Source organism: Pseudochaenichthys georgianus, chromosome 6, assembly GCF_902827115.2.
Source record: "Pseudochaenichthys georgianus chromosome 6, fPseGeo1.2, whole genome shotgun sequence".
Classification (NCBI taxonomy): Eukaryota; Metazoa; Chordata; class Actinopteri; order Perciformes; family Channichthyidae; genus Pseudochaenichthys; species Pseudochaenichthys georgianus.
Genome location: NC_047508.1, coordinates 45,433,061 through 45,505,149, shown reverse-complemented (window position 1 = coordinate 45,505,149; position 72,089 = coordinate 45,433,061). Strand labels below are relative to the sequence as shown.

Genomic DNA, 72,089 nt, shown 5'->3' with positions numbered 1-72,089 from the left:
ACCCCACACATATCAGTGAGAGTTTGTTGTGTTTTGTACACACACATCCTTATCAGGCTTCGGAGACTGCAGATGCTTTCTTGAAGGGAGGGGAGGTGGTTGACGTAGGCGCGGTGATGGAGACGGGGGAGATGGTGCGGGGGTAGAGGACATGCTGCCAGGGGGGGGAGGTAGTTGACGTAGGCGCGGTGATGAAGACGGGGGAGATGGTGCGCGTCTCCGCGGTGATTTTGGTGGGCGTCGTTGAGGAGCGGGGGTAAAGGACATGGTGCCAGCCCTGCGTATCTCCTTCATGTGTTCAACGATCTCCAGGAGGGTGGGCGAGGGTGAAAGGGTGAACGGAGTATCCTCAAAGGCGTTGACAGGGGGGGGGGGGGTGACGGGTGGTGGAGACTCCTCCGTGTGTCTCATATGTCTCCCATAATCAGAACATTCCTCAGGCGGGTGCAGTGATAGATCTTCAGGGTTTTCTGAGCGATGTGTTTTGTCTTTCTCCTGTTTTGATTCCTCTTGCCGCTTGTCCTTGGCAGAGGGAACAGATTGATGACGCAGGCAGTTGAATATGTTAGAGATAAACAATTTCACTCCTGACTTGTTCAGGCAAACTCAATTTGCCTTGAAAAGATGTCTGCGGTCCCAGAAAAAGTTAAAATTGTCAATAAAATGGACAGAATGGTCAGTACAGGCAGTTGAAAGCCAGGTGTTCAGTGCAAACAGTCTGCTGAATCTCTCCACTCCTCTTCTGACTGGCGGTAGAGGGCCACTGATGAACACCTCTGCATTTAGAGAGCTGACAGTTTCCAACAGACATTTAAAGTCTTTTTTCAGCACTTCTGACTGTTGTTTCACAACATCATTTGTTCCAATGTGCAGAACCACATTCTTCACAGTCGGATGTTCAGCCCCAATATGCAGGATCTTCTCAGCCACATCCTTGGGAAAACAGAGTACTTTGGTGTTGTTCTTATTACACAGACCTTTTACATCTCTTACAGCAGAGTCACCCACAATCAGAGTTTCTGGCCCAGTCGTTAGCTTTCCCTCTAGCCTTTTACTTTTGGAGTAGCTATTGGTCCTTACCCTGCTGTGTGAAGAGGACGGGTTATCCAGGTCATCAGAAAGAGATCTCCGGCTCTCGGTCAGCGGAGCGTATCTGTTCTGGATTGGCACACTTGGTGGTTTAGGAGGATTTTTTGTAGTTCTCCCTTTAGCAGCTGTCCACGGCTGTTTAGGGGTTGAAGAGGCGCTCTTCCTGGGTGATAACAATGCAGGCCAGCCGGTCGCATCACAGATTTCAGAGCGCTGGGCTCTGCCTGTTATCCGTCCTCCCAAATCCCATGAAAATGATTTACTCTTAGGCTTTGCACCCAGAGAGTTCCAGGGAGGACTACCACTTGTAGATTTATTACCCGGTACACAGCTCTCCTGTTCCTTGGAATCCTTGTAGCTGCTAACTAGCTTTGAGTTAGCATGCCCTTGTCCATTCTTTTGCAACACTGGTAAAGTGGTGTCATTCCAACCTAGTCCATTCACTTCCACGTTAACTTCCAACCGTTGCATTTTCATTTCCAACACGGCCATCTTCTGTAGAAGTTTGTGGAAGTCATCTGTAGAGAATGGAGGCATTTTGCTACCAACTAGCTTAAGCTAAATAGCATGCAGTACCAGGCTTTAGCTGTTGCTAGGCCACGCTACTGTAAGACTGAGGTCGTCGTACATTTTTTGAAATATGGCTGAAATTCTCCGTCTATTTACGAAGATGAACTGTCCCAGTGATAAGTTAATGTCCAGGAGCCGCTGCTCGAAGTTTTCAGAGAAGAAGAGTAGGAAAATCAGCATAAAAGTAAGCAGAGGCAAGAGCAAGCAGAAAAGCGTCTGCACTGTAAGAAAAATCAGATTTGGAAATGGAAAGTTTGAAACTGTGTACTCTTCCCTAACTGACCAACCTTTGTATTTGTTGTGTTGTTGTTGTTGTTGTTTTGTGCTGTGATTTCAACCATTTGGTTGTATATCATTTTAAATGTGTTTGTACTATTAATGTTTTAAAAGTCCCACGTCATGGCCATTTCTACTGATCATAGTTCCATTGTTGAGGTCTACTAGAATAGATTTACATTGTTCAATGTTCCAAACTCACAGTGGTTTCTCAAACAGCTTCTCTGTAAAGTATGTGTATTCACTCTCTGTCCTAAACGGCTTGGTGGAGCTCCTGCCCCTCCCCCCCTCCCCCCCTCCCTGTGAGCCCAGTGTGCTCTGATTGGTCGGGACGTTGATAGGCTCGTTGCTGCTCGCAGCTGCTGCGAGGAGCAGACAGGCTTCGGCGATACAGCGAGAACAAGCTAAACTCATCCTGAGCACACACAAATACTCACAGCCGAAGTAAAAACAATAAGTGTGGCTTGATATTGAGTAAGAAAAAGGTTTATAACGCTGTGGAGAGCATTTCTCCGCGATCCCAACGTAGCAGCCCGAAAAACGTTTACCCATTTAAACAGTCTTGGTAGATACCTTGTTAGTTTTAAACATCATAAATACACAATCAACAATGAATACTTACAGGTTGTGTACCCGAATCTCCTGCTGGTCCAAACAAAGTAGGAACAGCATCGTTCCTCAGTGCCCTACGCTGAGCATATCCGGCATGAATCGCTGAAAGGTTTGGGAAGCTTTGTTTCGTGAAAGGCTGGCAGAGGGTGTGGCCTCTGGGTATTCACACGTCACAGTACCCAGGAAGTAAACAACGGAAAATGAGAAATCTCCAACGAGTCGTTTTGGGGCAGCATAGACTGTGTTAGAGTTTTACTCCCTACAGGGTGTACTTTGAGGGTTTGTGACTCTGCAGACCGTTTACATGCAGAACAAACTTCATAACACACAAGGGGACGGGTGATAACCGGAAAAGCATGACATGGGACCTTTAAAAGGGGGATACACAAATTGAAACATTGCACATCTGTTTTTTTTAGTTTTTTGTGTTAAATACATACAGTTTAATAAAGTTAAAAGAAAAAGAATACACAGATGAATATAATTCAGATTAGACCCCGTTGTTTGGGAGTATCCAACCCAGTCTCACAAAAAAAACGTGTAATAGCTACTTTGGTATTCACAAATAACCCCCTCTTCGTGACATGGATACAATATTTTGTAAAAAAAGCATGGAGCTCAAATAATCTTCATAATATCTATCAAACTATGGATCCTACACATCCACTGGACATAGATTCTAAAAGTACAATATAAACTTCTCTCTAGAAATGTAATCAAAAAGCATTTTAACGGCCAAACTATCCTACAATTTAGGATTAAAAAGAAATCGGGTGTGGGCCATGTTTTTTTTTCTCACTGGGAAAGTTTGCGATCACGTGACACGGGCACTGGTCATTCGAAATTAATAGGAACAAATATTGTATCCATGTTACGTCTTGAGAGGGTTATTTGTGAATAAACTACGTTTGCCCAGTGGACCAATGGAGACTGGGTAGAGTATAATTTAGGGAAACTGAGGGGTCGAGACTCTGGTGGTGGTGATGAAGGTATGAAGGGATTGATGGAGGTCTGAAGAGGAGAGGTTTCAGCTTGACCCTGGATTTGGAGGACGGCTGCGTTGCGTCACCTGCAATCCAATCCAACTTTATTCATATAGCACATTTAAAAAAAAGAAGTGCTGTGCATCAATAAATGTATAAAAAGCAGCAGAAATACATTTAGACAAAACCTATAGGACAAAAAACTAATGTTAGAAACACGAGACGATAAAACCATACTAGCCACAGACTGAAAAAACTCATACATGATGTAAAAAGACACAAGAAAATAAAAACAACCCAATTTAAAAGCACAGAATGACAGGAGGGGGGAGAGCAGATGTAAAGGTTGGATGCTGCGCTGTGATTGGCTTGTGGGAATAGAGACGAAGGGGGAGTGAACGCCCCAAATCGCTGATTGGAGGGTGAGCGTAGTGACATGGAAATATATGAATGACTGGATATAAAGACCGTCTTCCTGGTTGAACTTGAGCCTCATATAAGAAACCACAAGGGAGAGAAAACCCCAACAACTGAGCTTTAGCCTCTGCAGACCATTTACATCAGGGGTCTCAAACTCAAGGCCCGGGGGCCAAATCCGGCCCACGACTTCATTTTATGTGGCCCTGTAAGAGCTTGCAAAGAATATAATACGTTTATTATACAGTTACATGCCACTTTAAAGAAGCAAGTTGCCCATAAACTACATGTCCCACAATGCATCTCGTTTTGTGACATGTGCACTGAAGACACTTGCAATTATTTGGCCTGGACTTCTGCTTTCAGACGTAGTTAATTACTACATTATTATCTTATCCGATAATAATCCAATTCAGAGCCAATAATGTAATATAATACATTATTTTATATATATATATTGTATATTTATATAGGTACAACCGGCCCTTTGAGTGCAACCTTTATGCGAATGTGGCCCACGATGAAATTGAGTTTGACACCTCTGATTTACATGCACACAAACCTATAAGAGGAAACCCCAAAAGCACAATAGGGCCTCTTTAAGCAAAGGGAAGGCAACAAAATGTGTACAAAAAAAAAATCACAAACGTCTCACGTATGTATTTTTATCAAGTTTATTCGTGCTTTGTAAAGAAGTACAAGTACATACAGTACATACAACAGTAAATATATTAAGACCTGGGTTCTCTTTTTTTATGGATGCAGTTATCTGATAGTTATCTTAAATACAAAAGAACCTTTTAGATGACAGATCTGTTGTTTCGTGCCTCTGTCAGCAGCGCGGCTTCTCCTTGGTGCCGCTCTTGCTGATGAAGAGTCTCTTGAGGAAGAGGAGCTGCAGGTAGCCCGAGGTGACGATGAGGAGGCTGAGGAAGAGCGACCACCAGGTGACGTACTGCGAGTTGGACAGCAGCAGAAAGAAGTCCGTGCTCTTCCTCATGCGGCCGAAGTTGTAGTAGCGGAACATGTGGAAGACGTGGTTCTCCACTTTGTGAGTCGCACCCTGCAACAAATAGTACAAGTATTACTGCTGCTGTCATTAGAACTACAAAAATGTTGGGCTATAAAGGAACTACAGCACGGTCACATGACTTCACGTCACCACCGCTAAGCTAAAGGTGGCTAATGTTGGGCTATAAAGGAACTACAGCACGGTCACATGACTTCACGTCACCACCGCTAAGCTAAAGGAGGCTAATGTTGGGCTATAAAGGAACTACAGCACGGTCACATGACTTCACGTCACCACCGCTAAGCTAAAGGCGGCTAATGTTGGGCTATAAAGGAACTACAGCACGGTCACATGACTTCACGTCACCACCGCTAAGCTAAAGGCGGCTAATGTTGGGCTATAAAGGAACTACAGCACGGTCACATGACTTCACATCACCACCGCTAAGCTAAAGGTGGCTAATGTTGGGCTATAAAGGAACTACAGCACGGTCACATGACTTCACGTCACCACCGCTAAGCTAAAGGAGGCTAATGTTGGGCTATAAAAGGAACTACAGCAAGGTCACATGACTTCACTTCACCACCGCTAAGCTAAAGGCGGCTAATGTTGGGCTATAAAGGAACTACAGCACGGTCACATGACTTCACGTCACCACCGCTAAGCTAAAGGCGGCTAATGTTGGGCTATAAAGGAACTACAGCACGGTCACATGACTTCACGTCACCACCGCTAAGCTAAAGGTGGCTAATGTTGGGCTATAAAGGAACTACAGCACGGTCACATGACTTCACCTCACCACCGCTAAGCTAATGGCGGCTAATGTTGGGCTATAAAGGAACTACAGCACGGTCACATGACTTCACGTCACCACCGTGAAATAAAATATTATTTGTCAGTAAAAACAGAGTAACAGTGTTGTGCCTGTTTGTAGCTTTAGCGTATTTCTTTTTCTACTATTTCTTCTTCTACTACTACTAATTCAATGTACCTGCCCGCGAAATATTTGACAAAAGAAACTCGGCTAGTATTGTCAACTAAATCCATAGTATTTCAACAAAAGTGCTTTAAACGAGGTACGTTACGAATTTATGTTCTCAATCGCTAAGTGTGGGATTGAATATTAAATTAGATTAGATGTATTGTCCCCACGGGGAATTCATTTCCACAGCACTGTTGTGGTAATCTGTATTATATCAACCGTATTGGTACATGGTATGAGCGACATCTAGTGCGGATTTTGGAACATTGATTTGATTTGTCCCCAGGGGGAAATTCATTTCCACAGCACTGTGAAAACAATTTAACATCAACAAAAAATAAGACCGACAACTCCAGATAGCACCACACATGATGGTTACTTGTTATTTTTTAGGGCTGCCTGTATGGTTCAGGTTTTTGCCAAAGCGAGCCCTTTTACTATAATAATAATAATATGTTATGTATTATATAAACCGTATTGGTACAATGAGCGACATCTAGTGACGGATTTTGGAACATTGATTGGATTTTTCTCATGGCAGTTAGACTCTAGAGACAAAGCAGGGGACTTTATTTGTATTTTTAATCTGTGTCTGTCCATTTGGTGTAGTATTTGATCCAATATTACATTTGGTTATATATTAGTCACTTTCTTATGAAATGCCAGGTTTTAGGCCTTGGTTTGAACATTCAATCCTGAAAATAAAAAATCAACCAGATTAATGTTTCTTTAATCCTGACTAGAGGTAAGTAAATCTGTACAGGAAGACGAGTTAAGGGATAGAGGAGAAAAGGTTATGGTATAATTACAGAGCCTGTCCTTTTATAAATTGAGGAAATCAATGTTAGTCTGTGAACCAAAGTGCAGCCATCTAATACTGTTCTATCTATTATTAAAGATCAGAGGAAAAGAACAGAATGAGAGGGGTCAATCCGGAATAAAAATAAAGAAGCAAAGAGACTGTGGAGCAGTGAGAAGGAAAAAAGCTTGGTGTGTCAATTCACTACATTGCCAGTATTTTTAGTTTTTGTGAAAAAATAATCGCCCCCTCTGATTTTTCAACAGCCCCCTCAGTCATTTTATCCTGGAGCCGGGCCTGGTGTGTGTGTGTGTGTGTGTCCGTGTGTGTGTGTACCTCTATGACGCTCAGTGTGTTGTTGAGGTCTTTGCTGGCCTCCTCTTTCTTCTTCTTCTCTTCCTCTTTGGTCTTGTCGGGGTCTTTGTATCCGTCGTAGTAAACGCCGAAGCTGAGGAACACCTGCATGGTGCCGAAGCGGTTGTGGAAGTTGCTGAAACACATCTGATAGAAACCTGTAGAGACATAACGTTATATAAGATATATTATGTATAAAATATTGAAATGATTCTTCAGTCAAAGTGATAGCCTTAATGCTGCACCTGGTAAAGGAAGAGCTTATTTTAAAATACTTCCTGCTGCCTTTTATTAAATCAAATAATTATTAATTCCTTACAGCACTGCAACTTTTATTTTTATATTTTATACCCATCATATTCTAATTTAACCTTTTTACATTTCTATTCTATGGCTCTTCAACATCTGTTTATTATTTTATTATAACTGGAAGAACTTTTTGGATGTTATTGTGAAGCCTTGTTGTTTAAATGCGTAAATAAACAAACCTGTCTTTACCTATACACTGCTTTTTAACAAAAACAATCAATAAGGTTATTTCTTAATCCATAAAAAACATAAACATGGATTTGTTCTGCAGATTAACTAAAGCTCTCTACATATGTAGTGGAGTAAAAAGAAACAAATCTGTCTCAAAAAAGTATTGAAGTGGAAGAATAGGAAGCAGAAAATGGACATACTCAAATAAACCTTGAAGTTATACTTAATAAAGTAAATAAACTAAATCCTATATTATACTTGATACCAAATTGGGACAGTGTTTCTCTGTCACAGCAGCATGTTAAAAAGGGCATTGCACATCATTTGAAACAAAAAAAGTAGAAAATAAACAAACGTAAAATATAACACAGAAAGGTTGAGAGTGAAAGATATAAATCTGTAGACTATCTGTCTAATAAATGCCAAAATACAGTAAACATTTTTTAAAAGCTGGATATTATGCAAGTGTGCAAGGAATAGCATATTAAATTAATATAATGTAAAATATGTATTTTAATATGCTTTTGCTTGTCGTATCAACCTCTGAAAATGATGCTGAAACATCTAATTTCACTATTAATTAATTGATAAAAATAACACGGTGTGTGTGTGTGTTATGAAATGCATCAACATTATTGTGTGTCTACCCGTTTCCTCAGTCTCAAAGTTGATCTGACCCTTTGCATCATCAACAGTGGCCATGATGAGGCTGCTGGGAGCGTTCACAGTGACGGACAGGTGCCTGTCATGGCCGACGCCCGTCACCCACTGCACCTGCACACAGACAATAACAACAATAATAATAACTTTATACACCGCATTTCAAGCAAGATGCAGCCCGAAGTGATTTATAGAGCGAGACAAGATACATAAAAACAATAACGAAGATATCATTTACATAGCAATATTTGGCGGAAATGTGATGAAACACATACTTTGCACATATATTGGGTATAAGATGTAAACTTTGCACATATTTTAGGTATAAGATGTCATATTTGCACAAATATTCGTTATAAAATTACACCTTTGTGCATATATTTGGTATAAAATGTAAAGTTTGCACATATGTCGCTCATAATATGATTTGCTCAAAAACTGATGCACAATTTCGACCTTTTTATGTATTATTTTCAAAAAGAGTACCGTCGTAATATTGAACACATCATGTTTGAGTTCTTTTAAAAAAATAATAATTTTGATTGTATTTCCCCCCTGAGCCCTGACATCTATAGCTACCATGTGTTCAAGATTTCACGAATATATATATACACATTTAAAGCAGAGACGTGCCATGAAACATGATTAAAAAAAACATACATTTTGTAAATGTATTCAGGTTAAAATGTCCACTTTGACCATAAATATCTCACATAAAATGTGTGTGCTCCCAAACTCATTGGATTTACTTACCCTATAACCTCTCCATTTAAAGCTTCCCTATGTTTTAAGAGTCATATTTGTGTATTTCACCTCTAAAACAAGAATAAAAAGCCAGTCTGAAGATGTATTGTGTTTTGCTTTTTGTGAAAGTTAGTAACTGACAGCTGTGATGAAACACCAGCTAACTTTGAGTATGGGTTAAAATAAAACGTCCCAACTGCCAAAAGCTTTTCGAGAAATACTCACGATTTAAAAACCTCACTTTCAGAAGCGTTACAAGTCAAACTAAACGTTGAAACATTCCTCTCGTGTCGAGGCCTCACCATGAAGCTCAGGTAGAACCTCTCTCCTCTGTGAGCAAAGTGCCAGAAACACTCGAGGCCGGCGGCAGGAACCACCACGGAGAAGTCGTACTGGTCGGTTCCCCAGAACAGCTCCTGGTCCGTCATGTTTCCGTGGAAGTTTGTCTGCGGCCCACCGAGAACCGGACCGCAAAGCACGAGGAACAAAAAGGGGATAATCCTCAACATGTCTGACAACACGAGGAGCTCCTTTCCAAATGAGGAGGTTTGCTAGAGTCTGAGTGAGGGAGGGGAGAGGAATGATTAACCAGCACCAACAAGTCAGTGGGAAAACTGGGCTGCCTCACAGGTGGGATGAAGAGGGTGTCACCTCTCTCCCCTCCCCCAACAAAATCCCAGGACTATCCCTTGTAAGCAAATGAGTTGAGTAGCACTGCTCCATTTATAAACATATATATATTTCCAAGAAGAGATTAATTAAAAAATCGAGACTGCTCCACCAACGCTATTCATTTCTACATCCATCAAATTCAAAATCTAATTTCCTTAAGCGTGTAATGAATATAAGTTGTTGAATTGAGAAGTGATCACCAGAAAAGGACATCATGTGTCTTAAAGAGGCCCTATCATGCTTGTTGGGCTTTTCCTTCTCCTCTAGTGTATTCTATAGGTTTTAGTGCATGTAAATGGTTGCAAAGGCTAAATAATATTACCATTAACATAACGGTGTGTAATTACATTTCCATTATTCTTTGTACTGCTCTGTTGATTGAACCGACTAGTAAAAGCAAAGTAAAAACAAGAAAACCATCAAGGTTGAATTTCTGCGATTCTTTATTTACACTCAACTCACACAGCATGTATAACCCAACACCATAGAGCGGTCCAGGGAAGACGCATTTTTGTAACAGAGAAGCGGAGAGGAAAGTGAGTGAAGAGAATAATTAGCGATACAGGGAGAGAAGCAGAGAGGAGTGAACAGGCGTGTTAGCGGCAGACAGGGAGAGACAAATAATTACACATGGCGCCCTCTAAAAAACATGTTCAAAAAACCCATTGGCTCTGAGACGAAGTGGTAAAATGCTAACTCACTTCGGGGTTTTAGGACTCTACACTACACCACTCTATTAAACATATCTGCAACAAAAGAAAACGTGAAAAACATCTCTGCAACTTTACTCTATTTTGCTTCTCTCACCAGCACACTTGTGTTTATTTAATTTGAACACCCGAGTGAAACCTGTCTTGCAAACTGAGCAGCTGTATGGTTTCTCCTCGGCGTGGACATATGCGTGTTTGTCTCAGATTGGAACTGTGGGTGAAGCCTTTACCACAAACCGTACAACTGAATGGTTTCTGGCCGGAGTGGACAATTGAGTGTTGTGTCAGATTTGTCATTTGTGCAAAGTGTTTTCCACAAAGTGAACAACTGAATGGTTTTCTCCCCTGTGTGGACAATCAAGTGGTTTTTTCAGACTTGATTTGTGGGGGAAGGATTTACTACAAAGCGTACAACTGAACGGTTTCACCCCCGAGTGGACAACCAAGTGTTTTCTCAGATTTGATCTTTGGTTGAAGGATTTACCACAAAGCGTACAACTGAACGGTTTCTCCCGGAGTGGACAGCTGAGTGTTGTGTCAGATTGCCACGTGTTGCGAATGTTTTACTACAAACTGAACAGCTGAATTCTTTCAACCCTGTGTGGAGGTGGATGTGTTGAATCAGAATTGACTTGTATGTGAAACTTTTATCACAAACTGTGCAACTGAATGGTTTCTCCCCAGTGTGGAGGACCAGGTGTGTTCTCAGATGCCTACTGTTGCAAAATGTTTTACTACAAACTGAGCAGCTGACTCGTCTCTCCCCTGTGTGGACATTATAGTGTCTATTCAGAATAGACTTGTATGCGAAACCTTTACCACAAACAGGACAACTGAATGGTTTCTCCCCAGTGTGATGGATCAGGTGGTGTGTTCTCAAATTGTCTCCTGTTGCAAATGTTTTACTACAAACTGAGCAGCTGACTCGTCTCTCCCCTGTGTGGACAGTATAGTGTCTATTCAGAATAGACTTGTATGCGAAACCTTTACCACAAACAGGACAACTGAATGGTTTCTCCCCTGAGTGGATTCTCATGTGCGACACCAACTCACCTCTCCTTTTAAATGTTTGTTGACAAACTGAGCAGCTTTGAGGTTTTGCTTCACTATGAACTTTGAGGTGTTTGGTCAAACCTGACCTTTTCGCAGATGTGAAATCACAGAAGGTGCAACTATAAAGTGTCTCTCCAGTGTGTTTTCTGCAGATTCCCCTCATGCACAAAGCTTCTAGCACACCCATGTTCACCCTCAATGCCACTTCCGGGTACTTCATTGTCTTGCCGTTTCTCCCAATTTCTACTGTCGTCAGTCTCGTACTCAGAGTGTGAAACTTGTGTATTGAGTAGCTGGTTGTAAAGGATCATCTGGATCTGATCCTTCACACTCCTCTTCATCAGTTTCTGTTTTCTCTACCCTCTCGGTTATTCTCAGTCTTGATTTCATGAAGCGGTGAGGAGGACTGAGCCTTCTCTTCATCCTCTTCTTCACTCTTCACAGAAGTGAAAGGGAGGTAAGTATCAGCCACCTCCTGCTCTATCTGCAGACTGGACCAGAGTTCATCCTCTTCCTCTTTAATGTGGGGGGGCTCTGGGTCCTCCTCTACAACACTGAGGCTACACTCCTGCTGCTGGGTATCTGTGGAGATCAATGACATGAATGCAGACGTGTTAGAAGACTCTAATTTCATGTTAACACTCAATCATTTATTATCAATTTAATGAGAAATCTCCCCACTGTGGTGTACTAGGGGGTGGGGGAAATAATCGATACAGCATAGTATGGCGATACTTTGCGTGGCGATATTGTATCAATACACGGATGCCAAGTATCGATATTTTTTTACATACACTGTAGCATATCCCTCCGAAAGATGGTCGTATATAAAACAGGAAGTTACGTTAATACATGTATACAATTGCAATGAAAGTAACAAAGACAATGCCATCTCCCTTTTCAGGTTCAAAGAACACAAATTGGGTTATTTCAATAAACTATTCATATTGCAAATACATGTTTTAACCAGGAAGGGAAGACGGTAGGGGTGTAACGGTATCCGTATTCGTCACGGTTCGGACGTCACGGTTCGGCACATGCAGTCACACGGCGGAATACGACTTTTTGTACGGGTGGGAAAATAGTCTGTCACTCAGGACAGCATTACACTATATATAATCCAGGGGGCGGTATTGCGCCTAAAAGCCAGCCGCCCGTAAATAACAAATGAAGAACAAGAACAAAACACAACAAAAAGAACATGAAGAAGAACAGTTAGTAGCTACGGCGAGTTCACACAACACACAGGAGCTCGAAGACCCCACCTGCTTCTTTTAAATCAGCTGTGTGGGAACATTTCGGGTTCCCTGTGGACTACAACAATGATGGGGTGCGAGTTGTGGATCGGACGAGGACGGTGTGTCGGCGTTGTTCGACAGCGGTGCGGTATGCTAGTGGTAACACGTCAAACATGCTCAATCACATCCGAGTCAGTCTCAGTCCCCAGCGAGAGGGTTTTCTCGACGGCAGGTGACATAGTTACCGCCAACAGATGTGCCCTCACTACTGACAACGTAGACAAACTATCTTTTTGAAGAAAAACTTTGAAAATAGAGTAAAGCTTGAGTACCTTTATTTAGGCATAATGGCCTCACACACTCACAAGTTAATTACACATGTTAGCCATTGCTCCTAAAGGTACAGATTGTATTTGTTTTATATTTATCATTGTATTTATTTTATATTTTGACATCAGGAGATGTTATCCAGTTCTGTATTGCCTTTTTTTGCTCCCGATCCGATTCCGATCATTTGATTTTGATAATCTGCCGATACCGATTTTTCCCGATCCGATCTTTATGCAATGCATTAAGAGAACAAAAAGGTAACAGATAACGGTTGGTCATCCAACGCAATGAATTCAGCTATCTTGGCTGTTATTGTGTTGGCCTTTTCACTGTTCTGGGGCAGTTTCTTTTTCCTTTTAAAAGTCTCTGAAAGTGTTGGTTGTTTCAGTTGCCGTTACCGAGTGGCCGCTGTGTACTCGTCGTGTTGTTGTTGGTGTTTGTTTCTCAGGTAGCGTATTAGATTGGTCGTGTTGAACGTAGCTCTGTTCTTTCCACCACGCGGAACCTCCGCTCCTTGCAAACATTGCATCTGGCTGTTACACTGCCTTCGCTTTCAATTTTATAATACTTCCAAACTCCCTGACATTTTCTCTGTCCCGACTCCCCGAGTCACCAGCTGAACGTAGCCTCTTGTTAGCTTACTGCTACTATTAGACACTGCACCCCTCTGTTGCCAGATTTGAGAGAAATAAGCAACCAGGTCTATGAAAACAAGCCCAAAGAAAGCAACACATACATTTTTGTTTTGTAACATTAAATTAAATAAAATATATTTTATTAAAAAAAAAAAAAAAAATCCAGATCCCCGATTTTTTTCTCCCGATTCCGATCTTGTGAAAATCACGTGATCGGCTCCGATCCCTGATCACGTGATCGGATCGGGACATCTCTAGCTACACCCCTAGAAGACGGACATGGATATGAGCAATGTGATTTGCAATATTGCAATATATCGTATCGTAGAATTGTAGTACTATCGTATCGTGTCTTAAGTATCGCGATAGTATCGTATCGTGGGGAGCCTGGTGATTCCCAGCCCTAGTGTCTACTCTTATATAACCAATAGATATAAATGTGGTTGTGAACATGGTTCAAAACATGGTCGTCTGCAAAACAAATATATGAATGAAAACATCGGGACATGTTCTCTGATCTGATAAAGAGGAATACGCCTCATAAGAACTCTTCTGCATCAGGTTCTGTGTTGAAAATGTCTGTATCAACAAATGTGTCTGTGTTTACAAAAACAGGAAACCATGATAGACCAAGGAGGTCCAGAACCTTTCTCCCTTCAGTTGAACTCCAACGCATCTTGAGATACAACGATCTGCAATACTCCGAAAAGAATCCCACCAGAGTCCTTTGCCCCTCCAACAGAGGGATGAGGTAATGAGGGATGACTGGTTGGCCTTCTTTCCTGAGCAGTAGATTTTTAAATTCAAATTTCTTTAAGGAAAATATATTAATTAACTACTATTTTTACTGCAGGTTGCAAACGATCACATCACTTTACCATTCCTATTCCACACACAGCTTATTACAATTACTTGTGTGTGCTTGCTTTCCCTTGCAGATCATCTCAAACCGGGGCTGTTGTTTTGAGACTGCCACTCTCAGTTCATTTCTCAATGTTCAGCTTTGATCTGTATTTCGTTTTGATGGCGGCCAACAGCAGAAAAGCCTATCTCACACAAGTAGGATGTTGCAAAAGGCAGCATTATGCCCACAGCTCTCTGACCAATGAGATATTTTTGAGCAGTGTTGTTTGTTACAATTGAATAATAATAATTAAAACTGTGGTCGCAGATGTGCGCACAGTGATGAGCGGGCCCTTGCGTGCACCTGTCGGGAGGGCAGCTGGTCAGAAGCAGAATTAGCCGTTCGTCATTTCTGAAATGTTGGCGTCCTGGACTCCCAGGTCCTCCGGCAGCGACCCGGAAACGTATGTGGGCGTGCCGCCTCGAAGGAAAACAAATTTGTGCAAAGGCTCGTCGAGGATCGATTATCACGGAGGCTGTCTGGAGGAGCAGTAACCGTGGCGTGTGGTGCCGACTTTCTGCCCTTGACCGTTTGTTTACTCAATAAACGCATCTCCTCTGGATATTAGGCTATGTATGTTTTTAATACAACTGCTTTAATTGTGAGCCAACATTTACAGTGAGAAGAGCTGCTGAGGCCAGTGCAGAAAGCAGAACAGTGTGTGTAATATTAATCTCTCAATAATATAAGTAACAGGCCTACATTACACACTTATTTGTATGCTTTACTAGATATCTACAAATAAACACTTGATATTTTTCATGTAACCCAAATAGTGCTTAACATCATAACATATACATGGGCTGTAGCCTGATATATATGATATGCTTTAAGAGCTGTATGTGTGTGTTATGGAGTGGATAGGGAGCTGCTGGACTAACACTCAACATCATTGCCAGCAGTGTGTGAGTGTGTACCGTGTGTGTATGAGTATGAGTGTGAGTGTGAGTGTGAGTGGGTGGGTGTGTGTGAGAGAAAGAGACAGATGATGTGGAAGGCAGAATAGCTTTATCTGACATCTAAATGTTGGAAAATGGTACATTCTAGCCTGTGAGCTCCCCCGTTCATGGGACTGACTATTCCTTCGCAACGTAGCATCGCATTGGATATGGGCTGAACTTGTCCTGGAATGGACGTTATCCGGCCATTTCCCTAGCAGGCCTTTTGCAATGTGCAGAAAAGGCATGGGAAACTGCAAATTTTTCAAAATGGCCGACATTCTGAGGGCTGGGCCAAATGGAAGGCCGTTTGAAAGATGTCCGCAATCATAAGAACAATGTGTATTCAACGTCTCGTGCATATTGGAACAACCATATGCGAGTAGTTTGGAGTAATTTGCGACATGTAAATCGTCAAAAATGGTATATTCTCTGTTAGCATACGACCGCCCCGGATGAAGCTAGCAACTTTTTTTACTCCCAATTTAGCATGGCTGTGGATATGGGCTGAAATGGTCCTGGAATGGAATTTTTCCAATAATTGCCCTAAGTGTGCAATAATTGCCCTAAGTGTGCAAATATTGCTCAAAATGCATGAGACATCGGCCATCATTCAAAATTGTCATTTTTGTGGGGGGGCGGGGGGCTAATGAAAAGTCAATTGAAATATGTGTGCCATCATAATAGCAATGTGTATACAGTGTTTCGTGAATATCGGAAAAACTATATGCAAGTACTTTGGAGTCATTTGCGACATGTAAATCGGTCAAAATGGTACCATTCTCTGTTACGTCCGCATCCAAGAGCTAGCAACTATTTTATTCGTAATTTAGCATGATATTGGATATGGGCTGAACTGGTGCTGGACTGGAACTTTTCCGATCTTTTCCCTAGGAGGTGTTTGCGAAAATACATGAATAACGCCGATTTTTCAAAATGGCCAACTTTCTGGGGGGCGGGGCTAATTGAAGCCATTTTGAAATATGTCCGCAATTCCATGAGGAATGTTTGTGCCAAGTTTCGGGTAGTTCGGAGAAGGTATATGTGACTATCGCACAATAGGGGGCGCTAATTAGCCGTATTTGTTAAACCGTACAATTATTTTGTACAGTCTGGAAAAAGGTTGTGGGCTGACACGTGTGTTCCGAGTTTAAAGGCCGTAACTCATTTTAACATAAAGTTATGTGTCCGTACGTGTTTTTAACCCTTAGATTTCACATTCATCATCGGTTGCGACACTTTACATTTCAGTTTATAGTCATCCTGCCAGTATATCCATGACAAAATATATTTATTTCGTCCATCTGTTCTTGAGGTATACATTTGTTGTGTTTTTGGTGCCCCCTATTGTCCAAAATGAACATGCTTTTTTGTGCCTATTCCCCAAGACAGACTGAACCTATCCACCAAAATCTGTGATATTTGGATACACTTCGGATTAATTGTGAGTATTTATGTCTAGGCCACACCTTTTTGCTAATACGTTTCGATTAATGACGGCCACATTTTTCCTCGTTCTCATTTTCTACAGTAATGTGTCTGACCCTCCACTGATGCTGTACACTAAGTTTGGTGTTGAAAATCATGAAATAGAAATTTAAGTTAATATTTCAATGTTTTTCACATTATGTTAATAAAAAAAAAAAATCAAAGTAGGCGGAGCTTCGGGATACGGGAGGATAATATGTAGAGCAGCTCCACCCGGATAAGTGTGCAAAATGTCAGGTCCGTCAGACTTACGCTGCGACTATACATTTTTCAAAAACTGAATTTTCACAGGTGGCGCTAGAGAGCATGTTGGATATTTTACACCCATCGAATCCAGAATGTAACATTTTTCACCCGTCCTGCCGGCATTGCCAAATGTCGCTACATGAATAGTGTCGTAACCCCCTCAAAAAGGTCTAAACTGCAGAACGATAAGATTAAGCATTCTATCAATAACAATAGGTCTTTGCACACATCGTGCTCAGGCCCTAATCAAAACTGCGGACACAGACGTGCATGCAGTTGTGGGCGGGCCTTCGCGTCCGAGCGCATGTAGGGGAGGGTCGCTGATCGCCCCGCCGTCAAGCAGACGCGCGCGAGGCCTCCGAATAGAGCCGTTTGTAATTTCTCAAATGTCCGCGTCCCGGACTCCTCGGTCCACCGGCAGCGACCCGGAAACGTATGTAGGCGCACCGCCTCGAAGGAAAACAAATGTCTGTAAAGGCACGTCGACGATCGATTATAGCGGAGGCTGTCTGGAGGAGCAGTAACCATGGCGTGTGGTGCAGTGGGTTGTGCAGACTTTCTGCCCTTGACCGTTTGTTTACTCACTAATCAGATCTCCCTGGATGTTAGGCTATTTCTTTTTTTAATACAACTGCTTTCATTGTGAGGCGATGTTTACAGTGAGAACAGCTGCTGAGGTCAGTGCAGAAAGCAGAACAGTGTGTATAATATATCGCTCAATAATATATGTAACGGGCCTACATTTCACACTTTATTTGTAGGCTTTAGGAGATATCTACAAATAAACAGTAGGCTTAGGGTTAGGGAGTATATAGGTGTCTGTTGTAATGAATATGCCGCCAGCAAAGGGCGTTGTTGGACTAACAGTGTGTGTGTGTGTGTGTGTGTGTGTGTGTGTGTGTGTGTGGTGTGTGTGTGTGTGTGTGTGAGAGAGTTGATGTGCCAGGCAGACAGGCAGGTCTCAATAGCTTATCTGACATATAATTGATCAAAAATGGTACATTCTCCGTTAGCCTACAAGCTCCGCGTTTGAGCGAAGGACTATTCCTTCTCAATGTAGCATGACATTGGATATGCGCTTAACTTGTCCTGGATTGTAATTTTTCCGATAATTCCCCTATGAGGAGTTGATGAAAATGGCCGACTTTCTGGTGGGTGGGGCTAATAAAAGCAAATTTGAAATATGTCCGCAATCATAAGAGACATTTTTATACAGAAATGAGTGAATATCGGAAAAACTATATGTGAGTAGTTTGGAGTAATTTGGAGTAATTTGTCGCATGTAAATCGTCAAAAATGGTGTATTCGCTGTTAGCTTACGACCTCCACAATTGAGCTTTCAAAAATATTCTTCGCAATTTAGCATCATATTGGATAGGGGCTGAACTTGTTCTGGCTTGGAATTTTTACGATCATTCCCCTCGGAGGAGTTTGCAAAAATGTGCTTAAAATGCATAAAAAAATGCACATTGTTGAATATGGCCAACTTCCTGGGGGGCGGGGCTAATAAAAGCAAATTTGAAATATGTCGGCAATCATAAGAGACATTTTTATACAGCATTTCGTGAATATTGGAAAAACTATGCGAGTAGTTTGGAGTAATTTGGAGTAATTTGTGACATGTAAATCGTCAAAAATGGAAAACTCTCCGTTCACTTACGAGCTCCTCGTTTGAGCGATTGACTATTCCTTTGCAATTTAGCATCACATTGGATATGGGCTGAACTTGTCCTGGATTGGAATTTTTCCGATCATTCCCCTATGAGGAGTTCGCAGAAATGTCCTTAAAATGCATGAAAAACGCATATTTTTCAAAATGGCCGACTTTTTGGCTAATGAAAGCACATTTGAAATATGTCCGCAATCATAATAGCAATGTGTATACAGCGTTTATCGAATATCGGAAAAACTATATGCGAGTAGTAAAAAATTATTTCGTACATCAGTTCTTGAGTTATACATTTGTCATGTTTTTGGCACCCCCTATAGTCCAAAATGAAAATGACTTGTGCCTATTCCCCAATACAGATTGAACCTTACCACCAAAATGTGTTTTTTGGATACATTGTTGATGAGTTATGAGCATTTCTATCTAAACCCCGCCTTTTTGCAAACACGTTTAGAGTAATGACGCCCATATTTATCAACTGAACATGCTCATTTCCTACGGCAATGTGTCTGACCCTCCACCGATGTTGTATACTAAGTTTGGTGTTGAATTTATTTTTTTGAAATTTAAGTGAATATTTAACTGTTTTTAAAATTATGGTAATTAAAAAAATAAAGTAGGCGGAGATTAGGGGTCCAATGAGATTATATGTAGAGCAGGTCCACCCGAATAAGTGTGCAAAATGTCAGGTCATTCGGAGTTACGGTGCGACTTTGTACATCTTTCCAAAAATGGAAATGGCCATAGGTGGCGCTAGAGAGCATGTTGGACAATTTGAACACATTGATTCCAGAATATTGATTTTTCACCGATCCTGGAATCCGTGCAAAATTATACAACTTTTGTAGCATCCTCAAAAACAGGATACCGAAATGGAATAATAAGATTAATACCACCAATAACAATAGGTTCCTCGCACTCCATGCTACGACGCCGTTGGGTCCTAGCGCTCCGTGCTCGGACCCTAATAATAATAATAATAATAATAATAATACATTTGATTTATTAGCGCACTTTAAAAAGTGGCTCTAACAATCAGAAAGAGATGTTAATCACCAAAATCGACCAATGGGTTCCAGAGAAATGGTAAAAACGGCCAATTCCAATCACCTTTTTTTGCTAAACCTCTCTAAAAAGGTCAAATGTCACTTTGCATCAATCTTGATACAGCGTACTTATATGTTTTACTTTGGATTCCTAAAGCTTTTAGTCTACCTTACCATCATCCAAGGGTAGTTTTCACCAGGGACGTGCACAGGACATTTGGAGGGGCTATTGCTCTAAACTGAAAAAAGGGCCTCCCCAAAAAAAACATAAGACCTTTTGAAAATTCTAATTTAAAAAGGTTAATAAAATAAAACACAACACTTTCATTGCAAGTGACAACTGTTGACTAGGGATGGGTATCGATAAGGTTTTAACGGTACTACTACTTTTATCGATACCGCTTATCGGTCCGGTCTTTAAACGGTACTTTTATCGGTTCTTTTGGAGAAAAAAATAAGGTAAACTAACTAAACAAATTGTGAACAAAACTAACAAACTAAATAACTCAGTTTCCTCTAATCATTAACCCATGTTTGTATAATGTAGTTAACTCCGTGTGTTGCTGCTAGCATACATAACACCCAACGTGGAAACGTTACTCGTGGATGGGGCTACAGAGCTGCTAGAAAGACGGTCGAACCCGGTGCATTTCTCCGTCTGGATGTGGAACACTTTTGCTAAATGTTTTGACAAATTGCTTACGTTACCGCCCTCACATGCTAAACTCTTATTGCACTTTAGGCAACGAGCATCGAGACGGGTAAAGTTTAACCAGACCTCGGAGCGCTTAGATCTCTCCGCCATCTCCGCTGTGTGTGTGTGTGTGTTGCAGCAGCAGCTGCGTTTGTGTAAACTGCCCCGCCCCCTCGCAAGCAGGCGGGAGAGAGAGATCGAAAATACAAAAATTAATCATAGAAGCATTTTTGCAGTCTTTTTGCATGTTAGAAACGGAGTTGGCGACACTAAAACTGCAATATAATGTTTGTGTAGCAATAATACACATGACATATTTTGTACATGCAGGGTTTCCCATACATAGACTATACTTGGGCGGGCCGCCCAGGTATATTAACGGCCGCCCAAGTATATTTCGTGATCCATTTAGTTTTTTTTTTTTTTTCGTCCGTGACCACGACGCCATCTGCGATCGATTAACTTGTGGACAATGATCCCTCGCTCCCTTGCACTGATCTCGCCTCCTTCTGGCCTGTTAAGTGGCCTGCCTCACACAGGGTGACTGGCTGTCCACATGATGTGGCCTGCCGACATGGCCACTGTCATACAGATCATAAATCAAAGCTCTTGATTGGTCTCTGTGTGTCATTCAAGCTCGGGATAAGCTCAGCTCAGGTGAGGTAAAGGACTCTCTGAGTGTTTAGATAGTTAACTTAGTCTAAGTTCTCAGTGGGTCTCAAACGGTGTGGTCACCATTTATGTAAACACATTTCCATTGGAGAGGGTAGTGATTGGTCTAATGGATAGCGAGGTGGGCTGAAGATCGGAAGGCTGTGAGTTCAAATCCAGCGAGGAACACCACCACTAGTGCGCCCTTGAGTAAGGCACTTAGCCCTCAGTTACTCCAGGGAGAATGTCCCTGTAATCGGTCATTATAAGTCGCTTTGGATAAAAGCGTCAGCTAAATGAAATGTAATGTGATTAGTAAAATATGCATGAATAAATAAATAAAAAGTTAACTGGGTGAAAAAAGGCAAGATACACTTTTAAAACTTGTTGAGAGAAAACTAGTCTTTGCTGCTGCCTCAAAGAGGAGCAGGGGGAGAGGAGGGAGAGGAGGGAGGCTGATTCAGGAGCACAGACACACTCACAACTATAAATGAAGTTTCAGTGTTGTTTTCATATTGGAAATGGTATGGTGTTGGTTATGGCCATGATTTTATGGTAATTGAAATGTATAGAGTTCTGTTTTATAGGTGTTTCCATAGATCTAGTCTCTTTATTTTCCTCTCAAAATGCACCAGATTGATGCATTTAACTCCAAAATAAAAAATAAAATCTTACCGGGGGGCATGCTCCTGGACCCCCATAGAGGATTTGAGGTCGACCCCCACTAAAAATCACATGGATAGGTTCCTAAATACATTTATAAATACATTATTTTTTTTATAGTAACTCATTTCCATATGTTCATGTGTGGGTTGTAGATTTAAACTATAGGGCTATCATTATGGGCCCTGCCTGTACCTGTTCGCTCTGCCATCGCGTGAAGGGTCTGCTAACAAGCGACCAACAGAAAGGTTAATGTTGTTGCACGTCACGTCACCCCCTCCCCGCTACCACCCCCCCCCCCCCCTGAACTAGAGGCTTGGGGTTCTCCCCCAACAGAAAATATGAACTTCACTCAGCACAGATACAGGCTTTGCACTGATCTTGTGTATTAGTGTACTCCAATGTATGTAGTTGCTTGACATAATCACAGTGCTTCACCTGCAGCTGCCCTGCTGGCACCTTTTATCCAGCTCTGCAAAGTTGCAGTCCTTTTAGCTGCCTCCTTCAGAGGCCTGTACTACGAAGCAGGATTTTCGCTTAGCCGGCTAACTTCAGGGAAAACTCCGGCTTTCCGGTCTTACGACGCTGGTTCTATTTTTAGCGGGCTAGATCTCCATGGTAACTTATGCTGAGCGGCTAACCTGCCCCGGAGCAGCAAGTCACATTACAGGAGAAAGGAAATACAGAAAAGCTGCCATTGCAGGAAAGACAGCCGGCAAAAATCACTGACTGTGTGAACGTGAACATTAATAGAATATCACCTCTCATCTTCAGAGCAATCTGACTATTATAACATTAGTACGTAGGGGTGTAACGGTATCCGTATTCGTCCCGTACCGTCACGGTTCGGCACATGCAGTCGCCTTTTTTTTTACGAGTCGGAAAAAAGTCTGTCCTTCAGGGCAGCATCCACTACACCATTTATAATCCAGGGGGCGGTATTGCGCCTAAAAGCTGTTTGCCAGCCGCCCTTAAACAACAAATGAAGAAGAAGAAGAAACACAACAACAAAACGAACTAAATACAAGAAGAAGAAAAGTTAGTATGGCGATTTCAGATAACACACAGGAGCTAGAACCCACCTGCTTCTTTTAAATCAGCTGTGTGGGAACATTTCGGGTTGCCTGTGGACTACAATAACGATGAAGTGTGCGAGTGGTGGATCCGACCAGGACGGTGTGTCGGCGTTGTTCTACAGCGGTGCGGTATGCTAATGGCACACACGCCAAACATGCTAAATCATATCAGAAGGCATCAGCCAGATTAGCCACTCACCGGAGCCCGGCAAAAGACAACAGCAGTTCAACAGCTGATCCCCGCTGTTTTTAAGAAGCCAATAGACATGAAAGCCGAGAGACCAAAATAAATAACGGAAGCTTTTGGCATATGTTTTTCAACGACTTTGCGCTCTTGAAACACTTTCTTATTATTTATGATGTAAGACATTCCTTTTAGTTTTACAGCTTGATGAAACCTTTTTGTTTGACATCAGCCATTATAGATAATCTGGCCATCTGAGTGTGTGTGGTTTGTTTTTAACTGTTTAATACAGTTAATTATTCAAAATGTCAGAGTTCCTTATTTTTAAACTGAAACTTGCACTACTGTTCAAACATAAATAACAACAAACCTGGAATTACGCATTTGGGACTTTTTTTTGCTTTTTATTGTTGTACCGAACCGTGACCCCCAAACCGAGGTACGAACCGAACCGTGACTTCTGTGAACCGTTACACCCCTACTCTGTAGTGTTTAAGGACTTTTTAAACACGGTATGGGCTACGGACAGGAAGTGAACACTAACAGGAACACGGTATGGGCTCTGTAGTCTTTATGGACTTGTTTGTGGAAACTGTGAATAGACTTGGACACAAAAAATGGATCAGAGCTGCCTTCATTTTAAATTCACTTGTCGGAGGTCCAGACGTTGGTGCTCCGTGGAGCGGAGTTTACTTTCTTAGAGGAAGCTATACAATAATTTTCAAGTCAATAAAATCAGTTATTAATATTGGGGTTTAGTCGGTAGTTTGTTTTTTACGTTGACGTCACTAACTCCAACTTCCATACTGAGTGTACCTTTCATTTGTAAATAACTTTAATCTAGCTCAGTTTATTATTTCTCATTTGGTGTGCATCTCTTTTTCTGGGGCCAACAAACCGGTTGTCACCATGGTAACCAGCATTTAAATGTATCGCCCTATAAAAACATGTGGCTGAACAAGTCCGACTGGTCTGCAGCGTGAGCTTGTTGAACACAGATAAAAACAGCGTTCAGTTTTAAAGTACATCTGAAAGCTTTTCATTTAGTTTAGCAAGAGTCAACGAGCTCTGGGTTTCCTGTCAACGCCACCATTTCTGAGTATTTCCAAAGATTAGACTGTGTTTTTTAATAGTATAAAGTTTAATAGAGATGTTTTAAGACTAAACAAGAGTAGTTTGATCACTCCTCTCTCTGCAGTTTCACATCGTTCATTGAGGCTGTCTGGCTGATCCCTGTCTGCTGAAAGTCACTTTAAAAACTAACGTCTGTATTTCAGCTGCTTGTTGGTTATCAAACTAATAGTAACAACGCATTTAGGCTAAACTTAACTAATCATATGCCTTTTTGCTGTGATATCATCTGGAGCTTGATGGTTCTTGTTAACATCACAATTGTGTGCGTGTGTAAGGTCCTAAATACATTCAATAGAAAACCATTAAAAACACAATGTGTCCATCTCCATTACTGTCACATCATACATGTATTCATGTGATAACACTGCTACCATGCTGCTTATTCTGCTATTAGAGTCAAATTACATTTGAAGAAGGCTAAATGTTTTTAAATGCCACTTTAATATTCCTCTGTGTTGTGTTCAGGTGTCTTTCTGACACATTCAAAGACGTTATCCTCGTGTGCACAGTAGCTACAGTGTAGACATGGTAATGCAAAACCCGGGCTCCTCCCACAATGCAACATGAATATATATAGAACATAAAACAATTAAATAAAATACAAATATTGAAAGAAATAACAGAATAGAAATTAAATAGTGCATACAACGGACTTTCATATTTTTCTGTATACTTTTATGAGCATAGGAGTAGGGGTTTAATTACATTCAAGATTATTTCAACATGAGCAAAGAATATAATACGTTTATTATACAGTTACATGCCACTTTAAAGAAGCAAGTTGCCCATAAACTACATGTCCCACAATGCATCTCGTTTTGTGACATGTGCACTGAAGACACTTGCAATTATTTGGCCTGGACTTCTGCTTTCAGACGTAGTTAATTACTACATTATTATCTTATCCGATAATAATCCAATTCAGAGCCAATAATGTAATATAATACATTATTTTATATATATATATTGTATATTTATATAGGTACAACCGGCCCTTTGAGTGCAACCTTTATGCGAATGTGGCCCACGATGAAATTGAGTTTGACACCTCTGATTTACATGCACACAAACCTATAAGAGGAAACCCCAAAAGCACAATAGGGCCTCTTTAAGCAAAGGGAAGGCAACAAAATGTGTACAAAAAAAAAATCACAAACGTCTCACGTATGTATTTTTATCAAGTTTATTCGTGCTTTGTAAAGAAGTACAAGTACATACAGTACATACAACAGTAAATATATTAAGACCTGGGTTCTCTTTTTTTATGGATGCAGTTATCTGATAGTTATCTTAAATACAAAAGAACCTTTTAGATGACAGATCTGTTGTTTCGTGCCTCTGTCAGCAGCGCGGCTTCTCCTTGGTGCCGCTCTTGCTGATGAAGAGTCTCTTGAGGAAGGAGCTGCAGGTAGCCCGAGGTGACGATGAGGAGGCTGAGGAAGAGCGACCACCAGGTGACGTACTGCGAGTTGGACAGCAGCAGAAAGAAGTCCGTGCTCTTCCTCATGCGGCCGAAGTTGTAGTAGCGGAACATGTGGAAGACGTGGTTCTCCACTTTGTGAGTCGCACCCTGCAACAAATAGTACAAGTATTACTGCTGCTGTCATTAGAACTACAAAAATGTTGGGCTATAAAGGAACTACAGCACGGTCACATGACTTCACGTCACCACCGCTAAGCTAAAGGTGGCTAATGTTGGGCTATAAAGGAACTACAGCACGGTCACATGACTTCACGTCACCACCGCTAAGCTAAAGGAGGCTAATGTTGGGCTATAAAGGAACTACAGCACGGTCACATGACTTCACGTCACCACCGCTAAGCTAAAGGCGGCTAATGTTGGGCTATAAAGGAACTACAGCACGGTCACATGACTTCACGTCACCACCGCTAAGCTAAAGGCGGCTAATGTTGGGCTATAAAGGAACTACAGCACGGTCACATGACTTCACATCACCACCGCTAAGCTAAAGGTGGCTAATGTTGGGCTATAAAGGAACTACAGCACGGTCACATGACTTCACGTCACCACCGCTAAGCTAAAGGAGGCTAATGTTGGGCTATAAAAGGAACTACAGCAAGGTCACATGACTTCACTTCACCACCGCTAAGCTAAAGGCGGCTAATGTTGGGCTATAAAGGAACTACAGCACGGTCACATGACTTCACGTCACCACCGCTAAGCTAAAGGCGGCTAATGTTGGGCTATAAAGGAACTACAGCACGGTCACATGACTTCACGTCACCACCGCTAAGCTAAAGGTGGCTAATGTTGGGCTATAAAGGAACTACAGCACGGTCACATGACTTCACCTCACCACCGCTAAGCTAATGGCGGCTAATGTTGGGCTATAAAGGAACTACAGCACGGTCACATGACTTCACGTCACCACCGTGAAATAAAATATTATTTGTCAGTAAAAACAGAGTAACAGTGTTGTGCCTGTTTGTAGCTTTAGCGTATTTCTTTTTCTACTATTTCTTCTTCTACTACTACTAATTCAATGTACCTGCCCGCGAAATATTTGACAAAAGAAACTCGGCTAGTATTGTCAACTAAATCCATAGTATTTCAACAAAGTGCTTTAAACGAGGTACGTTACGAATTTATGTTCTCAATCGCTAAGTGTGGGATTGAATATTAAATTAGATTAGATGTATTGTCCCCACGGGGAATTCATTTCCACAGCACTGTTGTGGTAATCTGTATTATATCAACCGTATTGGTACATGGTATGAGCGACATCTAGTGCGGATTTTGGAACATTGATTTGATTTGTCCCCAGGGGGAAATTCATTTCCACAGCACTGTGAAAACAATTTAACATCAACAAAAAATAACCGACAACTCCAGATAGCACCACACATGATGGTTACTTGTTATTTTTTAGGGCTGCCTGTATGGTTCAGGTTTTTGCCAAAGCGAGCCCTTTTACTATAATAATAATATTTTATGTATTATATCAACCGTATTGGTACAATGAGCGACATCTAGTGACGGATTTTGGAACATTGATTGGATTTTTCTCATGGCAGTTAGACTCTAGAGACAAAGCAGGGGACTTTATTTGTATTTTTAATCTGTGTCTGTCCATTTGGTGTAGTATTTGATCCAATATTACATTTGGTTATATATTAGTCACTTTCTTATGAAATGCCAGGTTTTAGGCCTTGGTTTGAACATTCAATCCTGAAAATAAAAAATCAACCAGATTAATTTTCTTTAATCCTGACTAGAGGTAAGTAAATTCTGTACAGGAGACGAGTTAAGGGATAGAGGAGTAAAAGGTTATGGTATAATTACAGAGCCTGTCCTTTTATAAATTGAGGAAATCAATGTTAGTCTGTGAACCAAAGTGCAGCCATCTAATACTGTTCTATCTATTATTAAGATCAGAGGAAAAGAACAGAATGAGAGGGGTCAATCCGGAATAAAATAAAGAAGCAAAGAGACTGTGGAGCAGTGAGAAGGAAAAAAGCTTGGTGTGTCAATTCACTACATTGCCAGTATTTTTAGTTTTTGTGAAAAAATAATCGCCCCCTCTGATTTTTCAAACAGCCCCCTCAGTCATTTTATCCTGGAGCCGGGCCTGGTGTGTGTGTGTGTGTGTGTCCTGTGTGTGTGTACCTCTATGACGCTCAGTGTGTTGTTGAGGTCTTTGCTGGCCTCCTCTTTCTTCTTCTTCTCTTCCCTCTTTGGTCTTGTCGGGGTCTTTGTATCCGTCGTAGTAAACGCCGAAGCTGAGGAACACCTGCATGGTGCCGAAGCGGTTGTGGAAGTTTGCTGAAACACATCTGATAGAAACCTGTAGAGACATAACGTTATATAAGATATATTATGTATAAAATATTGAAATGATTCTTCAGTCAAAGTGATAGCCTTAATGCTGCACCTGGTAAAGGAAGAGCTTATTTTAAAATACTTCCTGCTGCCTTTTATTAAATCAAATAATTATTAATTCCTTACAGCACTGCAACTTTTATTTTTATATTTTATACCCATCATATTCTAATTTAACCTTTTTACATTTCTATTCTATGGCTCTTCAACATCTGTTTATTATTTTATTATAACTGGAAGAACTTTTGGATGTTATTGTGAAGCCTTGTTGTTTAAATGCGTAAATAAACAAACCTGTCTTTACCTATACACTGCTTTTTAACAAAAACAATCAATAAGGTTATTTCTTAATCCATAAAAAACATAAACATGGATTTGTTCTGCAGATTAACTAAAGCTCTCTACATATGTAGTGGAGTAAAAAGAAACAAATCTGTCTCAAAAAAGTATTGAAGTGGAAGAATAGGAAGCAGAAAATGGACATACTCAAATAAACCTTGAAGTTATACTTAATAAAGTAAATAAACTAAATCCTATATTATACTTGATACCAAATTGGGACAGTGTTTCTCTGTCACAGCAGCATGTTAAAAAGGGCATTGCACATCATTTGAAACAAAAAAAGTAGAAAATAAACAAACGTAAAATATAACACAGAAAGGTTGAGAGTGAAAGATATAAATCTGTAGACTATCTGTCTAATAAATGCCAAAATACAGTAAACATTTTTTAAAAGCTGGATATTATGCAAGTGTGCAAGGAATAACATATTAAATTAATATAATGTAAAATATGTATTTTAATATGCTTTTGCTTGTCGTATCAACCTCTGAAAATGATGCTGAAACATCTAATTTCACTATTAATTGATAAAAATAACACGGTGTGTGTGTGTGTTATGAAATGCATCAACATTATTGTGTGTCTACCCGTTTCCTCAGTCTCAAAGTTGATCTGACCCTTTGCATCATCAACAGTGGCCATGATGAGGCTGCTGGGAGCGTTCACAGTGACGGACAGGTGCCTGTCATGGCCGACGCCCGTCACCCACTGCACCTGCACACAGACAATAACAACAATAATAATAACTTTATACACCGCATTTCAAGCAAGATGCAGCCCGAAGTGATTTATAGAGCGAGACAAGATACATAAAAACAATAACGAAGATATCATTTACATAGCAATATTTGGCGGAAATGTGATGAAACACATACTTTGCACATATATTGGGTATAAGATGTAAACTTTGCACATATTTTAGGTATAAGATGTCATATTTGCACAAATATTCGTTATAAAATTACACCTTTGTGCATATATTTGGTATAAAATGTAAAGTTTGCACATATGTCGCTCATAATATGATTTGCTCAAAAACTGATGCACAATTTCGACCTTTTTATGTATTATTTTCAAAAAGAGTACCGTCGTAATATTGAACACATCATGTTTGAGTTCTTTTAAAAAAATAATAATTTTGATTGTATTTCCCCCCTGAGCCCTGACATCTATAGCTACCATGTGTTCAAGATTTCACGAATATATATATACACATTTAAAGCAGAGACGTGCCATGAAACATGATTAAAAAAAACATACATTTTGTAAATGTATTCAGGTTAAAATGTCCACTTTGACCATAAATATCTCACATAAAATGTGTGTGCTCCCAAACTCATTGGATTTACTTACCCTATAACCTCTCCATTTAAAGCTTCCCTATGTTTTAAGAGTCATATTTGTGTATTTCACCTCTAAAACAAGAATAAAAAGCCAGTCTGAAGATGTATTGTGTTTTGCTTTTTGTGAAAGTTAGTAACTGACAGCTGTGATGAAACACCAGCTAACTTTGAGTATGGGTTAAAATAAAACGTCCCAACTGCCAAAAGCTTTTCGAGAAATACTCACGATTTAAAAACCTCACTTTCAGAAGCGTTACAAGTCAAACTAAACGTTGAAACATTCCTCTCGTGTCGAGGCCTCACCATGAAGCTCAGGTAGAACCTCTCTCCTCTGTGAGCAAAGTGCCAGAAACACTCGAGGCCGGCGGCAGGAACCACCACGGAGAAGTCGTACTGGTCGGTTCCCCAGAACAGCTCCTGGTCCGTCATGTTTCCGTGGAAGTTTGTCTGCGGCCCACCGAGAACCGGACCGCAAAGCACGAGGAACAAAAAGGGGATAATCCTCAACATGTCTGACAACACGAGGAGCTCCTTTCCAAATGAGGAGGTTTGCTAGAGTCTGAGTGAGGGAGGGGAGAGGAATGATTAACCAGCACCAACAAGTCAGTGGGAAAACTGGGCTGCCTCACAGGTGGGATGAAGAGGGTGTCACCTCTCTCCCCTCCCCCAACAAAATCCCAGGACTATCCCTTGTAAGCAAATGAGTTGAGTAGCACTGCTCCATTTATAAACATATATATATTTCCAAGAAGAGATTAATTTAAAAATCGAGACTGCTCCACCAACGCTATTCATTTCTACATCCATCAAATTCAAAATCTAATTTCCTTAAGCGTGTAATGAATATAAGTTGTTGAATTGAGAAGTGATCACCAGAAAAGGACATCATGTGTCTTAAAGAGGCCCTATCATGCTTGTTGGGCTTTTCCTTCTCCTCTAGTGTATTCTATAGGTTTTAGTGCATGTAAATGGTTGCAAAGGCTAAATAATATTACCATTAACATAACGGTGTGTAATTACATTTCCATTATTCTTTGTACTGCTCTGTTGATTGAACCGACTAGTAAAAGCAAAGTAAAAACAAGAAAACCATCAAGGTTGAATTTCTGCGATTCTTTATTTACACTCAACTCACACAGCATGTATAACCCAACACCATAGAGCGGTCCAGGGAAGACGCATTTTTGTAACAGAGAAGCGGAGAGGAAAGTGAGTGAAGAGAATAATTAGCGATACAGGGAGAGAAGCAGAGAGGAGTGAACAGGCGTGTTAGCGGCAGACAGGGAGAGACAAATAATTACACATGGCGCCCTCTAAAAAAACATGTTCAAAAAAACCCATTGGCTCTGAGACGAAGTGGTAAAATGCTAACTCACTTCGGGGTTTTAGGACTCTACACTACACCACTCTATTAAACATATCTGCAACAAAAGAAAACGTGAAAAACATCTCTGCAACTTTACTCTATTTTGCTTCTCTCACCAGCACACTTGTGTTTATTTAATTTGAACACCCGAGTGAAACCTGTCTTGCAAACTGAGCAGCTGTATGGTTTCTCCTCGGCGTGGACATATGCGTGTTGTCTCAGATTGGAACTGTGGGTGAAGCCTTTACCACAAACCGTACAACTGAATGGTTTCTGGCCGGAGTGGACAATTGAGTGTTGTGTCAGATTTGTCATTTGTGCAAAGTGTTTTCCACAAAGTGAACAACTGAATGGTTTCTCCCCTGTGTGGACAATCAAGTGGTTTTTCAGACTTGATTTGTGGGGGAAGGATTTACTACAAAGCGTACAACTGAACGGTTTCACCCCCGAGTGGACAACCAAGTGTTTTCTCAGATTTGATCTTTGGTTGAAGGATTTACCACAAAGCGTACAACTGAACGGTTTCTCCCCGGAGTGGACAGCTGAGTGTTGTGTCAGATTGCCACGTGTTGCGAATGTTTTACTACAAACTGAACAGCTGAATTCTTTCAACCCTGTGTGGAGGTGGATGTGTTGAATCAGAATTGACTTGTATGTGAAACTTTTATCACAAACTGTGCAACTGAATGGTTTCTCCCCAGTGTGGAGGACCAGGTGTGTTCTCAGATTGCCTACTGTTGCAAATGTTTTACTACAAACTGAGCAGCTGACTCGTCTCTCCCCTGTGTGGACATTATAGTGTCTATTCAGAATAGACTTGTATGCGAAACCTTTACCACAAACAGGACAACTGAATGGTTTCTCCCCAGTGTGATGGATCAGGTGGTGTGTTCTCAAATTGTCTCCTGTTGCAAATGTTTTACTACAAACTGAGCAGCTGACTCGTCTCTCCCCTGTGTGGACAGTATAGTGTCTATTCAGAATAGACTTGTATGCGAAACCTTTACCACAAACAGGACAACTGAATGGTTTCTCCCCTGAGTGGATTCTCATGTGCGACACCAACTCACCTCTCCTTTTAAATGTTTGTTGACAAACTGAGCAGCTTTGAGGTTTTGCTTCACTATGAACTTTGAGGTGTTTGGTCAAACCTGACCTTTTCGCAGATGTGAAATCACAGAAGGTGCAACTATAAAGTGTCTCTCCAGTGTGTTTCTGCAGATTCCCCTCATGCACAAAGCTTCTAGCACACCCATGTTCACCCTCAATGCCACTTCCGGGTACTTCATTGTCTTGCCGTTTCTCCCAATTTCTACTGTCGTCAGTCTCGTACTCAGAGTGTGAACTTGTGTATTGAGTAGCTGGTTGTAAAGGATCATCTGGATCTGATCCTTCACACTCCTCTTCATCAGTTTCTGTTTTCTCTACCTCTCGGTTATTCTCAGTCTTGATTTCATGAAGCGGTGAGGAGGACTGAGCCTTCTCTTCATCCTCTTCTTCACTCTTCACAGAAGTGAAAGGGAGGTAAGTATCAGCCACCTCCTGCTCTATCTGCAGACTGGACCAGAGTTCATCCTCTTCCTCTTTAATGTGGGGGGGCTCTGGGTCCTCCTCTACAACACTGAGGCTACACTCCTGCTGCTGGGTATCTGTGGAGATCAATGACATGAATGCAGACGTGTTAGAAGACTCTAATTTCATGTTAACACTCAATCATTTATTATCAATTTAATGAGAAATCTCCCCACTGTGTGTACTAGGGGTGGGGGAAATAATCGATACAGCATAGTATGGCGATACTTTGCGTGGCGATATTGTATCAATACACGGATGCCAAGTATCGATATTTTTTTACATACACTGTAGCATATCCCTCCGAAAGATGGTCGTATATAAAACAGGAAGTTACGTTAATACATGTATACAATTGCAATGAAAGTAACAAAGACAATGCCATCTCCTTTTCAGGTTCAAAGAACACAAATTGGGTTATTTCAATAAACTATTCATATTGCAAATACATGTTTTAACCAGGAAGGGAAGACGGTAGGGGTGTAACGGTATCCGTATTCGTCACGGTTCGGACGTCACGGTTCGGCACATGCAGTCACACGGCGAATACGACTTTTTGTACGGGTGGGAAAATAGTCTGTCACTCAGGACAGCATTACACTATATATAATCCAGGGGGCGGTATTGCGCCTAAAAGCCAGCCGCCCGTAAATAACAAATGAAGAACAAGAACAAAACACAACAAAAAGAACATGAAGAAGAACAGTTAGTAGCTACGGCGAGTTCACACAACACACAGGAGCTCGAAGACCCACCTGCTTCTTTTAAATCAGCTGTGTGGGAACATTTCGGGTTCCCTGTGGACTACAACAATGATGGGGTGCGAGTTGTGGATCGGACGAGGACGGTGTGTCGGCGTTGTTCGACAGCGGTGCGGTATGCTAGTGGTAACACGTCAAACATGCTCAATCACATCCGAGTCAGTCTCAGTCCCCAGCGAGAGGGTTTTCTCGACGGCAGGTGACATAGTTACCGCCAACAGATGTGCCCTCACTACTGACAACGTAGACAAACTCATCTTTTTGAAGAAAAACTTGAAAATAGAGTAAAGCTTGAGTACCTTTATTTAGGCATAATGGCCTCACACACTCACAAGTTAATTACACATGTTAGCCATTGCTCCTAAAGGTACAGATTGTATTTGTTTTATATTTATCATTGTATTTATTTTATATTTTGACATCAGGAGATGTTATCCAGTTCTGTATTGCCTTTTTTTGCTCCCGATCCGATTCCGATCATTTGATTTTGATAATCTGCCGATACCGATTTTTCCCGATCCGATCTTTATGCAATGCATTAAGAGAACAAAAAGGTAACAGATAACGGTTGGTCATCCAACGCAATGAATTCAGCTATCTTGGCTGTTATTGTGTTGGCCTTTTCACTGTTCTGGGGCAGTTTCTTTTTCCTTTTAAAAGTCTCTGAAAGTGTTGGTTGTTTCAGTGCCGTTACCCGAGTGGCCGCTGTGTACTCGTCGTGTTGTTGTTGGTGTTTGTTTCTCAGGTAGCGTATTAGATTGGTCGTGTTGAACGTAGCTCTGTTCTTTCCACCACGCGGAACCTCCGCCTTGCAAACATTGCATCTGGCTGTTACACTGCCTTCGCTTTCAATTTTATAATACTTCCAAACTCCTGACATTTTCTCTGTCCCGACTCCCGAGTCACCAGCTGAACGTAGCCTCTTGTTAGCTTACTGCTACTATTAGACACTGCACCCACTCTGTTGCCAGATTTGAGAGAAATAAGCAACCAGGTCTATGAAAACAAGCCCAAAGAAAGCAACACATACATTTTTGTTTTGTAACATTAAATTAAAAAAATATATTTTATTAAAAAAAAAAAAAAAAATCCAGATCCCCGATTTTTTTCTCCCGATTCCGATCTTGTGAAAATCACGTGATCGGCTCCGATCCCTGATCACGTGATCGGATCGGGACATCTCTAGCTACACCCCTAGAAGACGGACATGGATATGAGCAATGTGATTTGCAATATTGCAATATATCGTATCGTAGAATTGTAGTACTATCGTATCGTGTCTTAAGTATCGCGATAGTATCGTATCGTGGGGAGCCTGGTGATTCCCAGCCCTAGTGTCTACTCTTATATAACCAATAGATATAAATGTGGTTGTGAACATGGTTCAAAACATGGTCGTCTGCAAAACAAATATATGAATGAAAACATCGGGACATGTTCTCTGATCTGATAAAGAGGAATACGCCTCATAAGAACTCTTCTGCATCAGGTTCTGTGTTGAAAATGTCTGTATCAACAAATGTGTCTGTGTTTACAAAAACAGGAAACCATGATAGACCAAGGAGGTCCAGAACCTTTCTCCCTTCAGTTGAACTCCAACGCATCTTGAGATACAACGATCTGCAATACTCCGAAAAGAATCCCACCAGAGTCCTTTGCCCCTCCAACAGAGGGATGAGGTAATGAGGGATGACTGGTTGGCCTTCTTTCCTGAGCAGTAGATTTTTAAATTCAAATTTCTTTAAGGAAAATATATTAATTAACTACTATTTTTACTGCAGGTTGCAAACGATCACATCACTTTACCATTCCTATTCCACACACAGCTTATTACAATTACTTGTGTGTGCTTGCTTTCCCTTGCAGATCATCTCAAACCGGGGCTGTTGTTTTGAGACTGCCACTCTCAGTTCATTCTCAATGTTCAGCTTTGATCTGTATTTCGTTTTGATGGCGGCAACAGCAGAAAAGCCTATCTCACACAAGTAGGATGTTGCAAAAGGCAGCATTATGCCCACAGCTCTCTGACCAATGAGATATTTTTGAGCAGTGTTTGTTTACAATTGAATAATAATAATTAAAACTGTGGTCGCAGATGTGCGCACAGTGATGAGCGGGCCCTTGCGTGCACCTGTCGGGAGGGCAGCTGGTCAGAAGCAGAAATTAGCCGTTCGTCATTTCTGAAATGTTGGCGTCCTGGACTCCCAGGTCCTCCGGCAGCGACCCGGAAACGTATGTGGGCGTGCCGCCTCGAAGGAAAACAAATTTGTGCAAAGGCTCGTCGAGGATCGATTATCACGGAGGCTGTCTGGAGGAGCAGTAACCGTGGCGTGTGGTGCCGACTTTCTGCCCTTGACCGTTTGTTTACTCAATAAACGCATCTCCTCTGGATATTAGGCTATGTATGTTTTTAATACAACTGCTTTAATTGTGAGCCAACATTTACAGTGAGAAGAGCTGCTGAGGCCAGTGCAGAAAGCAGAACAGTGTGTGTAATATTAATCTCTCAATAATATAAGTAACAGGCCTACATTACACACTTTATTTGTATGCTTTACTAGATATCTACAAATAAACACTTGATATTTTTCATGTAACCAAATAGTGCTTAACATCATAACATATACATGGGCTGTAGCCTGATATATATGATATGCTTTAAGAGCTGTATGTGTGTGTTATGGAGTGGATAGGGAGCTGCTGGACTAACACTCAACATCATTGCCAGCAGTGTGTGAGTGTGTACGTGTGTGTATGAGTATGAGTGTGAGTGTGAGTGTGAGTGGGTGGGTGTGTGTGAGAGAAAGAGACAGATGATGTGGAAGGCAGAATAGCTTATCTGACATCTAAATGTTGGAAAATGGTACATTCTAGCCTGTGAGCTCCCCGTTCATGGGACTGACTATTCCTTCGCAACGTAGCATCGCATTGGATATGGGCTGAACTTGTCCTGGAATGGACGTTATCCGGCCATTTCCCTAGCAGGCCTTTGCAATGTGCAGAAAAGGCATGGAAACTGCAAATTTTTCAAAATGGCCGACATTCTGAGGGCTGGGCCAAATGGAAGGCCGTTTGAAAGATGTCCGCAATCATAAGAACAATGTGTATTCAACGTCTCGTGCATATTGGAACAACCATATGCGAGTAGTTTGGAGTAATTTGCGACATGTAAATCGTCAAAAATGGTATATTCTCTGTTAGCATACGACCGCCCGGATGAAGCTAGCAACTTTTTTACTCCCAATTTAGCATGGCTGTGGATATGGGCTGAAATGGTCCTGGAATGGAATTTTTCCAATAATTGCCCTAAGTGTGCAATAATTGCCCTAAGTGTGCAAATATTTGCTCAAAATGCATGAGACATCGGCCATCATTCAAAATTGTCATTTTTGTGGGGGGCGGGGCTAATGAAAAGTCAATTGAAATATGTGTGCCATCATAATAGCAATGTGTATACAGTGTTTCGTGAATATCGGGAAAACTATATGCAAGTACTTTGGAGTCATTTGCGACATGTAAATCGTCAAAAATGGTACATTCTCTGTTACGTCCGCTCCAAGAGCTAGCAACTATTTTATTCGTAATTTAGCATGATATTGGATATGGGCTGAACTGGTGCTGGACTGGAACTTTTCCGATCTTTTCCCTAGGAGGTGTTTGCGAAAATACATGAATAACGCCGATTTTTCAAAATGGCCAACTTTCTGGGGGGCGGGGCTAATTGAAGCCATTTTGAAATATGTCCGCAATTCCATGAGGAATGTTTGTGCCAAGTTTCGGGTAGTTCGGAGAAGGTATATGTGACTATCGCACAATAGGGGGCGCTAATTAGCCGTATTTGTTAAACCGTACAATTATTTTGTACAGTCTGGAAAAAGGTTGTGGGCTGACACGTGTGTTCCGAGTTTAAAGGCCGTAACTCATTTTAACATAAAGTTATGTGTCCGTACGTGTTTTTAACCCTTAGATTTCACATTCATCATCGGTTGCGACACTTTACATTTCAGTTTATAGTCATCCTGCCAGTATATCCATGACAAAATATATTTATTTCGTCCATCTGTTCTTGAGGTATACATTTGTTGTGTTTTTGGTGCCCCCTATTGTCCAAAATGAACATGCTTTTTTGTGCCTATTCCCCAAGACAGACTGAACCTATCCACCAAAATCTGTGATATTTGGATACACTTCGGATTAATTGTGAGTATTTATGTCTAGGCCACACCTTTTTGCTAATACGTTTCGATTAATGACGGCCACATTTTTCCTCGTTCTCATTTTCTACAGTAATGTGTCTGACCCTCCACTGATGCTGTACACTAAGTTTGGTGTTGAAAATCATGAAATAGAAATTTAAGTTAATATTTCAATGTTTTTCACATTATGTTAATAAAAAAAAAAAATCAAAGTAGGCGGAGCTTCGGGATACGGGAGGATAATATGTAGAGCAGCTCCACCCGGATAAGTGTGCAAAATGTCAGGTCCGTCAGACTTACGCTGCGACTATACATTTTTCAAAAACTGAATTTTCACAGGTGGCGCTAGAGAGCATGTTGGATATTTTACACCCATCGAATCCAGAATGTAACATTTTTCACCCGTCCTGCCGGCATTGCCAAATGTCGCTACATGAATAGTGTCGTAACCCCCTCAAAAACAGGTCTAAACTGCAGAACGATAAGATTAAGCATTCTATCAATAACAATAGGTCTTTGCACACATCGTGCTCAGGCCCTAATCAAAACTGCGGACACAGACGTGCATGCAGTTGTGGGCGGGCCTTCGCGTCCGAGCGCATGTAGGGGAGGGTCGCTGATCGCCCCGCCGTCAAGCAGACGCGCGCGAGGCCTCCGAATAGAGCCGTTTGTAATTTCTCAAATGTCCGCGTCCCGGACTCCTCGGTCCACCGGCAGCGACCCGGAAACGTATGTAGGCGCACCGCCTCGAAGGAAAACAAATGTCTGTAAAGGCACGTCGACGATCGATTATAGCGGAGGCTGTCTGGAGGAGCAGTAACCATGGCGTGTGGTGCAGTGGGTTGTGCAGACTTTCTGCCCTTGACCGTTTGTTTACTCACTAATCAGATCTCCCTGGATGTTAGGCTATTTCTTTTTTTAATACAACTGCTTTCATTGTGAGGCGATGTTTACAGTGAGAACAGCTGCTGAGGTCAGTGCAGAAAGCAGAACAGTGTGTATAATATATATCGCTCAATAATATATGTAACGGGCCTACATTTCACACTTTATTTGTAGGCTTTAGGAGATATCTACAAATAAACAGTAGGCTTAGGGTTAGGGAGTATATAGGTGTCTGTTGTAATGAATATGCCGCCAGCAAAGGGCGTTGTTGGACTAACAGTGTGTGTGTGTGTGTGTGTGTGTGTGTGTGTGTGTGTGTGTGTGTGTGTGTGTGTGTGTGTGTGTGTGAGAGAGTTGATGTGCCAGGCAGACAGGCAGGTCTCAATAGCTTATCTGACATATAATTGATCAAAAATGGTACATTCTCCGTTAGCCTACAAGCTCCGCGTTTGAGCGAAGGACTATTCCTTCTCAATGTAGCATGACATTGGATATGCGCTTAACTTGTCCTGGATTGTAATTTTTCCGATAATTCCCCTATGAGGAGTTGATGAAAATGGCCGACTTTCTGGTGGGTGGGGCTAATAAAAGCAAATTTGAAATATGTCCGCAATCATAAGAGACATTTTTATACAGAAATGAGTGAATATCGGAAAAACTATATGTGAGTAGTTTGGAGTAATTTGGAGTAATTTGTCGCATGTAAATCGTCAAAAATGGTGTATTCGCTGTTAGCTTACGACCTCCACAATTGAGCTTTCAAAAATATTCTTCGCAATTTAGCATCATATTGGATAGGGGCTGAACTTGTTCTGGCTTGGAATTTTTACGATCATTCCCCTCGGAGGAGTTTGCAAAAATGTGCTTAAAATGCATAAAAAAATGCACATTGTTGAATATGGCCAACTTCCTGGGGGGCGGGGCTAATAAAAGCAAATTTGAAATATGTCGGCAATCATAAGAGACATTTTTATACAGCATTTCGTGAATATTGGAAAAACTATGCGAGTAGTTTGGAGTAATTTGGAGTAATTTGTGACATGTAAATCGTCAAAAATGGAAAACTCTCCGTTCACTTACGAGCTCCTCGTTTGAGCGATTGACTATTCCTTTGCAATTTAGCATCACATTGGATATGGGCTGAACTTGTCCTGGATTGGAATTTTTCCGATCATTCCCCTATGAGGAGTTCGCAGAAATGTCCTTAAAATGCATGAAAAACGCATATTTTTCAAAATGGCCGACTTTTTGGCTAATGAAAGCACATTTGAAATATGTCCGCAATCATAATAGCAATGTGTATACAGCGTTTATCGAATATCGGAAAAACTATATGCGAGTAGTAAAAAATTATTTCGTACATCAGTTCTTGAGTTATACATTTGTCATGTTTTTGGCACCCCCTATAGTCCAAAATGAAAATGACTTGTGCCTATTCCCCAATACAGATTGAACCTTACCACCAAAATGTGTTTTTTGGATACATTGTTGATGAGTTATGAGCATTTCTATCTAAACCCCGCCTTTTTGCAAACACGTTTAGAGTAATGACGCCCATATTTATCAACTGAACATGCTCATTTCCTACGGCAATGTGTCTGACCCTCCACCGATGTTGTATACTAAGTTTGGTGTTGAATTTATTTTTTTTGAAATTTAAGTGAATATTTAACTGTTTTTAAAATTATGGTAATTAAAAAAATAAAGTAGGCGGAGATTAGGGGTCCAATGAGATTATATGTAGAGCAGGTCCACCCAAATAAGTGTGCAAAATGTCAGGTCATTCGGAGTTACGGTGCGACTTTGTACATCTTTCCAAAAATGGAAATGGCCATAGGTGGCGCTAGAGAGCATGTTGGACAATTTGAACACATTGATTCCAGAATATTGAATTTTTCACCGATCCTGGAATCCGTGCAAAATTATACAACTTTTGTAGCATCCTCAAAAACAGGATACCGAAATGGAATAATAAGATTAATACCACCAATAACAATAGGTTCCTCGCACTCCATGCTACGACGCCGTTGGGTCCTAGCGCTCCGTGCTCGGACCCTAATAATAATAATAATAATAATAATAATAATACATTTGATTTATATAGCGCACTTTAAAAAGTGGCTCTAACAATCAGAAAGAGATGTTAATCACCAAAATCGACCAATGGGTTCCAGAGAAATGGTAAAAACGGCCAATTCCAATCACCTTTTTTTTGCTAAACCTCTCTAAAAAGGTCAAATGTCACTTTGCATCAATCTTGATACAGCGTACTTATATGTTTTACTTTGGATTCCTAAAGCTTTTAGTCTACCTTACCATCATCCAAGGGTAGTTTTCACCAGGGACGTGCACAGGACATTTGGAGGGGCTATTGCTCTAAACTGAAAAAAGGGCCTCCCCAAAAAAAACATAAGACCTTTTGAAAATTCTAATTTAAAAAGGTTAATAAAATAAAAACACAACACTTTCATTGCAAGTGACACTGTTGACTAGGGATGGGTATCGTTAAGGTTTTAACGGTACTACTACTTTTATCGATACCGCTTATCGGTCCGGTCTTTAAACGGTACTTTTATCGGTTCTTTTGGAGAAAAAAATAAGGTAAACTAACTAAACAAATTGTGAACAAAACTAACAAACTAAATAACTCAGTTTCCTCTAATCATTAACCCATGTTTGTATAATGTAGTTAACTCCGTGTGTTGCTGCTAGCATACATAACACCCAACGTGGAAACGTTACTCGTGGATGGGGCTACAGAGCTGCTAGAAAGACGGTCGAACCCGGTGCATTTCTCCGTCTGGATGTGGAACACTTTTGCTAAATGTTTTGACAAATTGCTTACGTTACCGCCCTCACATGCTAAACTCTTATTGCACTTTAGGCAACGAGCATCGAGACGGGTAAAGTTTAACCAGACCTCGGAGCGCTTAGATCTCTCCGCCATCTCCGCTGTGTGTGTGTGTGTGTGTTGCAGCAGCAGCTGCGTTTGTGTAAACTGCCCCGCCCCCTCGCAAGCAGGCGGGAGAGAGAGATCGAAAATACAAAAATTAATCATAGAAGCATTTTTGCAGTCTTTTTGCATGTTAGAAACGGAGTTGGCGACACTAAAACTGCAATATAATGTTTGTGTAGCAATAATACACATGACATATTTTGTACATGCAGGGTTTCCCATACATAGACTATACTTGGGCGGGCCGCCCAGGTATATTAACGGCCGCCCAAGTATATTTCGTGATCCATTTAGTTTTTTTTTTTTTTATTCGTCCGTGACCACGACGCCATCTGCGATCGATTAACTTGTGGACAATGATCCCTCGCTCCCTTGCACTGATCTCGCCTCCTTCTGGCCTGTTAAGTGGCCTGCCTCACACAGGGTGACTGGCTGTCCACATGATGTGGCCTGCCGACATGGCCACTGTCATACAGATCATAAATCAAAGCTCTTGATTGGTCTCTGTGTGTCATTCAAGCTCGGGATAAGCTCAGCTCAGGTGAGGTAAAGGACTCTCTGAGTGTTTAGATAGTTAACTTAGTCTAAGTTCTCAGTGGGTCTCAAACGGTGTGGTCACCATTTATGTAAACACATTTCCATTGGAGAGGGTAGTGATTGGTCTAATGGATAGCGAGGTGGGCTGAAGATCGGAAGGCTGTGAGTTCAAATCCAGCGAGGAACACCACCACTAGTGCGCCCTTGAGTAAGGCACTTAGCCCTCAGTTACTCCAGGGAGAATGTCCCTGTAATCGGTCATTATAAGTCGCTTTGGATAAAAGCGTCAGCTAAATGAAATGTAATGTGATTAGTAAAATATGCATGAATAAATAAATAAAAAGTTAACTGGGTGAAAAAAGGCAAGATACACTTTTAAAACTTGTTGAGAGAAAACTAGTCTTTGCTGCTGCCTCAAAGAGGAGCAGGGGGAGAGGAGGGAGAGGAGGGAGGCTGATTCAGGAGCACAGACACACTCACAACTATAAATGAAGTTTCAGTGTTGTTTTCATATTGGAAATGGTATGGTGTTGGTTATGGCCATGATTTTATGGTAATTGAAATGTATAGAGTTCTGTTTAATATAGGTGTTTCCATAGATCTAGTCTCTTTATTTTCCTCTCAAAATGCACCAGATTGATGCATTTAACTCCAAAATAAAAAATAAAATCTTACCGGGGGGCATGCTCCTGGACCCCCATAGAGGATTTGAGGTCGACCCCCACTAAAAATCACATGGATAGGTTCCTAAATACATTTATAAATACATTATTTTTTTTATAGTAACTCATTTCCATATGTTCATGTGTGGGTTGTAGATTTAAACTATAGGGCTATCATTATGGGCCCTGCCTGTACCTGTTCGCTCTGCCATCGCGTGAAGGGTCTGCTAACAAGCGACCAACAGAAAGGTTAATGTTGTTGCACGTCACGTCACCCCCCCCCCCCCACCACCCCCCCCCCCCCCCCTGAACTAGAGGCTTGGGGTTCTCCCCCAACAGAAAATATGAACTTCACTCAGCACAGATACAGGCTTTGCACTGATCTTGTGTATTAGTGTACTCCAATGTATGTAGTTGCTTGACATAATCACAGTGCTTCACCTGCAGCTGCCCTGCTGGCACCTTTTATCCAGCTCTGCAAAGTTGCAGTCCTTTTAGCTGCCTCCTTCAGAGGCCTGTACTACGAAGCAGGATTTTCGCTTAGCCGGCTAACTTCAGGGAAAACTCCGGCTTTCCGGTCTTACGACGCTGGTTCTATTTTTAGCGGGCTAGATCTCCATGGTAACTTATGCTGAGCGGCTAACCTGCCCCGGAGCAGCAAGTCACATTACAGGAGAAAGGAAATACAGAAAAGCTGCCATTGCAGGAAAGACAGCCGGCAAAAATCACTGACTGTGTGAACGTGAACATTAATAGAATATCACCTCTCATCTTCAGAGCAATCTGACTATTATAACATTAGTACGTAGGGGTGTAACGGTATCCGTATTCGTCCCGTACCGTCACGGTTCGGCACATGCAGTCGCCTTTTTTTTTACGAGTCGGAAAAAAGTCTGTCCTTCAGGGCAGCATCCACTACACCATTTATAATCCAGGGGGCGGTATTGCGCCTAAAAGCTGTTTGCCAGCCGCCCTTAAACAACAAATGAAGAAGAAGAAGAAACACAACAACAAAACGAACTAAATACAAGAAGAAGAAAAGTTAGTATGGCGATTTCAGATAACACACAGGAGCTAGAACCCACCTGCTTCTTTTAAATCAGCTGTGTGGGAACATTTCGGGTTGCCTGTGGACTACAATAACGATGAAGTGTGCGAGTGGTGGATCCGACCAGGACGGTGTGTCGGCGTTGTTCTACAGCGGTGCGGTATGCTAATGGCACACACGCCAAACATGCTAAATCATATCAGAAGGCATCAGCCAGATTAGCCACTCACCGGAGCCCGGCAAAAGACAACAGCAGTTCAACAGCTGATCCCCGCTGTTTTTAAGAAGCCAATAGACATGAAAGCCGAGAGACCAAAATAAATAACGGAAGCTTTTGGCATATGTTTTTCAACGACTTTGCGCTCTTGAAACACTTTCTTATTATTTATGATGTAAGACATTCCTTTTAGTTTTACAGCTTGATGAAACCTTTTTGTTTGACATCAGCCATTATAGATAATCTGGCCATCTGAGTGTGTGTGGTTTGTTTTTAACTGTTTAATACAGTTAATTATTCAAAATGTCAGAGTTCCTTATTTTTAAACTGAAACTTGCACTACTGTTCAAACATAAATAACAACAAACCTGGAATTACGCATTTGGGACTTTTTTTTGCTTTTTATTGTTGTACCGAACCGTGACCCCCAAACCGAGGTACGAACCGAACCGTGACTTCTGTGAACCGTTACACCCCTACTCTGTAGTGTTTAAGGACTTTTTAAACACGGTATGGGCTACGGAGAGGAAGTGAACACTAACAGGAACACGGTATGGGCTCTGTAGTCTTTATGGACTTGTTTGTGGAAACTGTGAATAGACTTGGACACAAAAAATGGATCAGAGCTGCCTTCATTTTAAATTCACTTGTCGGAGGTCCAGACGTTGGTGCTCCGTGGAGCGGAGTTTACTTTCTTAGAGGAAGCTATACAATCATTTTCAAGTCAATAAAATCAGTTCGATTAATATTGGGGTTTAGTCGGTAGTTTGTTTTTTACGTTGACGTCACTAACTCCAACTTCCATACTGAGTGTACCTTTCATTTGTAAATAACTTTAATCTAGCTCAGTTTATTATTTCTCATTTGGTGTGCATCTCTTTTTCTGGGGCCAACAAACCGGTTGTCACCATGGTAACCAGCATTTAAATGTATCGCCCTATAAAAACATGTGGCTGAACAAATCCGACTGGTCTGCAGCATGAGCTTGTTGAACACAGATAAAAACAGCGTTCAGTTTTAAAGTACATCTGAAAGCTTTTCATTTAGTTTAGCAAGAGTCAACGAGCTCTGGGTTTCCTGTCAGCGCCACCATTTCTGAGTATTTCCAAAGATTAGACTGTGTTTTTTTAATAGTATAAAGTTTAATAGAGATGTTTTAAGACTAAACAAGAGCAGTTTGATCACTCCTCTCTCTGCAGTTTCACATCGTTCATTGAGGCTGTCTGGCTGATCCCTGTCTGCTGAAAGTCACTTTAAAAACTAACGTTTGTATTTCAGCTGCTTGTTGGTTATCAAACTAATAGTAACAACGCATTTAGGCTAAACTTAACTAATCATATGCCTTTTTGCTGTGATATCATCTGGAGCTTGATGGTTCTTGTTAACATCACAATTGTGTGCGTGTGTAAGGTCCTAAATACATTCAATAGAAAACCATTAAAAACACAATGTGTCCATCTCCATTACTGTCACATCATACATGTATTCATGTGATAACACTGCTACCATGCTGCTTATTCTGCTATTAGAGTCAAATTACATTTGAAGAAGGCTAAATGTTTTTAAATGCCACTTTAATATTCCTCTGTGTTGTGCTCAGGTGTCTTTCTGACACATTCAAAGACGTTATCCTCGTGTGCACAGTAGCTACAGTGTAGACATGGTAATGCAAAACTCAAGACCCAGGCTCCTCCCACAATGCAACATGAATATATATAGAACATAAAACAATTAAATAAAATACAAATATTGAAAGAAATAACAGAATAGAAATTAAATAGTGCATACAACGGACTTTCATCTTTTTCTGTATACTTTTATCGAGCATAGGAGTAGGGGTTTAATTACATTCAAGATTATGTTCAACATGACACCAAACATGTACTTGCTCCAAAAATAATTAAATGAACTCATACCAACAAGAAAGAACACACACACACACACACACACACACACACACACACACACACACACACACACACACACACACACACACACACACACACACACACACACACACACACACACCACACACACACACACACACACACACACACACACACACACACACACACACACACACACACACACACACACACACACACACACACACACACACACACACACACACACACACACACACACACACACACACACACACACACACACACACACACACACACACACACACACACACACACACGATATGTTTGATTTACCCGGCTTAACTAACCCTAACAAACGCGATGTCGATAAGCGGTCCTACGGAGCTGGTTATCAACTCCGTAAATCAAGCAGGGTTTCTCTGTCGGCTGGGAGCGCGTTCACGTGAAAGAGACCGGGTTAGCAACATTTGACCAATCACAAACATGGAGACGCGTGCTGACAGCAATAGAGTCTGTCTGCAGACCGCAGCAAGGAGGCGTTTCCTATAGGGGCGTTTCCTATAGGGGCGTTTCCTATAGTGAACGACGGGAGCCGGCTCTCGCCCGCGAACGAGACGTTTTGTTTTGGCGGAGGGATCTAGATCGGCATGAAGGCACATTATGCAATGTGGACATTATCCCGCTTATTACACACGGCCACATTCTCAACAAAGTAACGACATGACTCCCAATAATAATTGAAATGCTTTTATGGATTTAGAAAAATATTTTATTGATTTAAAAAATAGTTTTTTGTATTGATTTAAATTGACATGCATCCGCTAAGAAAAGTAGTCCGTTGTTACCGTTTGAACTAGTGCTGCGTACCGGTACGCCGAACCGGTACTGGACTTGTAAAAAGTTTCGGTTCAAGTCCGGTTAAAACCGGAACGTCAGGAACCGGTACTTGGACTCGCAAAAAAACTAGCACTTACGTATATTCTGGTGTCTGTTGTTATTTAAACATTCCCTGATGAACGTTATTCAGCGTCAATAAATGAGTGCTCATCCCAGTGTGCTCAGTGTGCAACATCACATGTCATTTCACCTTCGATTTCACGTTTTGAAAACGTAGAATTTCCCCACATGCTAATGCTAACCGGAAGTGAAGAATTTTCAGAATAAAAGTATTAAGTAAATAGTGTGAACTTCCGGATTTTCAGAATAAAACTGATTTAAATTAAATAGTGTATTTAATTCAAAATTACGCCATATCAACATTGATTTTAATTTCTAACAGTATGTATGTACATCACTATGTATGTAGTATGTACTGTATAATGTAAACATTATTATTATTATATTGAACGTTGTAGTAGTTCACTGTAGTTGCTGTCATAAGTCATTTGTAGACTAAGTGGAAAAAAAAGTGTTTTTTTTACATTTGTACTTTTTAGAGAAATGTAGACACAAGTTGGAAGGGAGCACAATAAACCTGACGAGTTTGAATTTGAGTTGATTATGAGTTAATTTCAATTGATAATTAGCTCACAATAAGTTCACTTTAGTTACTCGCACAACTTGACACAAGCCATGGGTTCAGGTCCGGACTTATAAGTCCGGACCTGAACCTGAACCTCTGGACTTGAGTCCGGACCTGAACCTGAATGTGAGTCCAGGTACGCAGCACTAGTTTGAACTAACGTAACAATGGCAGGAACTGCTTCGATAGTGTTTTTGAGGAGCTTTTTGATTACAGATTTGAAAACATCGTTGCTTGCTTTAAAACTAGCACAATTCATTATGTCAAACCTTGAAAGATATCCCTGCCCTAATGCCAAAAGTAACTGGCAACTATGTCGCCGTAGCTATGATGTCTATGTCTGGACCGCTGCGTAAAAAGGAGGGTTTCTGACCCATTACTTCTCTTCCTACTTTTTGTCCCCCTCTTCTCCCCGCTGCAGCCCAGCAGTTGATCTCAAAGCACGCTCCCCTCTCCTGCAGGGAGAAAAACTATATGTATATACTTTATATAGGTTGATACAGTAGCCCCTTTTTTTTTAAATAGTTTTTATAGGTGTTGCCATCTGTTTTGTGTAGCGTGGTTCTACAAGCAAGTCAATGCATTCATTGGGTGGTATCAGAGAGTTACACGGGTCTGTAAATGCAATGAAAACAATTGGCCACAGCAAATAATTTATATTAAACATGTAATTTTTACTTTTGAATACTTTAGTACAAAGGATGTCTTGAATAATTTAAGTGATATATGTGTACACATATAAATAATTAGTCAAAACAGCGCTACATTTGATTTAATTAAAAAGGTATAATATGTGGTAAACTGAAGAGCCCTTTGGGAGCCGAAAGAGCCGGCTCTTCTTGCTGAGCCAGATGATCCGGCTCAGCAAGAAGAGCCGGAATTCCCATCACTAGAACAATGACTTCTTCTGCGAGGATTTATAAAAGCAGCTGGATAAAAAAAGTTAGGAAACGCCCCTATAGGAAACGCCCCTATAGGAAACGCCTCCTTGCTGCGGTCTGCAGACATACCCATCTCGCTGACAGCGCAGCGTCATACTTCATGAATGAATAGTGTAAATAGCTAATCCTGCTTCGTAGTACAGGCCACTGGTGCCGCAGAGATTTCATAAAGTCAGTTGTTGATTACATGCAGATGTTGATAAAGCTACAGGCTACTTCAATATCACACTAATTCATAAAGCAAGTTAGACATTTTGATGTTCCGGACCTTTGCATGGGGAGATTCTCTCCAACTGGACCTCGTTGAATTTTAGTTGAATACCCCTGTACTAGAGAGCAGGAATACTCTGTTACAGTTAAAGTCCATCAAAATATAGTTAAAGTAGCGACAGTAAAAGTAGTCATTGTGCAGATTGGTCTATTTCAGAATAATATATACGATATGTTTTATAATGATTGATCATGAAAGTGTTCTCAAAGCTGGTGAAGGTGCAGCTAGTCTGAATGACTTTGTATGCTGCAGGGTAGCTTGTTTATTTACTCCAGGTGGAATTAAAGCCTTGATTAAAGACTTTTAATTTTAAGATTATATTTCACATCATTCATCCACATCTGTGAAGTAACTAAAGGGATTAACATGTAGTGGAGTAAAAGTATACAATTTACCTCTGAACTGTAGTGGAGTAGAAGTACAAAGCAGCATAAAAAGGAAATGTATTCAAGTATTTACAAGTATCTCAAAATGGTACTTAAGTACAGTACTTACTTCCCACGTCTGAAAAACAAGAACACTTGACAAACCTGTTCTGTATAGCCGGACTTCTGGGTTCAAAAGGGCGTCCAGTAGCTTCTGTTGTCGCCGATTCTCCTTTAAAGTTGACTCCAGTTCCTCTGCTATCGTCCTCTCAAACAGCTCGAATATCTCCTCAGCAGCTGCAGCGAGCCGCTCGTTGACAAAAGCTCTCAGCGTTTCAACTTTAGACATGTTTTTATCAAATCACAGCAACTGTTCCTCCAGTGAAAGCTGTGTTGCTAGGCTACGTTCTCGTCCGTCTCGAGCTAGAAAGCTAACTTCCTTAGCTTCGTGTGGGAGATATTCCAGACGTTTCTTAGGCAATATACACCGCAAACTCTATTTGACGGTTTCCCCCCTGACAAAATAATACAGATTGATCTCTGCAATGAACGCTGTGTAGTCAAGTTCCGTCACCGTCTATGTGGAGCTAGCGCGCTAAACTAACTTCCGCTAGCATTCTTAACTCCATGGATTTTTGCCCAATTCCAAACCGCCACCTACACACTAGAGACTAGAGAGGCTTCTCAATTCTTAAATTTCCCCTCCTCGACTCCCCTCCTCGAGACTTAGTCCCACCCACAGGAGATGCGAGCGGAGGAGGAACCGAGGAGAGAGGAGGGGAAGCAGCAGACGTTTAAATAAATGAGAACTAATCTCCTCTGAGCGGTCATATTAAAGCGACGTCCGTTCATTATTACGTGGCAACAGCTGCATCAGCTGGCGAGTGTCTTGTCATATTTTACAATCTCTGTTCAGCTGAACATTGTTCCCCCACATATTTACTTTGAATTCATTGAGAGTGCGGTATAATGAGACAATACCAGGCTACAGATGCGGACACACACACACACAAATATATGTATATAAATATATGCAATTTAAAGTATGAGAGCACTCTCATAACGCCTTGCACAATTTCTCAAATGCTCTTATTTAGCCATCAACTTTTAGATTTAGCTTGAGGTTGTTTTAGGCATGTGGAAACTAACAATGAAGACATTAAAGATTAATACTTGATTCAAAAATACATATATTAGTAAATTAACTAAACAAATTGTTTACAAAACTAACATTGCTTTTTATTTAATTAAATAAATAATATTTCACATCAAAAGAAACAACAGTGTTTTAACAAATCGTATTAAATAATCTGAAGACAGAACTGTGAACAGAATAGCTGAAAATTTAACAAACTAAATAACTCAGTTTCCTCTAATCATTAACCCATGTTTGTATCATGGAGTTAACTCCGTGCACACAGAACACCTGACGGGGAAAAGTTACTCTGGATGGAGCTACAGAGCTGTTAGAAAAACAGTCGAACCTGCATTCCTCCGTCTGGATGTGGAGCACTTTGGATACATGTTTAGACAAACTGCTCGTGTTACCGCCCTCACATGCTGAACACTTATTGCACTTTAGGTAACGAGCATTGTCCACCTCAAGACGGGAAACATTTAACCACACCTTGGAGCGCTTCTCTCCGCCATCCCCGCCCTGCCACATGTTGCTGCATGTAGCAGCTGCGTGCAATAGAGTCTGGCTGCAGACCGCAGCAAGGAGGCGTTTCCTATAGGGGCGTTTCCTATAGGGGCGTTTCCTAACTTTTTTTATCCAATAGCAACTTAAGGGATTCCAGCTGCTTTTATAAATCCTGCAGAAGAAGTCATCGTTCTCGTGATGGGAATTCCGGCTCTTCTTGCTGAGCCGGATCATCTGGCTCACCAAGAAGAGCCGGCTCTTCCGGCTCCCAAAGGGCTCTTCAGTTTACCACATATTATACCTTTTAATTAAATCAAATGTAGCGCTGTTTTGACTAATTATTTATATGTGTACACATATATCACTTACATTATTCAATACATCCTTTGTACTGAAGTATTCAAAAGTAAAAATTACATGTTTAATATAAATTATTTGCTGTGGCCAATTGTTTTCATTGCATTTACAGACCCGTGTAACTCTCTGATACCACCCAATGAATGCATTGACTTGCTTGTAGAACCACGCTACACAAAACAGATGGCAACACCTATACCAACTATTTAAAAAAAGGGGCTACTGTACAGGCCCGGTTCTACGGAGGTGCATAAGGGTGCATTGCACCCTCAGTTGAGTCGTTATGCACCCTCATTTGAAAAATGAAAAGTAAAAAAAAAAAAATTAAAAGTGAAACAAATTACATTTTGCCTACTATTACTAACAATAGTAATAATAAGAAGAAGAAGAAGAAGAAGGAGAAGAAGAATATAGTTGAAATAAAATAAATTGTAATTGTGGTTGAATAGCATTGTCTGCTGCATTTATTTGATCAATTTAAACGGTAAGTAACGTTATTATGTCAGGTGCGCGTGACCTGTGCCGCTGCACATTCATCATCTGCAAGGTGCTTACACCTTGCTGATGGACATCAGAAAATGTTTAAAACAACCAGCCCTTATCGCCAGCATACACTGCATCTACTGCAGGTAATAACAGTTCAGATCATGGGGACATTACGTTACTGTCGTGGACACTAACGTCCTCCTGCCCGACTCGCCGGCTTTGCCCGCCTCGCCCACAGAGGCGGAGCAGCCGCAGCCGGCTTCGTTACCCCAAACACCGCCACCCCTCAGCGGCCCGCAAGTGCCAGAGGACCTCTGCAAAACAGAGCCTGCCCAGGTATATTTTAAAAGTACCCAACTCGCCTGTACAGTGGGGTAAGGCGCTCATTTGCAGCTCATGGTCTCAAAACAGAGATTGGCTGGAATATTCATGTAAAAAAGATGCCATCTTCTGCTATGCATGTAGACATTTCGGTTCAAGTAAGTCAGATTGCCTTCACCACAACTGGCTATAAACAACTGGTGCCATGCTCTTATAGGCTACGTGATAAGGGACTGGGAAGGCATAATCAAGCAACAGAGCACATAGATCCATAGATCTCCTGATGTGCTCTCAAAGTGCACCAGATTTATGGTTTTAACTTCAATATTTAAAAAAATCCCCCATAGAGGGTGTTAGGTACACTCCCAACTTATAAAAATAACACTTTACCACTGCACCCCTCTCTAATCTCAGATGCACCCTTAGTCAATCAGAGACAGGTTGTATATATCTGAGACCTGTGATATATTGATGAAAGACACTATGATAGGGGACCTTTAAAGGTCTGATCTAACCAGTGGCGACTGGTCATTAGGGGCAGGTGGGGCACAGCCCCACCTAGTGTCAGCAGAAAGTATTAAAAATAATGATTACAAAAAAATGCAAAAAATAAATTAAAAAATACATAAAATATATTTGTAATCATCTGATTCGTCTGTACATTGCTGTTTTAGTCTGTGCTCTTCTAATTAGTGTCTACAGTGTGTGCCTATTGAGCTGTTTAGAGCCATGTGGGACAAAACCCTATCCTGCCCCTCCCTCTCCCTGTTTAAGTCAATGGTGACTGTAAAAACTACACTGCGCATGCTCAGAGTATTGTCCTATTTAATGTGTGTGGCAAAAAAATAATGACCTTAGGGGCAAAGTGCTGCCATCCCCACCATACGTCATCTCACATCATTCAGAGCTGATTGGCTGTAAGTAGTGTGCCGCGAAAAGTGTGGTGTGTGAAGAGGAGACGAGAGAGCTGCGCATGGCTTCCCTCGACCTAAAAGCAACGAGATTTCTCCATAGGATTTTAGAAAATAGCTCAAAATAAGATCTGTGGGAAACAAACCTGTTAGATAAATGCACGTTTTGTTCAGCCGGATAATATCCACATGTCTACCCTACTTTTATAATTTTCGAATCATAAATCTATTGATTAGATTAGATTTATGATAGACTTTTGAAACTACAAGAAGATAAGGAGGACTTTTACAAAAAAGTAATAGAGATGTTTGTCAAGAGGGATAGGCAAATGGACTTCATCTTCAAGTCAAGGTAAGACTGCAATTTTATTGAAAATGGGATCTTACTAAGAGAGAACAATTCAATATGTAAATGATAAAATTACATGTTTTGGGTATCCTTTTGTTGAACTGTCTGTTTACAATTAATTGAAGCATCAGACAAAAAAAGCTTTTGAAAATAATATTATATTTTGATTTAGGTCAAAATATAATATTTGTAAACCTGAAGAGTCAGTGCCTCACCAGCCATGAACCTCACTGCAGAAGCTTATATTTAGACATCTAAGTTTTTTGTGCCTCACCACTTTTGTACATATAGAAATGCCACTGGATCTAACAAGTGGAAATCATGCAAAGGGCCTGAAGCAATGATTTAGGAGAAGTGTGGACGTTCTGCTCTCAGCATCTCGGTCCGCCGGAGTTCGTTTTGAAGAGTCTTTTGATGGCGAAGAGCTGCAGATATCCAGAAACGATGATGACGAGGCTTTGTGTCGCCGACCACCAGGTGACGTAGTTGAAGATGGACTGCAGGAGGTAGTGGTCTTTCCCTTTCCTCATGCGGGCGAAGTTGTAATGACGCCACATGTGGAAGATCTGATTCTGGAGCTTCTGCACACTCTCCTAAAACCAAACATGGTATATATTGTATACAAATCAGTAAATCAGCCAAACCGTTTGCCCCCTTTTTCTATCATAAAGTTCCCTGACAACCCCTGACTTAGAAACATATTTTAATGATATTGAAGGTACAATGTTGTATACGTCAAATTGCCAATTGCCATATTAAAACATCAGTTGCAATTCACGACATGAAGAAGGCAGTCTCTGCAGAGCATACAGGCTAATGGAGATGCAGTTATTTCCAGCATTCTTTATTTACCATTCATTCAAGTATGTGATGCCTTTTATCTGCTAATGCACAGGAGGAAGAGTGATACACTGTCTGTCTATTGGCTTACATAACAGTTACAGTTTACAGCCTAAAAAACATGGAGCATTTTTTCCCCTTTAATTAATTTTTATGGCAATTTGCACATTTCATGGTGACGCTCAGCCTCTCCCCTTAACTCCCAACAGTCATCGTCATGGTGACGCTCAGCCTCTCCCCTTAACTCCTAACAGTCATCGTCATGTCAACCACAACACAGAGAAATACTGATAGAAATGTGTGTGTAGTTGTTGATACATTGCTGACAGAGGGAACTACGTTTGAATACAGATTTAAGAAATATCAGTTTTTGTCATAAGCATGTTTTGTCTTGACTATATTATAATAAAATAATATAGTATTTATATTATTGAATTGATTATTATTATTATTAGTAGTAGAAGTAATTTATTTGCATTAATTATATTTTAATCTTTTTGAGGCTAGTATTTGGCAGGAAATGCAGACGTAGTCACCTGTAAACGCATACTGAACGACATACATGCACATTTACCATTTACCATACTGTATACAAAAGTAACTGTTGATAATAATAATAATAATAAACAGGAATTATATTTGCAATGTAGCCTACTTTGTTTCCAACATTTTTTTTGTCACTCTACCCGTCGGTTGGGGGGGGGCCTCATCTCCCAATGTCGCTTGGGGGCCCCAAGTTGGCCAGGGGCGGCCCTGGATGTCCCACCCCCTTAGCGTATCACGTACAATGTGTCGGAGCGCTAGCCAATAGGAGCATGAAAGCTTTTTTGCAGAGTTATATTGATTGGAGCATGCCAAACAAAATGAAGTACAAAATCCCGAACTGACTTGAATTGAAATACCTCAATACCGGCCAAAGTGTTGTTGAGGACTATTTCCCCTTCCTCCGTCTCCATCTTCGTCTCCTCGAAGCCTTCGTAGATGACGCCAAAGTTCACGAACACCCTGATGGCTCCGAAATGGTTGTGGTTCCCGAGACACATCCGGTAAAAACCTGATGGGAGGAATCTGTGATTAGCTTCAGAGACTTTTATATTTAATTCTTGCTTGTTGGTATGTGCTAGAGCCGATTCCTGGGTTTGGAATGTAATCTTTCTGTAGCAATGCAGACACGCACTCTCATAGCCAAACATTAGCCGGCTTTAGCTTAGCGGTGGTGACGTGAAGTCATGTGACCGTGCTGTAGATTCTTTAAAGCCTAACGTTAGCCGCCTTTAGCTTAGCGGTGGTGATGTGAAGTCATGTGACCGTGCTGTAGATTCTTTAAAGCCTAACGTTAGCCGCCTTTAGCTTAGCGGTGGTGACGTGAAGTCATGTGACCGTGCGGTAGTTCCTTTATAGCCCAACATTAGCCACCTTTAGCTTAGCGGTGGTGACGTGAAGTCATGTGACCGTGCGGTAGTTCCTTTATAGCCCAACATTAGCCACCTTTAGCTTAGCGGTGGTGACGTGAAGTCATGTGACCGTGCTGTAGTTCCTTTATAGCGTAACGTTAGCCGCCTTTAGCTTAGCCGTGGTGACGTGAAGTCAAGTGAACGTGCTGTAGTTCCTTTATTATTTAGTAGTCTTTAACTGGATGCTGTGATACACACGTCTGTCAGTATAGTATGACATTTTTTCTGATGGTCCTACCTGTCACCTCGGTCTGGAAGTTCATTCGACCGACGGGGGCGTTTTCAGAAACCATGAGGTCGCCCTGCGGTGAGTTTACCGTCACAAACAGCCGGTGATCGATGGCTATCCCCGTCACCCACTGCACCTGAGAGCACATTAAACAAGTCCACGAGTTGTATTCAGAGCCTTTGAAGTACAAGTACAAATACAGCAATGTGGACTTTTTTGCACTACTTTTTATTTTTATTTTTATATTTTATTATATATGTTGCATTGTTGGAGGAGCTCAGGTCAGAAGAATTTAATTGCCATTTCTACACTGCAGCTTTGTGCATATGACAATAAAACCTTCGAATCTTGGAGTATTTCCACTTTTTGCTATAAAATTCTTCCACTTTTACTCCACCAGGTTGTTGACATCATAATACACAAGTTACAATACTTAAAGTACATTGTTATGCTAATCCTTTTGTATTTCACCTTGAATGACTTTTTACTTTTTGACATGTTATCAGTATTTCTGCCGGTATGGGAACACTGATCCTGATCACATGATTCAAAGTCAAACGGGTTCACCTTGACAGTCAGAGTGATAAGCCTGGAGATATTCAGATATTAAACTAAAGTACAAATAGAAATACCACAAGTAAATGTTACATTAAAAGTCCTGCATTCAGTCTCTTAAGTACAATTACAATGTATCAGCATCCACATGTACTTAAAGTAAAAGTACATACAGTAATTTGCACTAGAGTACATTTTTAAATGTACCAAGTTCAGTTAGTATAGTATAGTATTCGTTTATTAGTCCCCGAGAGGAAAATGGGTTGCAGAGGCATTTAAAAAGTTAAGACAATACATCACTGACAACAACATAGACACAGAAAAAAAAAAACGGACATAAGAAAACCAGATATCGGCAGACATGACAAGGGGCCTATAGGCCCTCATTTGCGAAATAGGGCGGACAGGGCCAGACCAGCTGGGTAAACAGTGCGTCCCAGCCATCATTTATTCAGGAGTTTGATGGCTTGTGGGACGAAAGACAGCCGAGATCTGTTCTTTTTTTAAATAAGGGGCACGATATCTCCGCCCGGATGGCAACAGTTCAAAGTATGCTCCAAATATCTGGAACAAACTCCCAGCAATCTATCTATCTATCTATCTATCTATCTATCTATATCTGTCTATAGAGAGTTTTTCCTCAATAACCCTCTAATTAGTGCTTATTTATTGCAAGTAAGGAAGTTGTTGTACATGAGTTTTGGTCTTAATATGCTCTGCTCAATACGGGCCTAATAAGGCAGTAGTACCACAAGAATAGTAATTCTCCCAATAACACCTAACAAATATGGTCTATTTTTATGTAACATGTAACATCCAAATACAATTGTTTATTGTGTCAAAATAATTCAAAATTAGGTACTTGTTCATAACCAATACGCTATTAGTTTGACTCTAATATGCATGTTGTTATTTATCTTCTTTACTTGCTTGTAAAGCGCTTTGAGCACCAGGAAAAGCGCTATAAATAACATGTATTCTTATTATTATGTTATTTAACAACTAGTTGATGTTGAATAAGTGTACCTTAAGATAAAGTGTTACTGTATACTTTTTTTTTTTAAACAGTCATTAGTGCAGGTTAACGGTAAAAGCTCTCACCAGGTAGGACAGGTAGAAGCTTCCACTCTGGTGTGCAAAGTGCCAGAAACACTCCTCTCCTGCAGCAGCAACTTCCACAGCAAAGTCATATTTGTCGGACCCTCTGAATAACCCTACGTCGGAGTCATGGAGCGACGGCTCTGACTTCCTGCCCCAGACACTCTGAGAGATCAAGGCTAACAGAAGAGCAGTGATGAACAACATGACTGCAGAGAACTGTGGAGCAGTTGCTGCGAACACTCAGATATCAGCTGAGGAAAAATAATGATTAACCACAAACACTTGATAACATATCAAAGAAATCACAATCACAGACGGTGATTATATTATGTTAGATGTATTATATACAACATATTGAAATGCAATATGTGTGTAAAGGAAGAGCTTATTTTAAAATACTTGCTGCTGCCTTTTATTAAATCAAATAATTATTAATATCTTACACATATCTGTAACTTTTGTTTTTGTACTTTATACCCATCATATTCTATTCAAGCCTTTTTAAATGTCTATTATATCGCTCTTCAACGTCTGTTTTAAGAAACAATGTTTATGGCATTTTATTATAACCGGAACAACGTTTTTTTTTATGTTATATTAAAAAACAAATCTCCAGGTTCACTTTGAAATCTATAAAGAGAGACTTGGCCTTTATAATTTGGAATTGAAAAAAACGCACGACAATCGTTCTTCTCTGACATCATTACCAAAAACAAAAACAACGCACGTGCCTTGTTCGCTACCGTCGACAGACTAACTAACCCCCCAGTGTCAGTAGCCTCTGAATTTCTATCCACCGGGGCGTGCAATGACTTTGCCTTCTTCACTGACAAAATTCAGAACATCAGACAAGCAGTCAGTGCCTCTGCATCAGGAACAGCACATGTGTTGTCTCTGTGTCCACTTAACATCAATTCAGACATCATGACACAATTCCATCAGATTAATGATAAAAACCTAGAGGACATTATACAACTTCTGAAGTCCTCCTCCTGCTGCCTTGATATTATTCCAACAGGATTTTTCAAAGATGTTTTTCGTTGCATGGCCTCAGAACTACTTCATATAGTAAACAAATCTCTTCACTCAGGTATTTTTCCACAGGCCCTGAAAACTGCAGTCATTAAACCGCTCTTAAAACAGAATAATCTAGATGCTTCAGAAATGAACAATTACAGGCCCATATCAAACCTCCCATTTCTAGGTAAGATCATTGAAAAAGTTGTTTTTCAACAGTTGAGTAATTTCTTGCATTTAAATAACTGTTTGGATGTGTTCCAGTCAGGCTTTCGTCCAAACCACAGCACTGAGACTGCTCTTGTAAAGGTCTTTAATGACATCCACTTAAACACAGACAGTGGCAGAACTTCAGTGTTAGTATTATTAGATCTCAGTGCTGCGTTTGACACTGTTGACCACAACATATTACTGGACCGACTGGAAAACTGGGTGGGACTTTCGGAAACAGTTCTAAATTGGTTTGAATCCTACTTAAAGGACAGAAACAACTTTGTTTCTATAGGTAAATACACATCTGAGTTGACAAATATGACATGTGGGGTTCCTCAAGGCTCCATCTTGGGGCCTCTTCTCTTTAACATCTACATGCTACCACTGGCTCAGATAATGAAGAACAACAAAATAAGTTACCATAGCTATGCAGATGACACACAAATGTACGTAACAATTTCACCAGGAGACTATGCTCCAATTCAAACACTGAGTAAGTGCATTGAACAAATCAATGACTGGATGTGTCAGAACTTTCTCCAATTAAACAAAGATAAAACTGAGGTAATGGTTTTTGGAGCCAAGTCAGAACGTTTAAAAGTTAGCGCTGAGCTTCAGTCTGCAATGTTCAAACCAACAGATAAAGCCAGAGATCTAGGTGTAGTCATGGACTCTGACCTGAGCTTCAACAGTCACATTAAAACAGTTACTAAATCAGCCTACTATCACCTAAAGAACATATCTAGGATTAAAAGACTAATGTCACAGCAGGATTTGGAAAATCTTGTCCATGCCTTTATCTTCAGTAGACTCGACTACTGCAAAGGTGTCTTCACAGGTCTCACTAAAACATCTATTAGGAAGCTGCAGCTGATTCAGAACGCTGCTGCTCGAGTCCTCACTGACACTAAGAAAGTGGATCACATCACTCCTGTTCTGAAGTCTTTACACTGGCTTCCTGTGTGTCAAAGAATATATTTCTAAATACTGCTGCTGGTTTATAAAGCACTGAATGGTTTAGGCCCAAAATACATGTCTGACCTCCTGCTAAATTATGAACCATCCAGATCTCTCAGGTCAAATCCAGGCTGAAGACTTTTCTCTTTGTCGCTGCTTTTAATTGAACTATTCATATCTTTGACTGCACTGTAACTTTTATCCATGTATTTTTTCTTTTAATGTTTATTTTATTATCTTTTCTTTTTAATGACTGATTTTAAATGCCTTTTTCTTAATGTCTTTCATTTTTTGTAAAGCACTTTGAATTGCCTAGTGTTGAAAAGTGCTATATAAATAAACTTGCCTTGCCTTATTGTGAAGCCTTGTTGTTGAAATGTGATGTATGACTACACGTATTACTAATTACTACATTATTTAATGCATCAAAGATCACTGTGGAGCAGCTGCTGCTAACGCTCAGATATCAGCGGACAAAAGAATGATTAACCATTTACAAACGCCTGATAACATATCAGAGAAAGCACAATCCTGCACGCTGTTTGTTCCAGGTTTCATGAAAGTCTTTCAGTGATTAGTTCATATCGTTGCAAGTCCAATTCTACATCTCAATGCCATACGCTTGACAACATATTTCAATCAGGAGATATTTGTTTTTGATGTAACAATATATATGTATTGCCAAGAATACACAGATGTTTGGAAACGACATTGTCCTATCCAGACATTATTCAAACTTCCCTAATTGTTAGGCGACGTATACTTATGAGGTGGAAGCAGGTGGCGTCTCCCACTCATGTCCAGTGGGTGACAGAGCTCATGCAGTTTCTACACATGGAGAAAATAAAGTGTACTTTGGGTGGCTCCACTCGTACATTTTATAGGACATGGCCACCATTTTTAACGTAAATGGAAAGTTTGAAACTGTGTACTCTTCCCTAACTGACTAACCTTTTTATGTGTTTTGTTGTTGTTGTTGTTGTTGTTGTTGTTGTTGTTTTGTGCTGTGATTTCAACCATTTGGTTGTCTATCATTTTAAATGTGTTTGTACTATTAATGTTTTAAAAGTCCCATGCCATTTCTACTGATCATAATTCCATTAATCCATAAAGGTTGGATGCTGCGCTGTGATTGGCTTGTGGGAATAGAGACGAAGGGGGAGTGAACGCGTGAGCGTAGTGAGATGGAAATATGTGAATGACTGGATATAAAGACCGTCTTCCTGGTTGAACTTGAGCTGAGTTTCATAAAGGAAACCACAAGGGAGAGAAAACCCCCACAAAGGAATGATATCCTCTGCAGACCCTTTACATGCACACATAAGAGGAAACCCCAAAAGCACAATAGGGCCTCTTTAAGCAAAGGGAAGGCAACAAAATGTGTGAAAAAAAAATCACAAACGGCTCACGTATGTATTTTTATCAAGTTTATTCGTGCTTTGTGAAGAAGTACAAGTACATACAGTACATACAACAGTAAATATCTTAAGACCTGGGTTCTCTTTTTTTATGGATGCAGTTATCTGATAGTTATCTTAAATACAAAATAACCTTTTAGATGACAGATCTGTTGTTTCGTGCCTCTGTCAGCAGCGCGGCTTCTCCTCCTTGGTGCCGCTCTTGCTGATGAAGAGTCTCTTGAGGAAGAGGAGCTGCAGGTAGCCCGAGGTGACGATGAGGAGGCTGAGGAAGAGCGACCACCAGGTGACGTACTGCGAGTTGGACAGCAGCAGAAAGAAGTCCGTGCTCTTCCTCATGCGGCCGAAGTTGTAGTAGCGGAACATGTGGAAGACGTGGTTCTCCACTTTGTGAGTCGCACCCTGCAACAAATAGTACAAGTATTACTGCTGCTGTCATTAGAACTACAAAAATGTTGGGCTATAAAGGATCTACAGCGCGGTCACATGACTTCACGTCACCACCGCTAAGCTAAAGGTGGCTAATGTTGGGCTATAAAGGATCTACAGCACGGTCACATGACTTCACGTCACCACCGCTAAGCTAAAGGTGGCTAATGTTGGGCTATAAAGGATCTACAGCGCGGTCACATGACTTCACGTCACCACCGCTAAGCTAAAGGTGGCTAATGTTGGGCTATAAAGGATCTACAGCGCGGTCACATGACTTCACGTCACCACCGTGAAATAAAATATTATTTGTCAGTAAAAACAGAGTAACAGTGTTGTGCCTATTTGTAGCGTTAGCGTATATCTTCTTCTACTATTTATCCTTCTACTACTTCTTCTACTTCTAATTAAATTTTCCTGCCCGTGAAATATTGGACAAAAGAAACTCGGCTAGTAGTGTCAACTAAATCCATAGTATTACAACAAAAGTGCTTTAAACGAGGTAAGTTACGAATGTATGTTCTCAATCGCTGGGGGATTGAATATTAAATTAGATTAGATGCATTGTCCTCACGGGGAATTCATTTCCACAGCACTGTTGTGGTAATCTGTATTATATCAACCGTATTGGTACATGGTATGAGCGACATCTAGTGACGGATTTTGGAACACTGATCTGATTTTCAAACCAGGGGACTATACAGTATTTGTATTTTTAATCTGTGTCTGTTCAGTTGGTGCAGTATTTTATCCAATATTAAATTTGGTTATATATTAGTCACTTTCTTATGAAATGCCAGGTTTTAGGCCTTGGTTTGAACATTCAATCCTGAAAATAAAAAATCAACCAGATTAATGTTTCTTTAATCCTGACTAGAGGTAAGTAAATCTGTACAGGAAGACGAGTTAAGGGATAGAGGAGAAAAGGTTATGGTATAATTACAGAGCCTGTCCTTTTATAAATTGAGGAAATCAATGTTAGTCTTTTAACCAAAGTGCAGCCATCTAATAATGTTCTATCTATTATTAAAGATCAGAGGAAAAGAACAGAATGAGAGGGGTCAATCCGGAATAAAAATAAAGAAGCAAAGACTGTGGAGCAGTGAGAAGGAAAAAAGCTTGGTGTGTCAATTCACTACATTGCCAGTATTTTTAGTTTTTGTGGAAAAAAAAATCGCCCCCTCTGATTTTTCAACAGCCCCCTCAGTCATTTTATCCTGGAGCCGGGCCTGGTGTGTGTGTGTGTGTGTGTGTGTGTGTGTGTGTGTGTGTGTGTGTGTGTGTGTGTGTGTGTGTGTGTGTGTACCTCTATGACGCTCAGTGTGTTGTTGAGGTCTTTGCTGGCCTCCTCTTTCTTCTTCTTCTCTTCCTCTTTGGTCTTGTCGGGGTCTTTGTATCCGTCGTAGTAAACGCCGAAGCTGAGGAACACCTGCATGGTGCCGAAGCGGTTGTGGAAGTTGCTGAAACACATCTGATAGAAACCTGTAGAGACATAACGTTATATAAGATATATTATGTATAAAATATTGAAATGATTCTTCAGTCAAAGTGATAGCCTTAATGCTGCCTAAGAGCTTATTTTAAAAATACTTCCTGCTGCCTTTTATTAAATCAAATAATTATTAATTCCTTACAGCACTGCAACTTTTATTTTTGTATTTTATACCCATCATATTCTAATTTAACCTTTTTACATTTCTATTCTATGGCTCTTCAACATCTGTTTATTATTTTATTATAACTGGAAGAACTTTTTGGATGTTATTGTGAAGCCTTGTTGTTGAAATGTGTAAATAAACAAACCTGTCTTTACCTATACACTGCTTTTTAACAAAAACAATCAATAAGGTTATTTCTTAATCCATAAAAAACATAAACATGGATTTGTTCTGCAGATTAACTAAAGCTCTCTACATATGTAGTGGAGTAAAAAGAAACAAATCTGCCTCAAAAAAGTATTGAAGTGGAAGAATAGGAAGCAGAAAATGGACATACTCAAATAAACCTTGAAGTTATACTTAAGTATAATATAGGATTTAGTTTATTTACTTTATTGATACCAAATTGGGACAGTGTTTCTCTGTCACAGCAGCATGTTAAAAAGGGCATTGCACATCATTTGAAACAAAAAAAAGTAGAAAATAAACAAACATAAAATATAACAGAAAGGTTGAGAGTGAAAGATATAAATCTGTAGACTATCTGTCTAATAAATGCCAAAATACAGTAAACATTTTTTAAAAGCTGGATATTATGCAAGTGTGCAAGGAATAGCATATTAAATTAATATAATGTAAAATATGTATTTTAATATGCTTTTGCTTGTCGTATCAACCTCTGAAAATGATGCTGAAACATCTAATTTCACTATTAATTAATTGATAAAAATAACAGTGTGTGTGTGTGTGTGTTATGAAATGCATCAACATTATTGTGTGTCTACCCGTTTCCTCGGTCTCAAAGTTGATCTGACCCTTTGCATCATCAACAGTGGCCATGATGAGGCTGCTGGGAGCGTTCACAGTGACGGACAGGTGCCTGTCATGGCCGACGCCCGTCACCCACTGCACCTGCACACAGACAATAACAACAATAATAATAACTTTATTTATACACCGCATTTCAAGCAAGATGCAGCCCGAAGTGATTTATAGAGCGAGACAAGATACATAGAGCCTTTGCCTAGACCTTTTTATCACCCTTTTATTTATTTGTATTGCTTTTTTATTAATTCTACCGTGTTGTGTAATGTTTATTTATACTGTTCATGCTCACTACTTGTAGCACTTCGGGATTTGAATTCAAATATGAAGTGCTTTATAAATGGAACCCATTATTATTATTATTATCATTACATAAAAACAATAACGAAGATATCATTTAGATAGCAATATTTGGCGGAAATGTGATGAAACACATACTTTGCACATATATTCGGTATAAGATGTAAACTTTGCACATATTTCAGGTATAAGATGTAATATTTGCACAAATATTCGTTATAAAATTGCACCTTTGTGCATATATGAGGTATAAAATGTGAACTTTTGCACATATATGATTTTGCTCAAAAACTGATGCACAATTTCGACCTTTTTATGCATTATTTTCAAAAAGAGTACCGTCGTAATATTGAACACATCATGTTTGAGTTCTTTAAAAAAAAAAAAAATTTGATTGTATTTCCCCCATGACATCTATAGCTACCATGTGTTCAAGATTTCACGAATATATATATATATATACATTTAAAGCAGAGACGTGCCATGAAACATGATTAAAAAAAAACATACATTTTGTAAATGTATTCAGGTTAAAATGTCCACTTTGACCATAAATATCTCACATAAAATGTGTGTGCTGTGCTCCCAAACTCATTGACCATTGGATTTACTTACCCTATAACCTCTCCATTTAAAGCTTCCCTATGTTTTAAGAGTCATATTTGTGTATTTCACCTCTAAAAGAAGAATAAAAAGCCAGTCTGAAGATGTAACGTATTGTGTTTTGCTTTTTGTGAAAGTTAGTAACTGACAGCTGTGATGAAACACCAGCTAACTTTGAGTATGGGTTAAAATAAAACATCCTAACTGCCAAAAGCTTTTCGAGAAATACTCACGATTTAAAAACCTCACTGTCAGAGGCGTTACAAGTCAAACTAAACGTTGAAACATTCCTCTCGTGTCGAGGCCTCACCATGAAGCTCAGGTAGAACCTCTCTCCTCTGTGAGCAAAGTGCCAGAAACACTCGAGGCCGGCGGCAGGAACCACCACGGAGAAGTCGTACTGGTCGGTTCCCCAGAACAGCTCCTGGTCGGTCATGTTTCCGTGGAAGTTTGTCTGCGGCCCACCGAGAACCGGACCGCAAAGCACGAGGAACAAAAAGGGGATAATCCTCAACATGTCTGACAACACGAGGAGCTCCTTTCCAAATGAGGAGGTTTGCTAGAGTCTGAGTGAGGGAGGGGAGAGGAATGATTAACCAGCACCAACAAGTCAGTGGGAAAACTGGGCTGCCTCACAGGTGGGATGAAGAGGGTGTCACCTCTCTCCCCTCCCCCAACAAAATCCCAGGACTATCCCTTGTAAGCAAATGAGTTGAGTAGCACTGCTCCATTTATAAAGATATATATATATATATATATATTTCCAAGAAGAGATTCATTTAAAAAGAGAGACTGCTCCACCAACGCTATTAATTTCTACATCCATCCAGTGTGAGAAAAAGTTTTTAGAGAGTACTTGTCCATGGACAAGTGAGTTTGGCAATTTACTTCGAATGTCCGAATACATTTTTGACTTGTCCAGAATGGACAAAAATTGGGGCCACTGGAATCTTCTTCTTCGCCATCGTATTTTACATTTGTCCACGTTTTTCACGACACCGCTAACGTAAGTGAGCGGTGAGATTTTACTGCATCACACATAGGGTTGGGTATTGTTTGGATTTTAACGATTCCGGTTCTGCTTTTCGATTCCGGTTATTTTCGGTTCTCGATTCCGGTTCTTTGAGAGGGTCAAAATAAGTCCCATGACAAACTGGGAGAAAAATATATTTATGAAAACATTAAGTCAAATCTGTATTCCTATTTACAAATCACTTCATACTGTTTAATTTCGTTACGGTTATTGAATAAAAGTATATAAAAATAATCTCTGCATTGTTTAGTTAGTTCTAAGTGGTGCAGTTTGAGAATGTACAATTGGCCCAGTCTCCTCTGATGTTACACTGCAACCTGCCTGTGAGACAGAGTCCAACCACACATGTCCAACACATAGGCCTAATAATAATAATACATTATATTTATAGGCCTAGCGCTTTTCTACAACTCAAAGACGCTTTCACGCTTACACATGTCCTGCAATACACATGCTGCAGCTGCCCAGCTGCTCACTGTTTGTAAAAGTAAATAAATAGTATTTTCATTTCAATAATGTACTTTCTATACCCTGTTTCATAAACAATACTGACATCCCTGTGCTCCTCCGAGTCTGGGGGACCGGGGATGTGAGGACAGCGCGAGGACACAGACAGGGAGGCTGCTTCACTTCATGAAGGAAATGGCGGTCAATATTAACAACACAGGAGCTAAAACGCTTAATAACCTTCATTACGTGTTAGAGAAAGAACATAAGAAAGTTTGACAAAGACGAGGCTGTTAAATGGGCAGCGGATCTGCTGTGTGTAGAAAGAGAGAGAGAGAGATAGAGAGAGACGCTGAGCTGCACCGTGCAGCTGATACGGAGCATAGAGAGAGAGAGAGCTGCAGTCCGCGGGCCTCGCCTCCTGTACTGGACAATTGTTATATGTTCTTACTCGGAACCGAGTTTTGCTTTCCAACCCTGCCACTGTGCTACATGTCGTCGTTCTTTTTATACATCCATGGTCCCGCCCCACCCCTGTCTAACAGTACAGAAAGCGGCGAGATGCATTTCCTTAGGAATCGACAAGCAGAACCTAAACAAACAATGGTGGACACGGACAAATTGCGAATGACTTCTGCCTTTTGTAAACTGAATGTATCAATAATTTGTCAATAAATGAGGCCGAAAAACGTCACTTGTCCGCCGGACAAGTCAATTGAAAGATCGACTTGTCCGATATCATAAATAACACGTCCCGGACAGTGGAACGTGTGCTTTTTCGCACACTGCCATCAAATTCAAAATCTAATTTCCTTAAGCGTGTAATGAATATAAGTTGTTGAATTGAGAAGTGATCACAAGAAAAGGACATGTGTCTTAAAGAGGCCCTATCATGCTTGTTGGGCTTTTCCCTCTCCTCTAGTGTATTCTATAGGTTTTAGTGCATGTAAATGGTTGCAAAGGCTAAATAATATTCCCATTAACATAACGGTGTGTAATTACATTTCCATTATTCTTTGTACTGCTCTGTTGATTGAACTAACTAGTAAAGTAAAAGCAAAGTAAAAACAAGAAAACCATCAAGGTTGAATTTCTGCGATTCTTTATTTATACTCAACATGTACAGCATGTATAACCCAACACCATAGAGCGGTCCAGGGAAGACGCATTTTTGTAACAGAGAATCGGAGAGGAAAGTGAGTGAAGAGAATAATTAGCGATACAGGGAGAGAAGCAGAGAGGAGAGTGAACAGGCGTGTTAGCGGCAGACAGGGAGAGACAAATAATTACACATGGCGCTCTCTAAGAAAACATGTTCAAAAAAACCCATTGGCTCTGAGACGAAGTGGTAAAATGCTAACTCACTTCGGGGACTCTACACTACACCACTCTATTAAACAGATCTGCAGCAAGACAAAACGTGAAAAATATCTCTGCAACTTCACTCTATTTTGCTTCTCTCACCAGCACACTTGTGTTTATTTAATTTGAATACCCAAGTGAAACCTCTCTTGCAAACTGAGCAGCTGTATGGTTTCTCCTCGGCGTGGACATATGCGTGTTGTCTCAGATGTGACCTCTGGGAGAAGCCTTTACCACAAACCGTACAACTGAATGGTTTCTGGCCGGAGTGGAGAATTGAGTGTTGTGTCAGATTTGTCATTTGTGCAAAGTGTTTTCCACAAATTGAACAACTGAATGGTTTCTCCCCCGTGTGGACAATCAAGTGTTTTTTCAGACTTGATTTGTGGGGGAAGGATTTACTACAAAGCGTACAACTAAACGGTTTCACCCCCGAGTGGACAATCAAGTGTTTTCTCAGATTTGATCTTTGGTTGAAGGATTTACTACAAAGCGTACAACTGAACGGTTTCTCCCCGGAGTGGACAGTTGAGTGTTGTGTCAGATTGCCACGTGTTGCGAATGTTTTACTACAAACTGAACAGCTGAATTCTTTCTCCCCTGTGTGGAGGTGGACGTGTTGATTCAGCATTGACTTGTATGTGAAACCTTTACCACAAACAGGACAACTGAATGGTTTTTTCCCATCGTGGATAGTTGAGTGTCTATTCAGATTCGACCTGTCGGCGAATCTTTTACCACAAACCTTACACTTGAATGGTTTCTCCCCAGTGTGGAGGACCAGGTGTGTTCTCAGATTGCCTACTGTTGCAAATGTTTTACTACAAACTGAGCAGCTGACTCGTCTCTCCCCTGTGTGGACAGTATAGTGTCTATTCAGAATAGACTTGTATGCGAAACCTTTACCACAAACAGGACAACTGAATGGTTTCTCCCCTGTGTGGAGGAGCTGGTGGTGTATTCTCAGATTGTATCTTGTTGCAAATGTTTTACTACAAACTGAGCAGCTGACTCGTCTCTCCCCTGTGTGGACAGTATAGTGTCTATTCAGAATAGACTTGTATGCGAAACCTTTACCACAAACAGGACAACTGAATGGTTTCTCCCCTGAGTGGATTCTCATGTGGGACACCAACTCACCTCTCCTTTTAAATGTTTGTTGACAAACTGAGCAGCTTTGAGGTTTTGCTTCACTATGAACTTTGAGGTGTTTGGTCAAACATGACCTTTTCGCAGATGTGAAATCACAGAAGGTGCAACTATACAGTGTCTCTCCAGTGTGTTTCTGCAGATTCCCCTCATGCACAAAGCTTCTAGCACACCCATCATCCCCCTCAATGCCACTTCCGGGTACTTCATTATCTTGCCGTTTCTCCCCATTTCTACTGTCGTCAGTCTCGTACTCAGAGTGTGAACTTGTGTATTGAGTAGCTGGTAGTAAAGGATCATCTGGATCTGATCCTTCACACTCCTCTTCATCAGTTTCTGTTTTCTCTACCTCTCGGTTATTCTCAGTCTTGATTTCATGAAGCGGTGAGGAGGACTGAACCTTCTCTTCATCCTCTTCTTCACTCTTCACAGAAGTGAAAGGGAGGTAAGTATCAGCCACCTCCTGCTCTATCTGCAGACTGGACCAGAGTTCCTCCTCTTCTTCTTTAAGGTGGGGGGGCTCTGGGTCCTCCTCTACAACACTGAGGCTACACTCCTGCTGCTGGGTATCTGTGGAGATCAATGACATGAATGCAGACGTGTTAGAAGACTCTAATTTCATGTTAACACTCAATCATTTATTATCAATTTAATGAGAAATCTCCCCACTGTGTGTACTAGGGGTGGGGGAAATAATCGATACAGCATATTATCGCGATACTTTGCATTGCGATATTGTATCAATACACGGATGCCAAGTATCGATATTTTTTTACATACACTGTAGCATATCCCTCCGAAAGATGGTCGTATATAAAACAGGAAGTTACGTTAATACATGTATACAATTGCAATGAAAGTAACAAAGACAATGCCATCTCCTTTTTAGGTTCAAAGAACAAAAATTGGGTTATTTCAATAAACTATTCATATTGCAAATACATGTTTTAACCAGGAAGGGAAGACGGACAAGGATATGAGCCATGTGATTTGCAATATTGCAATATATCGTATCGTAGAATCGCAGTACTATCGTATTGTGTCTTAAGTATCGCGATTGTATCGTATCGTGGGGAGCCTGGTGATTCCCAGCCCTAGTGTCTACTCTTATATATATATATATATATATATTAAATGTGGTTGTGAACATGGTCGTCTGCAAAACAAATATATGAATGCAGGGGTAGACATTAAGGGTAACATTTTACTGTATTATCACTGGCCCCACTATTGTAACCACTGGCCCGGAGCATTCGTCCAAAAAAAAATCGACTAATAATGAAGAAAATTAACACATTTGTTGCAATAGTAATTTATGCACTAACTACATTACAACTTGTACTACAACATTTGAATCATCAGTTCTTCCTCAATTGTTCATATTTGGTTTATTAAAATAATGATATTGTGGTCATTGTTAAAAAAATTCTGCTATTATGAGTATTATTATTTGTATAATGCGTTTTCTGCCTTCCTGTCATTATCTGGAGTTAGAAATGTAATGGCTATGTAATTGATTTGATTAGAACCTTCATTATCCTAAACTGCTGGGACATTTCCCTATAGCCAATACCTTTATATTTTCTTCTCTTCACTTACTTGTCAGCATAGGTCGGTATTGATGTACAGAGCCGACAGAAGACCTTGTTTATATTGGCATCATATTGAGAGGTGCAGTGACGTGTCCTAAAACCAGGAAGTAAGCTGCTGGTTCCCTCGACAGAAAGCCATGGGATTTCTCCACAGGGTTTTTGGAAAATAGCTGGAAATAAGGTCTGTGGAAAACAAACCTGTTTGATAAATGCACGTTTTGTTCAGCCGGATAATCTCCACATGTCTACCCTACTTTTATAATTTTCTAATCTTAAATCTAATCGATAGATTATAAAAAGGGTTTTAGGACGCGTCACTGCACCACTAGAAGCCAACTCCATCGATCAAGCTGAAACTTTCTCTCCCTCTTCTTCTCATGCTCCCCGTCACTCTCCTTTAACTCCTCCGGTGACTTTCTTTTATTTAAAGATTGTTTTTTGCCCGGCGCTTGGCCGGTTACCGCTGGTATTAAAAACATTTTGGCGAATGGTTAGGTGGCGCGATAGTCTGTAGTGAAGGAGCGCGCTGCCGCTCACGGGAGCCTGCTCGCGCTGCGCTCCGCAGCAAACAGCCGTTTGCTTTCCACCCAACAACGACAACCGACTCACGAAACGCCATGTTGTAGCGTTAAAAAACAAAACAATTTAACTAAATTGCTAGTCAAAATACCAATACCACAGGACAATTTCTTTTTTAAAGCAATATTTTTAGTGGCCCGATACACAAGTGCGCAAGTACACAAGTGCGCAAGTACACAAGTGCGCAAGTACACAAGTGGAAAGTACATTATGCTGGCCCGGGGTGTCTAAATAGTGCTTCCGGGCCAGCGGGCCATTTATAATGTCGAGCCCTGGAATGTAAACATTGGGACATGTTCTCTGATCTGATAAAGAGGAATACGCCTCATAAGAACTCTTCTGCATCAGGATCTGTGTTGAAAATGTCTGTATCAACAAATGTGTCTGTGTTTACAAAAACAGGAAACCATGGAAGACCAAGGAGGTCCAGAACCTTTCAGTTCAGGGGGGTGTTTTGAATTTTGACTTGAGCCGTCCCTTAAAGATACCGTCTTTTTACTTTAGTGAGCCGGATCATTTGGCACGGCGCTCTGAGCGCCGGCTGTTTCGGCTCTTCATGTTACCACAGTTTACCACGGCGCCTCAGTTCCGCCGCTGCGAGGCTCTGATGCTCGCAGCTCACACGCGTGCTCCACTAAACCCCCCCCCCCCACTCATCGCGTCCAAATCATGCACGTTCCGTGTTGTCCTGTGGCACGCACCTTTGATGTCGGGGAAACGATCGGCAATACTCCGAAAAGAATCCCACCCGAGTCCTTTGCCCCTCCAACAGAGGGATGAGGTAATGAGGGATGACTGGTTGGCCTTCTTCCCTTAGCAGTAGATTTTTAAATTCTAATTTCTTTAAGGAAAATATATGAATTAACTACTATTTCTACTGCAGGTTGCAAACGATCACATCACTTTACCATTCCTATTCCACACATAGCTTATCAATTACTTGTGTGTGCTTGCTTTCCCTTGCAGATCTTCTCAAACCGGGGCTGTTGTTTTGAGACTGCCACTCTCAGTTCATTCTCAATGTTCAGCTTTGATCTGTATTTCGTTTTGATGGCAGCAACAGCAGAAAAGCCTATCTCACACAAGTAGGATGTTGCAAAAGGCAGCTTGCAACATCTCTCAGCTTTCTGACCAATGAGATATTTTTGAGCAGTGTTTGTTTACAATTGAATAATAATAATAATTAAAACTGCGGTCGCAGATGTGCGCGCAGTGATGAGCGGGCCCTTACGTTTGTGCGCC

The 72,089-nt window shown here is 40.8% G+C and overlaps 5 protein-coding genes and 1 pseudogene across 5 annotated transcripts in view; all 6 read right to left on the bottom strand.

Annotated features, from left to right (window-relative positions):
• Positions 1-4,640: 4,640 nt before the first annotated feature.
• On the bottom strand, positions 4,641-9,535 carry LOC117447579 (transmembrane emp24 domain-containing protein 6-like). Its single transcript, XM_034084335.2, has 4 exons — positions 9,281-9,535; positions 8,222-8,348; positions 7,077-7,252; positions 4,641-5,010 (listed from the first exon to the last, which is right to left on the bottom strand). Exons 1-4 carry the CDS (start codon positions 9,485-9,487, stop codon positions 4,780-4,782), a joined length of 741 nt encoding a protein of 246 aa, XP_033940226.1. The 5' UTR covers positions 9,488-9,535; the 3' UTR covers positions 4,641-4,779.
• Positions 9,536-25,511: 15,976 nt separating this feature from the next.
• Positions 25,512-30,393, bottom strand: LOC117447580 (transmembrane emp24 domain-containing protein 6-like; annotated as a pseudogene).
• A 540-nt stretch (positions 30,394-30,933) lies between these two features.
• On the bottom strand, positions 30,934-49,819 carry LOC117447577 (gastrula zinc finger protein XlCGF57.1-like). Its single transcript, XM_034084331.2, has 2 exons — positions 49,186-49,819; positions 30,934-32,850 (listed from the first exon to the last, which is right to left on the bottom strand). The coding sequence occupies exons 1-2, from the start codon at positions 49,367-49,369 to the stop codon at positions 31,295-31,297; spliced, it is 1,740 nt and encodes a 579-aa protein (XP_033940222.1). The 5' UTR covers positions 49,370-49,819; the 3' UTR covers positions 30,934-31,294.
• Positions 49,820-53,457: 3,638 nt separating this feature from the next.
• LOC117448544 (transmembrane emp24 domain-containing protein 6-like) lies at positions 53,458-57,469 on the bottom strand. Its single transcript, XM_034085850.1, has 4 exons — positions 57,266-57,469; positions 55,619-55,745; positions 54,829-54,980; positions 53,458-53,679 (listed from the first exon to the last, which is right to left on the bottom strand). Exons 1-4 carry the CDS (start codon positions 57,467-57,469, stop codon positions 53,458-53,460), a joined length of 705 nt encoding a protein of 234 aa, XP_033941741.1.
• A 3,489-nt stretch (positions 57,470-60,958) lies between these two features.
• The window catches only part of LOC117447578 (transmembrane emp24 domain-containing protein 6-like), a 34,651-nt gene continuing 23,520 nt past the window's right edge, over positions 60,959-72,089 (bottom strand). Inside the window, exons 5-7 of the mRNA XM_071203422.1 lie at positions 63,743-63,869; positions 62,606-62,781; positions 60,959-61,272 (exon numbers count right to left, since the gene is read on the bottom strand). Of these exons, the coding sequence (XP_071059523.1) occupies positions 61,039-61,272; positions 62,606-62,781; positions 63,743-63,869 (537 nt within the window). The 3' untranslated portion in view covers positions 60,959-61,038. The remainder of the gene's footprint in view (positions 61,273-62,605; positions 62,782-63,742; positions 63,870-72,089) is intronic.
• The window catches only part of LOC117447575 (oocyte zinc finger protein XlCOF6-like), a 19,928-nt gene continuing 15,049 nt past the window's right edge, over positions 67,211-72,089 (bottom strand). The window contains exon 2 of the mRNA XM_034084324.2: positions 67,211-69,246. Coding sequence (XP_033940215.1) covers positions 67,607-69,246 — 1,640 coding nt within the window. The 3' untranslated portion in view covers positions 67,211-67,606. The remainder of the gene's footprint in view (positions 69,247-72,089) is intronic.

Excerpts from the sequence above, each read along its gene's own strand:
- LOC117447579 (XM_034084335.2), bottom strand. The coding sequence starts at position 9,487 with ATGTTGAGGATTATCCCCTTTTTGTTCCTCGTGCTTTGCGGTCCGGTT. Across the intron at positions 8,349-9,280 it reads GGTTCTACCTGAGCTTCATG|GTGCAGTGGGTGACGGGCGT; the intron begins GTGAGGCCTCGA and ends GTCTGTGTGCAG. Across the intron at positions 7,253-8,221 it reads CTTTGAGACTGAGGAAACGG|GTTTCTATCAGATGTGTTTC; the intron begins GTAGACACACAA and ends ATGTCTCTACAG.
- LOC117447577 (XM_034084331.2), bottom strand. The coding sequence starts at position 49,369 with ATGTCTAAAGTTGAAACGCTGAGAGCTTTTGTCAACGAGCGGCTCGCT. Across the intron at positions 32,851-49,185 it reads AGTCCGGCTATACAGAACAG|ATACCCAGCAGCAGGAGTGT; the intron begins GTTTGTCAAGTG and ends TGATCTCCACAG.
- LOC117448544 (XM_034085850.1), bottom strand. The coding sequence starts at position 57,469 with ATGTTGTTCATCACTGCTCTTCTGTTAGCCTTGATCTCTCAGAGTGTC. Across the intron at positions 55,746-57,265 it reads GCTTCTACCTGTCCTACCTG|GTGCAGTGGGTGACGGGGAT; the intron begins GTGAGAGCTTTT and ends ATGTGCTCTCAG. Across the intron at positions 54,981-55,618 it reads CTTCCAGACCGAGGTGACAG|GTTTTTACCGGATGTGTCTC; the intron begins GTAGGACCATCA and ends TCCTCCCATCAG.